The 72,089-nt window shown below is 33.0% G+C and overlaps 2 pseudogenes; both read left to right on the top strand.

Moving 5' to 3' along the window:
• The first annotated feature begins 46,763 nt into the window (after positions 1-46,763).
• LOC149577675 (uncharacterized) lies at positions 46,764-48,095 on the top strand (annotated as a pseudogene).
• Positions 48,096-49,372: 1,277 nt separating this feature from the next.
• On the top strand, positions 49,373-55,503 carry LOC149577674 (receptor kinase-like protein Xa21; annotated as a pseudogene).
• Positions 55,504-72,089: the final 16,586 nt, after the last annotated feature.

The following is a 72,089-nucleotide window of genomic DNA, read 5'->3' as shown; positions in this document are numbered from 1 at the left end:
TTTCCCTTATAATTTATTCATGATGGAGTATTATTCTGTGTACTGGTACCAATAAATTTCAGGCACATGAACTTGGAATAGAGCACACTAACCTTTACAAACTCTGGAAATCTAATAACTAGAGTAAGATTTTTATTTTCGTGGTTTAAAGTTCAACTTATACAGATCGATCATTTATGGTGTACTAGTTTTATCTAGAATAAGTCCACTTACAGTTATTTGATATCTAAATGTTTCTGTTTTGACTTTAACATCTGACTCTAGCAGATGATATAGATCATCCATTGATATGCCATTGGTTGTCATCTTCCATTATACCTTCTTTAGTAGAGCACAAGGCTATAACTTAATGGACAAGTGCATCTATTTCTATCTTTTCCTTCGTGTCATGAGGTTGCTATATATGCTTGGCCTTGTTCAAGTTGATGTAACTGATTGAAGGAATACACTATCACAAAGTTCCAGGCAGAAGATCATCAATAAGTTGTATGCGATAAAATTTTGCATTTGTTTTTAACGAATCCTCTTGTATTATTTTTTCTGACAAACTTTTCCACTGATTGGGGAAAAGTCACCTTTTAATTTCCCTTGGATTTGTCTTGGGTGTATTAAAATTTGGATGACTATTAGTGTATGGCCCCTGACGAAACAACAGGAGTTTCAACAACCCTACCCAAAACACTTATTACTATATGAATTAAAGAACATTGAGAGAAATCCCCGATTATGTCTTTCCCATAGATATGCATACACAAAAAAGGTAGTTAGTTCTTTTATAGTTCTGAGTAGTATGTTAAATGTTATTATTATTGTTCTTAGGTTACATATGCACATCTGATATCATGCAGTCCATGGAGAAGTTCCAGGAAAACATGACTGAAAATGTATTAAACAAAGCCAAACGCATCTGCATTGGGAAAAATGTAGACTATATTCTTGCCATTCTACTAACTATGTTACTACCAAATAGATCTAATTTTCAGCATAAGCTTGTATCTATTTATGTTTTTCCATTTGGGGTTTTCAGGTGCTTGTGGAAAGTAGACTTAGTGTTGGGGATGCAAAGGATGTAATATATGAGGAAGCAAAGAAAGTTGAACTAGATTTATTAGTTATGGGAAGCCATGGCTACGATGCCTTAAAGAGTTCTGGTATTGTTGTTATAATTTTAGTATTTTCTTCACTGTTTTGCCTTCCAATGCAAGATATGTTGATATTTGTGGAATTTCATGTTTGCAGGGCATCTTTGGGGAGTGTGAGCAATTACTATGCACACAATGCCAAGTGCCGAGTTATGATTGTAAAACATCTCAAGAAATGAGACAAGGTGCTTTTATAGCAACATAATTTCTTGTAGACCTCCTAATAATTTATACAACCTTAGAAACAGATCAAATTCTAATTTATTTTAAAATTAAGTTATGTTGACTTGTTGTTTTCTTCAATTGGTCTGTTGCAATTTTGTTAGTATATGGTGCACACCGAATAGTCAAAGCATTCATATTAGGAAAAAAATCTATTAAAATGATCAAGGTATCATTATTGCTCGATCAGTTTTTTCATCTATGTTAGTTTTCAAGAATTTGAGAATCTTTGTTGCTAATACTAAAAGAGTGTTTACACTTGGTATAGATAGCCATTTATCCAGGCAATGTGTTGTCTCTACAAATGTCTAAACCTCAAGGTTTTAGGTACAAAAGTGGGCAGTATATGTGCGTCAACTACCCTTCAATATCACAATTTGAATGTTAATCTTATACCTTATGCATACTCATTAAGTAGCAATATAATTGTTTCTTAACCTGTTGCTAATAAAGATAGCTTAGCAGGCATCCCTTCTCAATTACATCAGCTCAAGGAGACAATTATTTGAATGTGCATATTTGAAAATTGGGTGATTTAACTAGAAAACTTAAAAATGTTTTTCTCAGAGGTATAAAAATCAAGCAATTTCTTCTTATCTTCTGATTTGGCAAAATTCATTTTTAGTTACGAATTCCTTTCCTACATCAACTATTTAAATTTTATAAAAACTTAATCTGAATCAGATTATGCATTCTCTGTAAACAGGTTTATGAGCCTCCTATGGGTGACAAGAATGGTCTACTGAGAGCTGATTTAATGTAAGGAGAAAACAGTCCAAGGTAAAATATTTTCCCCGTGTGTTTTGAATGTATCTCTGTGACTAGTTCACAAAAGGTAATATAGAAACATTTTTTGAGTGATTATCAAAGGAGATCATGACCTTACAATATATGAATGTACACAGATTCCCGAGATTATTAATAGATTGCCCATATGGTGCTCCTACACAAGACTATGAAAAATATGACATCCTACTGCTTGTGAGATTAGGCATTGGTGCTACTCCCTTCATAAGCATTGTTAAAGACATTGTCAACAACATGAAACTCAAAGATGAAGAAGATGATCCAAAGAATGGAGGAATTGGAACTAGTCTTAATCAGTCTTTTTTGAGCCGTTTTATGCTTTAGGGTAAATTTAGATGAGGATTATTATGCTAAAACTTGTTTAACAGTGAAGGGATGTGATGAATCCATGTTGTGCCAAAGTTCAGAATGTTGTCTCCTTATTGTTCTACCATATTGTATTATATTATAAAATGAAAAAGTTCTTATTTATAATAATAATGAATAGACCATTCATGAGTGTTATCTGAGTGTTGTTATCTGACATGGTGTTTCTAAATATGCTAATAAAAGAAGCTTTTACATTCACATTTGTAAGAAAAAGTTTTTTCAATTTTCAAAATTTGTATTTGAAGTTGGATTCTTGTTAACTTTTCTAATTAACTAGTATGTATCAATTTGAGTTCAATTTCTTTTAATTTATCTGTCAAGGTGTTGTATGTTAGGACAAAACTCTTATATATTTTGAGTAATTAGAGATCCATCTCAATATTTGTCCAAGCATCTTAGCACTATTATTCAAGCACATCAAACACCATAAATATTGCAGCATCAACACAATACAACATACATCCTTAATCATATGGCTTCTAATATGACCTATCGATATACTTAAATCCTTGGTAGTTAGCAACTATATGCAAATTGGATACTCAGTTTTGAGTTAGTGACTATGATCAGATTCTAAGATTTCTGTCGCATTTCGTATCAACTATTTGGGTCTTACTGGACATGACGTTTGTTGGTCTGGACATTGACATGGAATCAGATCTCATTAAAGGTATATGCCATAGAAGTGAACAGATTACAACCTATGAATAGAGGGCTTGCATCCAAAGCCAGAGGAACTGCTGCCATGACATTCTAGCACGACCCTTGTTACAAAAGGAAATATTTTGCTTCCAATCAAAATTTGATGCCTAAATTGCCTACTTATCTAGCTTGGATATTCACATCATGTTAAAAAATGTCCTTCATATCGACATCAATAAATGAGTCACATAGAGTCCATTTTATCATTTGATAGCTTTCTTTCATAGATTCTATTGGAGGGGCATCATGGACTCACTGACTCAAGTTATTTGATCAATGCATAACATGTCTTGTAAGAAGTTTCTACGTTCTTGTGTTCATTTTTTTGATTATGAGTTTTACGTTTAACTTTTTTATATTTTATTTTTATTAATTATTAAGAATTGATTTCTAACACATTTTATGTAGATTTTTTATAATGTGGTATTTAAAGCTCGATTCTACATTTGAATTGATCATTTCTATCTCTGAGATAGCTTATTGATGAAACTTATATATTTTAAACCAAATCATATGTTAACATCTTATAAAGATGTAATAACAAAAACATCATAATAAAAAATATTGAATATTTGACAAGATAGAGAAAAAAACAAACATGCTAGAATTCACAACTAAGAATATATATAATATTATATCATCAATATCTGTATTAAGACTTACCTCAATATTGATTAGAATTCAAAGTATGACATTTTTTATATTACATGTATAAGATAATGTATTTAAAATATAGTTTTCGACTGTTTAATTTCTTACAAATTCTTTTCCTATTTAAATTTAGTATTAGTTTTAAAGATAACTTCTTTCTTTGGTTCATTAGAGCTAATATTCTTGACATTTCATATACTATCTATGTAAAGTATAGTGCACATAATGGACTCAATCTGAAACCACATATATTCTCTTATTTGCAAATTTCCAAATATATTAATTGCTCAGGTTCAATATACTATCCCCAAATTATTCATGTTTCTTTCGTCTTATGCCAATAGGCAGGGACTCCTGCTCCCATAGGGCTCTTGTTTAGTTAGCATGTATGTTAGTTAAAGTTGAATACTTAGTTAGTAATGTTAGAAAGTAGTGAGAATTTATGATAGTGGTAAAAGTTAGTGATTAGAACTAATAAGTAGATTAGAAGGTAAGCATTAGTTTATATATATATAGTTGATAGGAACACAAAATATATTAAATATTTTTATAGGTATAAAATAAAGATATATTAGTAAATGAATATCTATTTTATGATCTAACAATAATAGGAAGATTTTGTTAGAGATTAGAATTAGTTTTGGATATATCTCATTTAGTTGTTCATAATATATAAAATGATTATGAATCTATTATATGTTATCAATAGATATGTTGACATGTAGTTTATTGATCCTTCATATATTAGACCCTATGTAGTATGGTGTGTGTGTGTGTGTGTGTGTGTGTGTGTGTGTGTGTGTGTGTGTGTGTGTGTAAAATGTATACCCATGTAATAGATACTAAATCTAATTATAGTTATACATATATAATCAACTTAAGAGGTATTCACCTACACTAACACAATCTATGAAGAGTTGATTTCATAATTGTACGAGCCATAGGGACTCATGGGAAGTAGGTTCAGTTTGAAAATAAGCGAGGTAAATATTGATTGTTGGGTGGGGTTTTTAAACCACAGTTAAGCGAAAGGTATAAATAGGGATTTAAATTACCATGTTGAGTTATATAATCAAATCGATATATCCCAAGGAGTATTTGACACCCAAATATTCAATAATTCAAACTATAATATACAATTATAATAACTATTATTCATATATACAGATATGCATTATTAAATAAGGAAGTGAGCATGGCACATTAGTCAAGGGAAATGTAGCATAGTAGATTCAGCAAAACCATAATCAAATCTACCTCATGTATCCAAAGTTCTAAAATCATAGTAAGACCTTCATCCTTTTACCATAGTTAAATTGACAACGAGAATAACCTATAGTCCAAAACATGACATGATTAATATAAGCATGTACTTGCTAATAGGGATATCATACATTGTAAACCTACCTTGGATGAAGAGATCAAGGTCATATGTATCTATATATTTAGTTATGTCACTCACTCAAAACAATGCTATGATGAACCTATGTCTGGAAGAATTGTGACCTAGCCTATATCACATTACTAACAAACCTACAAAATCCTAATAAATGCTAGTATCAAGGGCTTATAGAATTAGGGTTTTCTTCCACCAACTTAGGGATGTTGTATCATCGAATTGCCCCACCTAATTGATGACACCAACTGGGATTGAACATCCAACCAACCTGTTTAGGGTTAACTTCAGTTAGTGGTTGAAGCAGGTTACAACCATATAACATAACTATTAGGTATTCCAAACTCCTAGCCAAGCAATAACCTTTTTGACAATGTGTAGTTCCTTATATGATTTCATAAGTTTATCTTTAAAAAAACAATTATAGTTGTGATTTTGCCTTGTAAATTTTGGGCATTACATGATTAGTAAGCATGCTTTCAACACTTGGGTTCTAGAATTTCAAAATCAGTCACATAATATTATGGACATTTTTAATAAGGATGCAATCATATATATGAATTATACTTTTTATAATATTAATACTAATCATACATAAAAATGTAGAGGTGGAGAGAGAGGGGGATGAGGAGAAACAAGTGCCATATAATGGCTTAGTACCTGCCTCAAATAAATCTAGTTTTCATTTAATAAATTTATTATGATATATAGAATATTTAAATTAATAAAAATATTATATATTATTTTTAAAATAATAATAGATAATAATATTTCTTAAAAGATTGTATAATATAGATATATATAATATTTTAAAAATATTTTTAATAAAATAAAAAATTTAATTCTGTAAAATATAATATTAAAAATCTTAAGAAGTGTCAAATATCATGTTTTACAATCTAAATTGGGCCAATAATAGAAAAATATTTAATAGAAATTATTAAGGTAAAAATCTTGCATCTAACTACCCACAAAGTACTAATTTTATAATTAGATTTAAAAATTATAAATTTAAACTTCTTGAAATGAATAAATTTTAATCATGAGATAACACATGAAATGCAAAAAGTATTACAATAGTACTTAGCCTACTGGCAAGTACTAATAAGAAGGGAGCGAGGCAAAGAGGGATAATTTTATTCTCTTTATCTTTGACTCTATATAGTTGATTTTATTGTTTCAAAATTAAATAAACTTTGTTAATTGAAAAAATATAAAACATAATGTTATAATTTTTAATATTCTAAAATAACAAGGTTAAAAAATAATATGAGTATCAACCAAAATATTATAAAAAGTTAGTAATAGTTGAAGTCGACTATTGTAGAAAGTTAAGAATAGTTGATGAATGTGATGTTATATCACAAGTAGACAAGTCTAAATACAACAGAATACATATAACATCAAGAGTTAAATATAATTGACATAAAGTTAAAAAATAAAATTAATGTATAAGAAAATTTAAAAAATATGAGTATAAACCATTTCTAATTGTTAAGATCAATTATTATTATCTATTGCAATTGAATGTTAATATTTGTTAAGGTTGAATAAACTTAAATCTAAGCTCACAACTTATTGTTGTATTGTAGGTTTGTGTCTAGATGTTAGCTCAAATTACTAATAATTATAAGAGACAATTATTGACAACATTATGAGAACAATATTCATTAATTTTTGGTTGAATGGTACCTTCTCTGGAAGTTGGTACCCCTGCATGTCTTTGGAATGTTTCGAAGGAAGGAAATAACAAGATCTTTAGGGAGGTGAAGATGATTATGGATGGTGTGGTGATCATAATTGTTATGATGTAGGAGCATCCTAGTTATAAGAGAAATCTTGCATCACCCAAAAATATTTCATTTTGTTTCTTAAACAAGGGTTGTCTCAGTGCCTTGGAAGTTGTTGTCTATGAAGGCTTGCTACTTAATAAGATGATCATACGAGCTTGGAATGTCCTAATTTTAGAGGTGGATGTTCATCTTAGATATATCAGCCTCTTGACTGATGCTCAAAGCCATATCATGAGTATTTGTGGAGTTATTATAGATTTTTGGTGTGCAATTTTGGTAAACAAACTTTAGGCTTAGATTTGAAGGCCTTAGAGGTCCTGGATGGGCTCCAAAATGGGGTCTATCGGGGCTTACACAAGCTGGTCCCTATAGATCAAAGGATGAGGATTTTGAAATGGGTTATAATAGTCAGTCAAAGCAATGGTTCAAAAGTTATGATCTTCCAAAGTTGGGCCAACCAAACATTCCAAAATAAATGTTAGTTGTATCAAACCAACTCTATATGTTGTTTTAGGGTTAGTCAGTCTTAAGGGTTAGGGTTTGAGGTCTATAAACTTCCTAGGTGGTGTAAAAATGCCTATATAAGGAATGCTCATACATTGTCTACAACAACTCTGAGTGATAGCTCACAACTCTATATTGCAAATTATTGTAAGGAAGGTGCCCATGTGGGTTTGCATATTGTATTTCAAAATTTTGTAATCCTGCAATTGTGGTGATAATAAGAAGCCCATATTTTGTTCTTGTAAATTATCATTATTTCTTTGTTTATGTTATGTGTTTGTGGTATTAAGGGGAGAAACCTTCATCAAGTGGTATCAAAGAAAGGGTTCCTAAGTGTGTAAATAAATTATTGACTGTGAGGTAGTTGCATTAGGACTATGGTTTGGGCTAAGCGTGTAGAAAAATCATCGATTGTGAAGTAATTTGCACTAGGGTTTTAGCAGAAGCGCAAAAATGCCTCTACACAGAGAGTGGTGGAAGATTTGTAGGTGTTACACATGAGGGTTTAAATCCCTCTAGAGACAAATGCAAGCATTAGATGAATGAATGCACAAAGCAAAAGCAAGGATGAAGGAAAAGAAGAATAAAATGTTGAAGAAGAGGTGGTTGTGAACCTTGAAGAAGAAATGATTTTTAAAGCCATCTCTAAGATTTAAAAAAGATGTAAGTTTAAGGTTCCCACATTTTTGAGAAATCTTAACCTAGAGGAGTTGATCAATTGGATCAATGAATTGGAGGAATAATTTGAGTATGAAGATATTAAGGATCCTAATAGGGTCAAGTTCGGGAAGGCCAAACTAAAGGGTCATGCAAAGATCTAGTAATAGGAGATGTTACAAACTAGAGTTTTCATTGCACCAAATGATCAACCTTTCAATGCCCAATACAACCACTATATTTATAGAACATAGGAAGTGATTAAGCCATGTCATGAATCTTGAAGGGGAACATTGGTGGTTAGTCCAACAATCCCTGCTCACCATTACCTAAGGAGATTCAAACCTGGCCAAGCTTTGATACCACTTGTTACAAACTAGAGTTGTCATTGCACCAAAATATCGACCTTTCAATGCTCGATACAACCACTAGATTTATAGTGAGCAACCACTAGATTTATAGAACACAGGAGGTGGTTAAGCCATGTCAAGAATTTTGAATGGGAACATTGGCAGTTAGTCCAATAGGAGATTTAGTTGGAGTGAAATAGAAGAGGGAAGGACAAAATCACAAGATAGGACCAAATGATAGCTAAATTGAAGCAAAAATTCGTTCGCATGGATTATGAGCTTGATGTGCTAAAGAAAATACAAGGGTTGAAGCGAGTAGGAAGAACTATTCAGGTGTATACTAGGGAGTTCTATCGAGTTCTCATTAGGACAGGCCATGCAGAAGATGACAAGGACAACGTTGCCCATTATATTAAAGGGTTGAGGCTAAAAATTTGGGAGGAATTGAGTTTGGTTCGAATGAACATTATTAAGGAGGCATATGACTAGTTTTCCCTATGAGTTGAGGAAAAGTTGAACATAAATTTTGATAAGAAAAATAGTGGTAAAGGTCACAATGGAAGATATAGGAGATTGTCTTTATGGAGGCCAAAATGATGATCAAAAGAAAAGTGATGAGGCCACCAGTAGTAGTTAGAACTAGAGGGAAACAATTCTAATCATTTGCATGATCAAGACGATAAAGATTAGAAAGGAAGAGGAACAGGTCAAGGATTAGGAAGAGGAGGTTTCTATGGAAAATATTTTCACTGCAGAGAAGAAGTCCGTAAAGCATTTGAATTCTCCCAATGCCAAGGAACAAGGTAAAATTTAAGAAATCCCCCTCCATAAAAGATATAAAATCTTGGTGAATCTTTCATTATTTTGAATTTTTTTTAATTTCTATTGGCGAATTTATCATTTTTCAAATTTGAAGTATTATTTATATTGGTGATTATTTTAGAATCATGATTTTTGTGTAGAAAATATTGGCAAATCTCAATAATAATAGGAAGTTCATTAATCACCATGGAATATTACAAATCAAAATTCAATATTTTGTACGTCATGGAATATTATGAGGATCATTGTATTATATTTTAAATCAATAATGAAAACTAAATATAAGTGATATATCCCTAAAGTAACTAATAATTGTGATAATTATTGATGAATTAATTTTCATTTCTCCAATAATTTATAATATTAGGTGAATAATTTTTTTATTATCATGGATCAAATATTGTGGCGAATCTTTGAGTTTAAATTTTTTAATAAAATAAATTATTGGGCGATTTTAAATATTTTAGAACTAAATTTTATAAAAAATGTCGTGATTTAGGTTACATTGAATTTTAGATTATTAGCCAAATTACTAGCCAAAAATTTCTAAAATTAGGCAATTGGTGAATATTAGCCACTAAAAAAAACCTTGCCAAGGAAGGACTGATATCTATGGAAAACTAGGATAGAGTTGCACATGTTGATGAAGATGCCAAATCATCACATTTTGAAGATGTTGAAAGCACATAAGTCGTTGTTAACAAAAGAGTCCTATTGAGTGGTGAAAATGAACCTGATCAAAAGTGGAGCTTGTTTCACACAAGGTGCAAATTTGAAGATAAGTATTTTGATGTGATTATCTTTGGTGGGAGTACTAACAATTTAGTGTTATAAAATATGGTCATAAAGTTAAAACTAAAGAGGCAAAAACATTCACATTCATACTGTATTGTCTAGGTGCAAGATGACCACAAGGTCATAGTCAATGACTAGTGCTTAGTGAAGTTCAAGATTGGAAGCTCCCAAGATTAGGTGTTGTGTGATATCATACATATGGACATATGCCATATATTTTTGGGTAGGACATGGCCAGTTGATAGACATGCTTTACATGATGGGTGTGCAAATACCTACACTCTGACAAAAGATGGAGTGAGACATAAGTTGAAGCCATTGAAAGATACAAATGAAAATGTATGTATTGCTAATAGAGTATGTTTTTTCAATGGAAATAAGTTCTTAGAGGGTATGAATCATGAGCATATGTGTTTTTCTATAATTCCAAAAGAAAGTAGAGAAGAAGTAGAAGAGGTACCTACGAAAGTTACATATTTGTTGGAAGTGTTAGAATATTTGGAATAACTAGGAGGGTTGAATCAATTATCCTCAGGTCCAGATGTACCAATTTAAATTTTACTATCTTCTAAAAACTTATTCAAACTCATTAAACTACTCGGTCCATATAGCATATCATTAACAACTTAACATATTCATGCATCACTTTATTCTTTGCTTAAGATATGGTGACCAACAATAAATAGAACATTAGTAAATAACATGCATCACATGAACAACATTCACACATGTATGAAACCATGATTAACATGGAAACCCAATTTGGGAAAAAACACTGAGTAACATGCTACCCTTTTCATTCTTCTAAAGTGAGCTTAGTTAAGTTCCAACCCTATTAAAGATTATACATAACACTATTAGGGGTAACCCTGCTAAAGGATTTAGTCACCATGTTAGGAGTGGCCTGGTTGGAGGACTTTAGAATATCCCATTATAATGTCACCTTGATTGAAGGACTTACAAAATGGTTGTTAGGTCAACCTTAATTAAAGGATTTTTACTGCCACAATGGTTGGAGAGTAGCAATAGGTTCAATATGTTAAGATACATCTCACTTTGTGAATTTAGATCTCCATTCATTTCATTTGCTAGTCCATTGATTGGACTTCATTAACATTTCAATCTTTGATCTTCTTGGCAGCCCTTCAAGTAATCACACTTCACCAATCTTTGCACTTTTCCTCTGCTACTCTATTCTTCATAGGTTCTCCTTAAAATTCTCAATCAACAACAAACCAACCTTAGAAAATATCTCTTATACCTCCTTAAATAGGTAGCTTTGATCCTTTTCCACTTAAACATCATTGTAAATCTTAGGGCTAGGTTAGATTCAACGAATCTATCCACCATTTTGTCCTTTTTACTACTTTATTGATACTTATGGAAAAATCTCCTTAAATTCTTGCCTTTGATGACACAAAAAACTCAATTTTTGCATTAAATATGCCAACTCATGAATCCTTATCATCTACACATTTTGATCAATCTAAAAATTTAACTATGTTGGCCTCAAACTTGATTCTTTCCCAAACTGTTATTTTTCTTATAGTCAATCATCACTGTGTTCTTTTTCTCAGTCACCATTGTGTAGCTTGGTCTCTATTGTTATATCTCTCTTGGCTTACACTGACTCACTTTCTCTTCACTACACTTGGTCAATACTACCTTTCCTTCTTCTTCATCTTGCTCAACCATAACTAATACTTGGCTATCTTTAAGTTCCATAATTTTATGTTTCATTGGCCTAGTAAAACTATCACTCAATAATACTTATACCTTTTTACTTGTTTCAACTCTCATACTTTTGTGCTTCATCCAACTACCTTCTTTGCTTTATATAATGAACAAACAACACATTATCTAGTCATAGACTAACTGATCAAATGTCCATTGTAATTGCATCATACTTACTCCTCTTTTCTCAACAACTCCACTGGTTAATATAGTTATCTATCTTTTCAAATCCTCTTCATCAATCAATAGATGTGACACTCTACACTATTAGTAAATGTCTCTCCTATAGGTTTGCCATTAATGACAACATAATAATTATTCTATTTGTAGTTTCTAACAATCTCCCTCTTTGGCATTGATGGCAACACCTTTTAGGTTTCCATACAATCCAAATGATATATAACATTAGTAATCATGCAACAGAGATCTTCATTAATATCCTTAGTTTCATTATGAGTCTCATCTTGTACTCACTTATACTTCTTCCTTTATGTTATCAATTTTATATTCTTCAATGCTTCAATGCTTACTCCAATTGTATTACCAACCGTATTGGCTCCTTCTTTCACATTTCTTCTAGTAATTCTACTTCTCCCTCTGTTATTGGATGGATAGTAACTATCATACTTTCCCTTTGCTTACATCTCCTACCTTTGATGGTAGCTATAATACTAATACTCTCATTCTTTGGCAATAATGTCAAAGAAATCATCCATTCATATACTCAACATTCTCTCTATTTCATTATCTAATAGATATTTCAAGATCACTTTCTATTACATGTTTACCTTGACTCTTTCTAGTCTCATTTGCTCACACTTCAATCCATCTTTTCACAATCTTTAGACAACTGCTAAAGTGTGACATCCTACATTAATGTGTAAGTTGTTTTGATTATAACATTTGATGTAATGTAGCATCTCTTCTCATCTTGCTTCAAATAGGGGAAGGACCCCAACTTACCTCTTAGATACACAAAAGCATCCTTAAGAAATTCCTTAGTGAATATATCAGCTATTTTCTCCTTTGTGTTCACATATTTTGGTCTCACTTCTTTGTCTTGCACCAACTTTCTCAAGTAATGATACTTAATAGAAATGTGTTTGGTCTTTGTGTGCATCACAAGATTCTTTAATAAATTTATAACACTCATGTTATCACAATATATCACAACAGGTTCAATAATTTCTTCCCTCATACCTTTCAACAATTACTTAATCCCCACAATATTTGAACAATTGACTACTACAACAACATATTCAGCCTCTAATATATATTGAGAAATACAATTTTATTTATTTCTTGTCCATGAAATCAATCTCTTTCCTAGATAGAAAGCTCCTCCACTTGTACTTTCTCTATCATAAACATTTCTAGCATAATCAAAATTTGCATAAACTTTTAGCTCAAACTTGTCACTCTTCTTGTACTATAATACATAGTCATTTGTTCCTTTCATATATCTTGGTATACTTTTCATATCCATCATGTGATTTTCTCTAGGATTGGCAAAAAATCTAGTAACAATATCAACTACTAATGCAATGCCAGGTCTTCTATGTACAACATATTACAATTTTTTAGTCATTGACCTGTATAGTGTTTGATTCACTTTAGTTGAATCATTGTTCTTTGAAAGCTTATGACCACTAATCATAGGTGTTCCAACTAGTCCCGAGTCTTCCATCCCAAAAGTCTTCAATATCTCCTTGATATACTTTGATTGTGTGATGAGGTTTCTTTTCTTCATTTGATAAAATTGCAAACCAACAAATAACTTGATCTCTCCAAACATTGACATCTCAATTTCTTTCTTCATCTCATTACAAAATGATTTACACAACCACTCATATCCTCTAAATATGATATCATTAGCCAAAATTTCAGCTAACAATATCTTACTCTCATATTCACTCTCTAAGTACAGGTTGTTATTGTTATTATCTCTTGCTAGACCAATTTTTACAAAATAAGTATGTAACTTTTCATACCATGCTCTAGGGGACTATTTCAAACCATATAATTCTTTGTGTAGTTTTCATACCACATTCCTCTTGCTAGGATCAACAATTCATTTATCTTGATCAATGTAGACTTCTTCTTCTAAAAGTCCATTAAAAAATGTAGATTTGACATCCATTTGATATAACTTGAATCCTTTGTAAGAAGAATATGAAAGAAAATTTATCGCTCCAACCTTGCAACTAGAGAAAATGTCTCACCATAGTCAATTCCTCCTTCTTGTTCATATCCCTTACTAACAAGTCTTTCTTTGTTCCTAGTACCTTCACCTTTCTCATTGAATTTATTTCTAAATACCCACTTGGTTCCAATCACATTCTTGTCCTTTGGTCTGGGTACCAATGTCCATGTCTTGTTCACCTCTATTTGATCAATTTATGCATTCATTCTCTTAATACAATCTTCATTTTCTAGAGCATCTTTAACTGATTTAGGTTCAACCTCACATAACAAACATGTATCATTCTTTAACTTACTTCTTGTCATGAATCCTGGATCTTTGTTTCTAATGATTTGGTCTAATTTATGATGTCTTCTTACATATTTTTCCAAAATAGGTTCAAATCTTCTTTCTTCTTCATGCATTTCACTTGGTTTCATTTGTACATCCTCATCAAGTATCTCTAGCTACAACTCAACATTTTCTAACTAGTGATCAACTTCTTTAGTTTGTGACTTAGCTTCTATAGCTTGATGCTTGACAACATGCTGAGACTTGACAAAGCTTGTCTAATGATGCTTGGTAGTGCCTAGGTGTTGATGGTTGGCAACCACTTTCTTTGGTTTAGGTACTATACGTAGTTCTCCTTCATAGATGTAGACAAAATTTTGTCATATTCAAGTTCTTTCTAGCATTCCTCTTCATTCTTTTCTACAAATTCATCAACTCTAACATTTGCACTTTCTGCAATTTTGTTAGTATTAGCATTCAAACACTTATATGCCTTACTCTTAGTGGAATATCCTAGAAATATACCTTCATCACTCTTTGCATAAAATTTTATTTCCTTGTGTCTTTCAATATGTAACACTTTCTTCTAAAAACTTTAAAATAATTGACTTTAGGTGCATATCCATACCAAAGTCCAGAAGGTGTTTTGTTTGTACATTTCTTGACTTGTACTCAATTCAGATAATAGACTGTAGTACTTACAACTTCTCTCCAATAATTTTGTTAAACATTCTTCTCCATCATCAATGTCCTGGCATAGTCCATGATTGATCGATTCCTTTTCTCAGATATTTCATTCTGTGGTGGGGTCCTTGTTTCAGTCATTTGTCTCTTGATTCCTTTGTCATTGTAGAATGTATTGAACTCATCAGAAATGATTTCACCTCCTCTATTGGATCTCAAACACTTCACACTCTTTCATATTTCTATTTCAATTATAGCCAAATACCACTTAAACATTTGAAATGCATCAGATATTTTTATTAAAAACATCATAGTCATCATTCTAGAGAAATCATCAAAAAATGGAATAAAGTACTTGCCACCATAAAAGCTTTGCATTTCAATAGGACCACATAAGTTTCTATTAGTTCTAATTCCAAAATATCATCAGAACAATAAGTCTTTCTTTTGAATTTAGACTTTATCATTTTTCCCACTTAACATTATTTTCACATCACCTCATCAAGTTTTCTCAATCTTGGCAAACCTCTTACTCTTTTCATCTTACTAATGCTTACCAAATTATCAAATTTCACAGGACATAGCCTCTTATACCATAACTAGACATCCTCAAATTTTGTAAAATAATATGTATCCTCAGATAGGTCTAGATTAAACAAATTAGTTATTGTTTGATTACCACTTCCAATTAGTTCACTAGTAGCATCATAAATCTTTGTCTTCTTATTTTGGAATTCAACTCGGTAGCCTGAACTATTCAGTGATGTCACATTTAACTAATTATATTTTAAACCATCAAACCAATATGAATTATCACACATGATCTTGTCATTAAGCATAATTTATCCTTTATCTTTCACACAACATGGTGCATCATTTTCAAACTTAATACTACTTCCATTATAATGATCTATCTTTTAAAATTTACTTGTATCACTAGTGATATGATGTGGACAACCGCTATCAATTATGCATCTATTATTCTTGTTCACATGTGAAATTAATGCAGTTTTCTCATCTTCATCAAATTCATCTTTCATTGCAACATAAGCCACTTCTTGATCACTTTCATTAGAATCACTATTAGAACCATCTTTTTCAACAATGCAACACGATTTTTTACTATTGAATTTGTAGTCTTTGTTACCTCTATTTTCTCTGTTATATCTTCTTCCTTTTTACTTATTATCTTTCCTGTCTTCCTTCTCATCTTTTTTAGGACATCTTGGAGAAATATGAACAACTTTGTTACATGTAAAATATATAATAGGGAGTTTACCTTTGCATTTCTCTTTTTCTCTTGGTAGCCTTCTTGCCAGTAATACTTCAAGATCATCAAGATCATCATCTGATTCACTATCATTGGTCCCATGCTTACTCTTTTTCTTTCTTTTAGATCCATCAAGGATTAGTTGAGACTTTAAAGAAAATTCAATATTAGTAGGTGCATAATTATTAATAATTTACAATTCAAATGTAGTGACTCTACCAATTAGACTATCCAAGGTTGGATAATTTCCAAGTGTAAATCTTAGTTCTTGTATTATAGGTACTCTAATTGCATAGATAGGAAGTAAGGTTCTTAATACCTTGTTGATCACAATCTCATCAACTATGTCTCCTTCAGCTCCTTTTTTAGCATTCATAACCTCTTTGGTTAGGCCACAATATTATACAATGGCTTCACCTTCCTTCGTTCTTATGTCATCAAAATTGCCTCTCAATTTTTTTTCTTTTTCTCTCAACATATTTTTGTCACCTCCATGATTTTTTTATAGCTTATCCCACATTTTCTTTGTAGTACTACATTCCTTCAAATCATCAAATACAACATAACTTAGGGAAGATGTTAGATCTATCATCATTTGATTATGCTCCTACTTCTCTTTGATTTGTTCAACAGTCATGGGTCTAGGAACTTATATGTATTCATTGTCCAAGTAGTATAGTGAAAAATATCCAATTCCATAAATATGCAATCTCATTAGTCTTTTCCATGTTAGGAATTTCTCTTTGTTCAACTTGGGTACCTCTCTCTTCTAAATCTTGATATTTATATTAGGTCCCTTCAAACTTTCCTTACAAGCACCATAAGGTCTGATACCAATTATTAGGATATTTAGAATAACTTTGGGGAGGGGGTGGGGGGTGAATCAATTATCCTCAAGTCTAGATGTACCAATTAAACTTTTACTATCTTCAAAAAACTTATTCAAAATAATTAAACTACTAAGTCCATATAGCATACCATCAACAACTTAACATATATTCATCCATCACTTAACTCTCTGTTCTATATATGCAAACCAATAGTAAATAAAACATTAGTAAATGGAATTCACCACCTAAAAAACATTCACACATTTATGACACCATAATTTAACATGGAAAGCCAATTTGGGAAAAGCCACCAAGTAACTTGCAGACATTTTTCACTCTTTTTAAGTGATCTTTGTTAAGTGCCAACCCAATTAAAGGTTATAAAACACATTGTTAGGTGTGATACTATTAAAGGATTTAATTACCATGTTAGGAGTGGCTTGATTAGAGGACTTTATAACATCCCATTAGAATGTCACCTTGATTAAAGGATTTATAAAATAAGTATTAGGTCAACCTTAATTAAAGGATTATCACTACCACAATGGTTATAAAGTAACAATAGGTTTGATATGTTAAGATCTTCATTCCACTCATTTGCTGGTTTATTGACTGGACTTCATTAAAATCTCTATCTCTTATCTGCTTGGCAACTATTCAAGAAATCACATTGATCAGAACATGGTCCATGATGATCTAGAGGAGGCCAACAAAAGAAGAAATGGGAAAATACCGAAATCTATTTTCTAGTATTTTCTATGTTTTAGTATTTCAAATTTTCAAAGGTCTTTGAAGCATTTTTGGGCCCTAAAAACTTCTAAGAGTTGCATTTCTTGAAATACAGAGATAGACAATTTGATTACCTTTCCAATGGTGTAAGCAATGTACATATTTGAGCTATGTGCTGAAAGTTATGACTTCTACAAGTAGACATAAAATTTGAAATAGTTTTGAAATGGTTTTTATAGTTTTATTATTTTATTATGTAATAAATATTATATAAAGTATTCATTTATTTTAGAAGGGATGTTGGTGGCCCTTCTGATTCATCAAACACCATATAAACTTGAGTTTTGAATGAAAGGAACCACTTTTGGCTTGCATAATCTATTGTCTTGAAATTGTGCTATTTACATCAGAATTAATAATATCGCAAATTTCACACTAAGTGTTGTAATTCGGAGTCATAATTCAGATTAGTGGTATCAGAGCTTGTTCGCTCTTATATGCTCCATCATATGCGAGAAACTCACCAAAGGTTGGGATTGTGTATGAGGGATCCTTCAAATTATCTTCCTTTGAGATGCGCACAGTCACACATGGTGGAACAATAGGCTTACAAAATGGAAGAATCCTTTAAAACACTAGTGGAAGATACATTGAATAAGAAATGAGAAGAAATGATGAAGCAATTTTCACGATGTTGGGAAAATAGGTTTCGCAGGCCAATCCAAGGAATTCAACATTTAGCAAGAAAACCCCATTTAAAGTACAGGTAAATTTTGATATCCTAATTTTTCAATGGAAGATTGATGTAGATGATGTTGATGATTCTTCGTCAAAATTGGAGAGGTACTTTTGCGTTAATGATTTCTCAGATATTGAAAAAATCACCTTTGCCCTCCTCAAAGTTGAGAATCATTTGAAGTTGGCATGGGAAGTTTATGTGGAAACTAAAGAAGCCCAAGTAGCCCAAGATGAACATGGATTTTTAAAATTATTAGATAGTACACCCACATGGGAAGATTTTTTGGAGCACATAAAACAAGAATATTACCTTGAAGATACATATGAACAAAAATATATCCAATGGCAATTACTTTGACATAAGAAGGACCAATCAATTCAGGAGTACACTAATATATTTCATTCTCTCTCTGTGAAGCTTCGTATAAAAGATTCAAAAAAAAATCAAGCTTTGAAGTATAAGAGTGGTCTTCATAGGTAAATCCTGATAGAAATGGAATTGTTGAATATAGAGACATTGTCTAGTGCTTTCAAATATGCATCAAAAATTGAGGACAAGTTCAAACAAAAATGGAGAAGGGAAAACCTAATGAACAAGAAATGGAAAGATGAAAGTAATAAACCTATAGAGAAATATATAGAAAAAGAGTCATTTCCAAATTCACCAACAAAGAAGATATGGGGTGTGAAGTCCACAAAAGTCCCTCTCGTAACACCAAAGATTGTAGAACTATAAAGAATCTAATGATGGAAATCCATGAAGAAACTAGTGAACATGAGGCGATAGATTTTGGAAAAAAAGAGGAAGATGAACAAATCATTGAGGCTGACCCATATGCGACAGTGACCACTGCAAAGTTATTTGCTAGGGATGATGATGAGAGACTATTTCATTCACAAATGTGGGGAGGAGGAAAGGATTTACATTTTATAGTTTATAGTGGTAGTCAAAAGAATTTGATATCAATTGAGACTATAAAAAGACTAAATCTAAAGACAACACCAGACCCATAACCATATTCTATGGGATGGATAAGTCAAGGGCAAGACATTCAGGTAAACAAGAAATGTCATATTTCATATTCCATAAAACCATTCAAGGATGAGGTGATCTGTGATGTAGCTCCTCTTGATGTGTGTGATATTTTATTGGGATGACCATACATGTATTAGCCCCATGGGGTGTATGAATCTAGGCCAAGAAGTGTGATACTAAAATTGAATGAACAAAAGTATCAAATAGCAGAGGTGAGTCTTTCTCACTCCGCATATTTGATTAGTGTAAAACAATGTAGAAGATTGATTTCCCAAACTAGTATGTTTGTGTTATTAATGATTTGTTCTAAGGAAGAGAAAAGAATGATATATAATTCTCATATCACCATGTCCATCATAAAAACAAATCCTCATATATGGGATGAAAGTCTTCCTTATGTACAACATAGCTACAACAAGGCAATTCATAGTTCAACTGGTCATAACCTCTTTGAAGTTTGTCTTGGATATCAGCCATTGACACCGATAAATATTTATATCCCATCCATGCAACCTGATTTGACCTCGTGCTTGTATAAAGAGAAGGAAAAATTAATGAAGTTCATTGATAGAATTCACCATTTGCAACAATAGGTTCATGAGATTTTGGAGTAGACCACTAAGAAGTATAAACAGAGCCATGATGAACATTGAACTCCTCATAATTTTCAGATTGGGGATAAATTATGGTTGCATTTTTAGAAGGAGAGATTGCAAGGACCTCATAAAATGCCTTGTCCCCTTTGTTAGGGTCCATACAAGATTATCAAACAAGTTGGTGAAAATGAATTTGAACTTAATTTGCCACCATTCTTGGGTACTCATCCAATTTCTAATGTTGAATTGTTGAAGCCTTATTTTCCTCCATTACTAGACATTGCAAGTGTTGTTGAGGAGATCAACCATACATAATTAAATCTAGAAGTGGTAAATCCACTCCAAACTGATCAAGTTGTGGAGAATTATACGAAGAACTTGAAGAACCAAACTATTTTCTTGTATCATGTGGCAAGAGTAGGTCAGCTTGTTCATTAGGGGAAGTGGCTTACACGTGAACAAATTCTAATCCACTTTCTACACCTACTACAGAGCATGGATTCAATGGGGCCCATTGCCTTTAAAGGGGGGATGAATAATCATAACATGGTCCATGATGATCCAGAGGAGGCCAACAAAAGAATAAATGGGGACATACCAAAATCTATTTTTCCAATATTTTCTATGTTTTAGTATTTCACATTTTCAAAGGCCTTTGGAGCATTTTTGGGCCTTGAAATCTTCCAAGAGTTGTACCTCTTGAAAATTGAAGATATTCAATTTGATTACTTTGCCAACAGTGTAAGCAATGTACATTTTCAAGCTATGTGCTAAAAGTTATGAATTCTACAAGTAGACATAAAATTTGAAATAGTTTTAAAATATTTTTCATAGTTTTATTATTTTATTATGTAATAAAAATTATTTAAATTATTCATTTCTTTTTGAAGGGATCTTGGTGGCCCTTCAGATTCATCAAACATTGTATAAACTTGAGTTTTGAATGAAAGGAACTACTTTTGGCTTGCATAATCCGTTGTACTAAAATTGTGTTATTCACATTAGAATTAACAATACCACAGTTTTCACACTAGGTGTTGTAATCCTTAATAAAAATTTGGATCACACACTTCACCAATATTCTCACTTCTCCTTTTCTACTCTATTCTTCATAGGTTCTCCTTAAAATTGCCAATCAACAAAAAACCAACTCTAGAAAACTTTTCTTATGCTTCCTTAAATAGTCAGCTTTGATCTTTTTCCACTTAATCATCACCATAGATCTTAGGGTTATGTTAGATTCAATGAATTTATCCACCATTTTGTCCTTCTACTCCTATCTTGATACTAGAAAATCATCTTTAAGTCCTTTCCTTTGATTGCATAACAAACTCAATTTGTGAACTAAATATAGGTCAACTCATGAATCCTTATCATCCATACATTTTGACTAATCCAAAAATTCAACTATGTATACGTCAAACTAGATTCTTTCACAAAATATAATTTTGCTGACACTCAGTCATCACTTTGTTCTTTTAATAGATCCTCACTATGTAGCTCACTGCCTACTATTCTATCTTGCCCATCTTACTCTAAATCACTTGTTCTTCACTATACTTGGCCAATATTTCATTTTCTTCTTCATACTACTGGACCATAACTATACCCAGTTAATAATGTTTACCTGACTATCTTTAAGTTCCTTACTATTATTCTTCATTAGCCTAGTAAAATTGTCACTCGGCAATGCTTGTGCCTTTTGACTTGATTCAACTCTTACACTTTTGTGCTTTATCCAATTGTCTTTGCTTCATATAATAAATAATGAACACATTATCTTGTCAAAGACTAATTAATAAAATGCCCAATGTAATTCAATCATACTTCTCTTTTCTCAACAACTCCACTAGCTCATCTAGTTATCACTCTTTTCAAATTCTCTTCATCAATTAGCAAATATGCCACTCTACCCTATTAGTAAATATTTATCCAGTAGGTTTGATATCAATGACAACATAAGAATTTTTTCAATTATAGTTTCCAAGAAGAAGAGTTTCTTGATATTGTATTTGATAATGTACCTAATGTATTACCACCAGTGTGGAAGATCAATCACCAGATGGACATGAGTCCAGAAGCCAGGTTGCCAAATAAGGCAGTGCACAAAATGACACTAGAAGAAAGTGGGGAGTTAAACAAACAAGTGCATGATTTGTATAGAAGGGATTGATTTATGAGAGTCTAAGTCCATGTGTTGTACCAGAAGTATTGGAATCTAATAAAAATGGAGAATGGAGGATGTGTACAAATTCTTGAGCTATCAAAAGATCACAATTAAGTACATATTTCCCTTACGAATGGTGGATGATATAACAAACTATTTCAGTTGAGCTATGTATTTCACAAAGATGGATTAGAAGAGTGGGTACCATTAGATGTGCATAAAAGAAGGAGATGAGTGGAAGACCACCTTCAAGACAAGGGAAGGGTTGTACAAGTGGTTAGTCATGCCTTTTGGGCTAACCAATAGACTAAGCACTTTCATGTAGCTCATGAATGAGGTATTGCAAGAATTTTTGGGTAAGTTTTTCATCATTTAGTTAGATGATATTTTGATCTTTAGTAAGATGTTAGAGGAGAATTTGATGTTATCCTTAAGCTGTTTGATACATTGAGGGAAGAAAAGGTGCTGATAAATCTAAAGAAGTGTAGCTTTGCGAAGAAGGATTTGGTGTACCTAGGATTTTATTATTTTAGCAGAAGGTCTAAAAATGGACCTTGAGAAAGTGAAGGCTATCCATGAGTGACCTAATCAAAGGAGTACGACTGAGGTAAGATCTTTTCATGGTCTAGCTACTTTTTAGAGAAAGTTTATTAGAGGTTTTAGCTGTATTTGTGGACCCTTTATTGAAACAATGAGGGGAGATAGGGAAAATTTAAATGACCATAAGATTAGATAAGAGTTTTAATTTTAAAAAACAAAAAATTATTGAGAAGCTTGTTTTAGCACTTCCATATTTTAATAAGGTGTTTCGAGTAGATTGTGATGCTAGTAGTACTACAATAGGAGTTATTTTGAGCCAAGAGAGTAGACCTGTTGCTTATTTCAATGAGAAGATGAATGATACCAAAAGGAAGTATTATGTTTATAATTAGGAATTTTATGCTATAGTTCAAGTATTGAAGAAGTGGAGACACTATCTTCTTCCTAAGGAATTTGTTTTGTATATTGATCATCAAGCTTTACAATATTTGAATAGTCAAGAAAAATTAAACCAAAGACATTTTAAATGGGTAGAGTTTTTTCAGAGTTCTATATTTATTTTAAAATAGAGGAGTGGGAAGTCTTGTAAGAATTTTCCTTGGGGAAAAATTCACCTAGGAATTAAGAACTCAAACACAAGCACAACTGTGGACCAAGAGAGACAGTATGATTAGAATGATGATATATTCAATATGTCATGATATGTTATTATCAGAGTACACTAGGAGTGCGTATATATAAAATCCTCTGAGATACATCAAGAATTTCTCGTAATCAACACCATGATGTGTCATACAACCAAGCACATGTCCACAAAATATGGGTTATCCTCTATTAAGCATGAAAGTATGTGCGATGATGAGAGGATAAGCCTAAAAAGGTGTGACATGTAAAACCGTGTTGTAGACACCATATGCTAAAATAGAGTTGCGTACTCCTGTGTTGTCAACATGACAACTCAAAAAGGTGTGCAAACTCCTAAGTGTCTCACAAATAATTAAATAATAAAATAACCTAAGTAAACTTAAGTAAGTGTAAATAGTAAAGTATGTATTTACACCAACACCCCCCCTTAAGTGAAAGTTATGGGAATGCCCTTAAGCTTATGAAACTAGGATGAAGATGCAAGATGGGTCCTGGCTACTATGCCATGTTAGGTACCCATGTACATAATGAAGATGCAATCTCTCATAAAGTGGAGAAAGAGTGGAAAACCTCATGGGAAAAACCCTCCCCCAAAAAGAGAGATAAATAGGGATGCATGGATGGATGGAGTAATCAAGACCCCCCACTCAAGTATCCTTGTGCTAATGATGATGCTCACCCCTTCCAATTGTGTTGAAAAGAACAAATGCAGATCTGGCAAGGATGTCTGTTGAACCTGTTCCACTGAACCATCTGTCTCCTGAACTAACAAAGAGACCTCCACTAATTGTTGTTCATAAGGATCCAAAATCATAGCAACCTGTGAAGATTGATCATGTAAAGAATGGATATGAGGGTTAGAGTGAGCCCTCATAACAACTATAGAAGGATCACCTTCATCAATGAGAAGATATAAATCCTCAAGACTATCTCCCAAGTCAACTGAAGCTAGAGCTGGAAGACGAGATGTACCATGTTGTGATGGACCTTTCATGTGGCAATGTAAGCATGTGGACTAGACTGATGTGACCTCTCACTGCAATTGTCGATAGAACCCCACGTGTCTAAACCTATTGAGGCACTATCATTGGTGTCACTATCAGTTTCCACTATGTATGATGTGTGGAGAGGAGTAGAGGATAAGCTGGGAGAACTTTCCTCAAATTGAACATCCTTCTCCACAAATAACTCATGTGTCTCTCGATCCATCAATCTGCAAGCCTTCACATTGTCTTCATAATCGTTGAAAGTACAAGGCCTAGGTGTCGATGCCTTGCAACTCTTGGAAGATAGGTTTGCCCATGCTAGACAACTGAAGACTTAGAAATGACTCACAACTAGTTTTCTACCACACCATGCCTCAAAAGGAGTCTTACCATCTAAGGCATTATGAGGAGACCTATTAAGTATGTGAGTAGCACTTATGATGGCTTTAACTTCTAATGTAGGATTGAGAGACTTAGCTTTTATCATGCAACTTGCCATGGTCTTGAGAGTCCTAATCCTCATAGCTGCAACATCTATCTTTTGTAGACTGAATGATGGTGAGTTTTGAAGATCAATCGCCTCAATTCTGCAAAAGTTCTTAAGTCTTCTGTCAATATATCTATTCTCATTGTCCACTCTTAATACCTTGACGGCTTTCCTTGACTTGTGTTCAACATGAGTCTTGAAGTCTTGAAGCTTATGAACCACTTCATTCTTATGATGAAGGAAGAAGACCCAAGTGAATCTTGAAAAGTCATCAAAAAAATGTGAGGATGTAGCAGCCTTTGTTGATTGAAGTCACTACAAAGGGTCCTGCTAAAACCATGTGAACTAGCTAAAGAACAACTGGAGCTCGAGAAGACTTCCTTTTATCATACTTCTCCTTAAGATTCATATCCACTGAACAAGATGAACACTCTCCCTTAGAAAAGTTGATATTAGGTAAACCTTTGACCATATGTTTTGAGCAAAGTTGCTGAAGAGAGCAGAAGTCAAGGTGACCAAACCACTCATGCCATAGGTTGATGTGTGAAGTAGAGTGAGTCAACAAGGCTTGAGAAGGAGACCTAGGCATAAAGTGGGAGAAGGAATAAAGCCTCTTGTCATCATTGAATTTCCCCACTGCAAGTAATGAATCATCTCAAAGACTTCACACCATTACTGAATCTGGAAGGAACTCAACTTTATGACCATCTCCAAGGTGAGTGATTTGATAAATTGATAGGAGATTGGAGCTAAGGTTTGGAATGTAGAGAACATCCTTGAATTCCCCATTTTCCATTTCCACATGTCCTTTCCCTTCAACTTCCATTTTAGTATCATCTCCCACAAAGATGTGTGGTACCTTTGACTGCTTCAATGAAGAAAAGTCTTCTTTTGAAGAACCCATATGATAAGAGGCACCTGAGTCAAGTATCCTTTCCGAAGAAGAACTTGTGTTTGCCATAAGTGCTTGCTCTTTACCCTTTGAAGAGGTTGGAGTAGAATCCTTAGAAGTACCTGACACTTGAATCTTGTTCTTCTTGAGTAGATTTTCTAACTCATCGATTCTTTTTGTCTTGTAATGATGCTCATCATGATTTAGTTTTTTGTAGTATGCACAAAAGAGTTTGTCCTTCTTTTCATTACTTCCCTTCTTGTTGGAAGAAGAATTGCCTTGTTGTGAGGACGATTGTTGTGTTTTCTGCTTCCACTACTTCTTGTTGTTGTTGCTTTTCCCTCCTTGACTTGATTGGTGTTCATCACTGGCCACCAAGGCTTTGGTCTTTGATGACTTGAGAAGTCCAAAATCCACCAAGTGAGATTGTTCAACAATCAACATCTTTGCAAATGCATCAAAGGAAGGCTTGTGGTAAGCAGATCCCATGGTCAACCTATGAGTATTAAAACTCGAAACAAAGTTGGTGTACTCAAAAGGTAGCCTCTTTAGTATGTGATGAATCAACCTAACATCCTTCATGGGATCTCCATAATTCTTAGGATCCAAGAGAAGTAGATCATCTTCAATCTGAAATCCCTTTTCTTCATCCACTTTACCATACAATTGTTTAAGTTTTTCCCAAGCTTCTTTGGATTCTAAACAATTTTTAATGTGAAAGAGAAGATCCCCATGTACACAACTCCTAATAACTCCTAAAGCTTGTTGGTCTTGTCTTTTCCATTCAATGATTTCTTTACCATCAGTAAGTTTGGTAATTGTACCATCAACATAAAGACTATATCCTTTTTCCATTAATCTACTCCATGCAATATCTTTCCATGTGGAATAGTTGCGTGAAGTTAGAGGAGGACATTTAAAACCCATGATGCAAAAAAGAGCACAATAGGGAGACACAAAAACATAGCACACACCCCCCCTTTTCACTCAATCAAAAGACCGCCAAAAAAAGACGTTGTTGGCACTTTATAAGTAGTGTGTTTACAATGGGCCACTTGTCAAAATTAACAAAGTGGACTTTCTAATTTTTCTTTTACAACTACCTTATGAGGTTTAAATTTTTCACTTAAGCACTGTAGCTTAGTTTTACAACAATTCTGAAAAAGAATCAAAGCTTTACAATGCCAAAGAAGGCCTAATTATGAAAGTGATAAATTGGTCCAGACAACCCTAGAATTTGACTTTAGATTTGGGAAGTAGATAAAAAAATATGCACTTTCAAAAAAAATAAAACTTGGAAAAGTGACCAAATGTGCTCGTACGGATCTTTTGAAGTTGCAAAATGCAGGATTATGCAGGTACATTCACCAAAAATTGCAATTTCTGCAAAATATGTGCACCAAAACTAGAAAACAACACCACCAATAAAAAATTTAGGAAATTTTACCCGATTTCAAAAAAAATTGCACCTGAATTGGAGTCCGGATGTCTGAGATATGAGCTCGCAAAGTCAGGCTACCAAACTGAAAAGCAATCTGAAGAGGGGTCTGGAAGAGAAACTGTGAGTCTAAATTTGATGGTTAAAGGGCCATCATTGCAGTTGTAAATCACTTGGGTTTGATGGTCAAATGATCGTCAAATTTAACTTAATGAAATAAAGATGTTAGCAAAAAAACTGGGCCCTATATTGACGTCGCTGACGACTGGACGTATGGCTAGGTTCCACAGGTGATGTGGCAGTCCCAAATATAATGTGTCACTATGTGAGAAAAAATATGAATTCCATAGGTGATGCAGTGGTTTCGGTTGTCGCGGCTGATGTGTCCTTGACATGTCAATCACTGAACATGTGTCATTAGCAGAGGAGTCCACCGTGGGTGTGGGCAGAAGATTGGGTAGTGTCCGCGTGGTAGTCTAAACTTGCACGGAGGGTGGCAAAAATAAAAAATAGGCACTAAAAGTTTGAATGCAATGAGCACCGGAGAAGTTTAAAAAACTGCAGAGCTGAAAACGTGCCGTCGATTGGCAAAATCTTCCAAGTAGGGGTCAGAATATTCCCTGTCGCTGGTTACAAATGCCAATGCCAGTAAGAGATCACATGCCAAAAAATAATGTGCAGGTCCAAAAAATATTAAATCACGCACCAAAGGTATTGCTTCCTGGGATTGCAATCGCTTGTGTAGAACGTACGAGTTGCTACAGACTTAAATGCGCCGAAAACTTCTTCTTAGCCAGTCTTTGGTGGCAACGGCTACCCAGCCAGTTATTTCGACTGGCTGGGTATGACGCCGTTATCTCCGGCCGTCTTCCTGCAGACTGTCCCGTACCGCTTTAAAAATGGCGTAGAGACCAAAAACCAGTCCATGTCATACAACACGTCCATCAATACAAACAAGTACAAGAAAGTCAAGAGTTGAGAAAAGTTACACGTGCCACCTTAAGCAATGGATTAAAGATGGTAGAAAATGTCATCTTGCATTCAACATTTGCTATATCACAATGGGATCTTTAGGATTGGGGTATTGATTACTTTTCCATTCACAATACAATGCATAATTTAATACTGATTATAAATCATGATCTCTAAATAAAGCTTCGAATGGCATGTAAACAATATTGGAACATAAAATCTTTGGAGGTATTGCAATTCAAAAGGTTTGTTATATATATATGAAATATTGTTGAATTGATAAGCATTAAAACAAGGATTCTAATTTTTTATTTAACGGTTTAACGGCAGTTGAACCTAGTAGTTTTCCACTATCCATTAAAATTGTTTGTTGTTTTCTAGGTAGATTGTGTGTCTATTTTTGCATCAATCACACAATCTACACATAAAACATCAAGCAAGTTGGAGGGCATACGAGCACATTATAGTAGTAATAGAAAAATATTATCGTAGGGTTGTCAAAAGACCAACAACACACATGTGTTGGTTGTTACATGTCAAGGCCACAAGGGTCATATTATGTGTGCAAATTTCTTTCTTTGAAAAACCTTTAAAAAGATAAAGAACCACAATTGGCCACTTACGGTGCAAATGCCAAAAGAGATCATTAACAATAGATAAACAATGGCCAGACAAGTGGGACAAAATAATGTCGAGATTTATAAAGGCTCTCCCAACCTTCACAATGAGTAACAAAATGGTATCAGAAAAGGTAGAGGACAACACCCCTCTAACCAACAAATCACCCCAAATCTACAAACTCATTTCTACGAGGTAATGACGGTAGTTTAGTAGTCTACCCCAATAGGACAAGAGCATGAAGATATTAAGGGATTGGGAAGTTAATCACAAACCCATCCTATGTTTAGGCATTCATAAAATGGAGAAGACCTTTCATGATTACCAACCTCCTCCTCACGAAACAAAATTGGCTCTATAGTTCTTCCACCTTCATAGGAAATGTGAAATCTAGGAAGAAGAAACTCGAGTCACCATGACCAACAGAAAACATCCCACCTCAACTAGAAACAACAAATCTCCATAATCAACTATAGATTTCAATTAAAAATAATCAGCTAGTACGATCCCTATGAAACCATTGTTCATACAAACTATAATGGATAATCCAAACAAAGAAAAATGATGTAACAAAAACCTTTATTACAATCTAGCTACAAGGGTCATATAAACTCCTCCCTAAAAACCAAGGTAGGTACCGTCTTCAAAATCATAGTAGCATATTTTGTCCCCACACCTAGCCTTCAATATATTGAGATTCCCACATGAGGAATGTCCATCCAGAAACACAAACTCGAGGGCAAGTGAGATGTAGGAAACTTCATCCCAAGCATTTTCTACATAATAGATCGAACAATCTGCAAAAGAAATGGCTCATCAAAACAAGCAAAATCATCCTCTATAAGCGCTCACTAACCCATGTCCAATAGGGCAAAAGGAAAGTCAAAGCTCCCACTCAGTGTCCATAGACACCATGTCGAAAACAAGCATAAAAAAAAATTCCATTAACCAAAATGTATCCAAACACATCTCGAGTCACTACAAAAGAATCATTTCCACCAACACCAATAGTGGCTTTGTAATGCCTCACTAGGGAACCCAAGTCAAACTTTTCATACATTTCAGAAATAAAATAAACCCACATATCAAACTCTCAATTTGCACACAAAATTTGACAACCACGAGGTACACAATCTCTTTCGAAAGGAAAGATTCACATAAGTTTCTAAATCCAATCTTAATTCAACTAGTTGATCTTTAAAGTATCTCTTTATCTTAAAAATCAAACAAAAACTTGCAAATTGGTGTGTGCCAATGACAAAAATAACTTTGATATAGAAAACATATTCAATAGGGTTTCCAAAAAGAGTAAAACTTAACAACAAACAAAAATCAACTTAAAATTTGAATAAAATAATTATTTTTAATTAAATAATTCCCGCATGCAAAGAAATTTATCTTATTATTTAATTGCATGAGTCAATTTAAGTTGAATGTGTAAATTAAATTGCATTAATATGTGAACTACTAATTTCATAATTATAACACATTAATAATATGCACCTACATATAATTAAATATTAATATATTAATTGTGCATTTAATTTATAATTTGAAGTTAATATCTAATTTAATATATGATTCTCATAATTAGACTTTTGAATTGTCTTTAATAAATATAGATATTTGATTAATTCTCATTAATTAAATATTCTTATATTTAATATTTCAATATTTGGTAAGATTTAATTATTTAATCACTCAATTAATCTCTTAATCCAATTTAATACAAAATCACATCAAAGCTCATGACATGCAAACTAATGGAAAACTAACTAAATTCAAAAAATTACAATAATCATGCTCAAAGGGAAAGGTTAACAAATTTACGTCACCTTGACGAATTCAGGTAAGTAGTCAATAAGATACTTGTCCACTATTTCAGGACAATGATGGTTCAGGTTGGGATTTGAATCTATATGTTATCTCCACGTAGATGTTGATCTTGTTAAACACAATTGCTGAAAAATCATTATGTTGACTCAAATAATCCTTTTCTGGATCATTGGGTTAGTATCAATTGATATATCCAATTATCGTTCTCAACTTAGTAATAGTTGATTATGATTATAGAAATGATTTAATTAGGTTTAAATATATACCAATAATCGAACCTTCAATCTACTGAATAATTTTTCCTTTTCATAACACCCAAATCATATCATATTCTTGATGAAATTCATGTGTCTGAGAACATTGATGGTAATGAACTTTTACCATCACATGATCCTATAAAGTAGTTTATTATTTGCCAAGAAATATGATATACCACTTGAAGTTTGTGGTCAACTATTAAAGAAACAAATTAGGCTTCATCACACCTTCCTAATATAACTCCACTTACAAAATCACTTCCATACAATGTAGGTTTGCTTGCGCAACCATAAGTCTATACTAAGATCACCTTTGAGATCTTGATCATATTTATTCAATTTTAAAAATTGTTAGTGTTGCTCAGGAATAAAAATATGCAACTTCAATAATGAAATCTCCTAATTGAGTTTCTAGTAAACAATAGTAGAAGTATGAAAGCCAAGTTTTATTAAAACTTTGTCAATCCCTGTTGAGAATATGGTTGTTTTACAAATTGCATAATATTGTTTATATTATATTATTGTATTTTATTATGTAATGTTGCACCTAGGAGCATCTAGATGGATGTGCAATATGGAGAGATTCTATTAGAATATTCTTAATGAGTTGTATTGACACATTGTGATAATATCAAGTTATCTTCCACCTTAGGCTCATTCACCAAGTCCCCATTCTCATTTACCATAGTAGCTCTTTAATCATCAATCTTCTTATTAGCATTAGGATGTTCAAAACATCTATGACCTTCTTCACCACATATGAAGAAAGTACCTTTAAATGCACCTCTATATATTCTTCTCCTCTGTTCATTAGGTATTGGTTCATCTTCAACAATTTGTTTATCCTATATCAAGTGATCATGCTTATCCTTCCCCTAAGAATTACCTTGATGTCTTTTCTTCAAATTATCTTCTTCCTTCAGAGCATATAGATAAGCATCCTTAACTTAATCAATCTTCAACATACCAATCTCATTTTGAATATGGAATAGTAGACCATTAACATGCCTAGCCACCTTTTTCTTAGAAAATTCTCTATGCCTAGACCAAATAGTTAACTTGTAGAACTTTTCGGTATAATCCTTTGACTTCTTTGGATTCAAGAACCTCTTAAACAACTCAAATTCATAATCAACGAGAATAAACTTAGCCTTCAATTTTTTCACCATCCATCTCCAACATGTATTTTATTTCACCTTTCTCTTCTCTATTGTGTTGTAATTCTTTCCACCATAAAGAAGCACGACCTTTCAACTCAGTATGTGTCAACCTCACTCTAAGTGGATCTCTAATATCCTCTAACTCAAAGTAGTCTTATAACTCACCAATCTAATCAATCAAGTCTCCATGATTCAAAGTACCTTAGAAATTGAAAACATTCATCTTATACTTCGTCTTCAACTAAGCTTCAGATCTATCCAACTGACCAGTTATGTCTTCCATAGATCTCTCCATCTAATCGATCTTATCTTCTCCATTAGATCCAACAACCTCAAAGACTTCAACAACTTCCTCATAACCATATTACATACCCACATTCCTCGATAAACAAACAATATCTCTCATTATCTAAATGACCATATCATTCTTCATCAACTCCATTAAATTTGATGTTTGATCTAACCTTTCTGAAATTTTAGTCTCCAACACATCACCGAGATCTATAATTGCCCTAAGGTCCAATCTTCTTAGAGGTATCTTCCAAGATATTTTAAAAACCTCTACAAGAAATCCTACCTGATATCCTTGTGATAAACTCGACTTGCTTTCACCTTGTACAAACAACAAAGAATGGTTTCACAAGTCGAGGAACATAGATCTATGAACCAAATCACACGAAATATCTACAACCAGACTCCAACAATCACCAACCAGATCAAATCTTTACTTTGATAATACCTTCATACCTTATCATACTTATCTCACACTTATCATACCTTCATAAGTTTCAACTCATTGAAATGCTAGTTCAATTGATTGTGTATCTATTAGTATGTTGTCTCATTATATAGTCATATACAATGGACATACCTAGATACTTGCTCTATTTATTGGATAGAATGGAAACATTATGCATAGAATTCAGTTGATTTGGACTTTCTATCTAGCTATAGCTCAAACAAAATGGTTGTTTTTTAGGTATAATTCTTCAATCTAGCATTCTTATATGTATAATACATTTCATCTCTATCAAAATTTATTAAATAAGTGGACAATATTTATGATAAATTAAATACTTTTTTTGTATCATGTTTCAGATACACATTTTGTTTTTTAATAAAAATTAAATAATAAATATAGGAAATATGAGAGTTATCAAGACTTTAAATTAAAAATTGATAAAATATTATACATTTTAAAAATCAAAATCTTGATATCTCTCAACTTCCCTATATATATTATAAAATATATAAGCTAGTTCAATTTCATTCTCATATAATGATAATGTATTTTACATGAAAGAAATTAGCTTTATCATGTAGGTCAAGTTGGTCAAATGCCTATTGAAATGCATTGGATGAGAACTTAATAAGCAACATTTTCTAAGAATGTTAGATGCACACATGCATGCACATGGTCTACATACACTAAAATATTTTTTTTGAAAATATATACAATGAAAGTTTTTTAATAATTTTGAAGTTCTCATCCATTTAATGAACAAAAAAAATATACCTTTTTAAATCAATACCCATCCTATATATTTGAAAATTCCTTATTTGATCTAATATTTTTATGCAAACCAAAAAAATGACTTGATTTCCTTCTAAAAATTAACTAAAACACATCTATATTAGATATCACCAACGAAGATCTAACTTGTTTATGATATCGATTCATTGAAATTTGTTTATCAAATACTAAGACTTATCAGAATGTTGGTTGTGTTTATGAAATATTATCTATGTAAGAACGTGTGTGTGTGTGTGTGTGTGTGTATTTTGATTGTAATTAACAACAAAGGTTAATTAAAAAATGCACAACAATTCAAACTGTAACAACATTATAATCTCATAATTACAGTCCATTATCTGTTGAATTAGCTTTTAAATTTATCTATGATCTATTTCATTCATTTTTATTAAATATAATTTTAAATTTAACAAAGACTTTGATATAGAAAATATTAGAAGTCATAAAAACGTTTTAAAATTAACTTCTAAAATGATAATCCATATACATACATATATATATACATACATATAACTAGCTCATTTTATATTTTACAACAATCTAAAATATTTTGATTGTAATTCACAAAAAAGATTAATTAAAAAACGTACAACAATTCAAACTGTAGCAACATTATAATCTCATAATTACAATCCATTGACTCATTAGATTAGCTTTTAAATTTATCTATGATCCATTATATTTATTTTTATTAAATATAATTTTAAACTTAACAAAGATTTTGATATAGAAAACCTTAAAAGTCATAATAACGTTTTAAAATTAACTTCCAAAATGACAATCCCTATTTATCCTGCAAGGTATTGTTAGCAACGGATCTTGGACTGTTGAACAGACAAGCAATATAAGTAGTAAAACACGTTAAATATAGAGAATAGTGGTAATAATCTGTCCTACACAGAGAGGATTGGAGCGGTCGATGTACAAGGGAGGAAGTTCAAACTTCGAACATTTTCAAATTTATTTGCAAAAGGAGGACTATAATAATCTGACACTGACGTAGACTGTATATATCTTTATATATTTATACACGTGATGCTCTACACGTAGGGTTAGGGGTACCTTCATATTCTTAAACACTTGTGATAGTGGAAGCCTCAAATCTAATCACCAGCCAAGCCGACTATAGAGCTTATCATCTCCTTGTACGTGGTACTTTTGAAACAGGCACTGAATTCACTATAAATCTATCAAACTTGGCTGACGGTATGGGACAGTCTGCAGGAAGACGGACGGAAATAACAATGTCATACCCAACCAGTGCTGGGTAGCTGTTGCCCATATAAAGAAGTACATTTTCGTGGCTGTATAGCCACGGGCAATATTGTTTACATGCCATTCGAAGCTTTATTTAGAGATCATGATTTATAATCAGTATTAAATTATGCATTGTATTGTGAACGTGAAAGTAATCAAGACCCCAATCCTAAAGATCCCATTGTGATATAGCAAATGTTGAATGCAAGATGACATTTTCTACCATCTTTAATCCATTGCTTAAGGTGGCACGTGTAACTTTTCTCAACTCTTGACTTTCTTGTACTTGTTTGTATTGATGGACGTGTTGTATGACATGGACTGGTTTTTGGTCTCTACGCCATTTTTAAAGCGGTACGGGACAGTCTGCAGGAAGACGGCCGGAGATAACGGCGTCATACCCAGCCAGTCGAAATAACTGGCTGGGTAGCCGTTGCCGTCTTTCGTTACCGCAGGGCCAAATTCAGACTTCATGTCTCAGAATCTAGTGTCAGTCGTCAGTCTTTCCAGGAAGAAAGGACAATGACGTCGAAAAAGAGGGACGTCACCGAGTTTTGAAAAAATGGGCCAAAAATCACAAAGCGCGGGTCATAGAGTTTAACTGTGATTCCAAATCACGTGCTAGAGATGACTAGAAAAGGCTGACGCCGGAGAATATACATAGATGTTGAAAACCTCCTTCAGTGTGCATGGGTTTTGCATGCAGACTTGTCGGGGGCTTGAACAAAGGCCAAAAAAGTTTAAAATGGCTAGAATCTACCACACACAGGTTGGGAACTTTACAAATGCTGTCAAGTATTGTGGGGATTTATCCCACATGTAGTGTGTGGGTAGCCCGTGGGTTGTTAAAAACAAAGAGCCCAGGGAGGTAAATCAAATGTCAATCTGCTGGTGGGGTAGCTATTGGATTTGGTGACTGTTCGTTTATGAATTAGCAGATCTGCAACACGTCTACTGCGAATTGTTGAATGTTTGCTAAATAACTTGCAATTAAATAATAGCTCCACACTGCTCAATCGGGATTTGACAGTTTGGTTCTGCAAAAAAAAAAATAGTGTAGAAAAATAAAATAAAATTGTAGATTCGAAATTAATTAAATTTGCAAAAAAGACCATACCCAAACTATAGATCGGGGTTTCCAAGTTTCGATTTGCAAATTTTTTTTACCTTATGGTCGACTTTGGGCCAAGGTAGCTGAGTTTATAGTCAAATTTTTTTTATTTAGCACTTCAGACACAATGGCGAGGTTAAATCTGGCTCTAGACGCTCCCAATTTCTGCAGTACTCTAAATTTGGGCTGAGGTGCTGAAGCAAGCATGGTCTCAAATGGCTTTGTGATGAGGAAGTCTCCAAGTTGCTTTGATACCATGTAAGAATTTGCCTTGGGGAAAAATTCACCCAAGAACTAAGAACTCAAACACAAGCACAACTGTAGACCAAGAGAGAGAGTATGATCAGAATGACGATATATTCAATATGCCATGATATGTTATGATCAGAGTACACTAGGAGTGCCTGTATATAAAGGCCTTTGAGATACATCTAGAATGTCTCATAATCAACACCATGATGTGTCATACAACTAGGCACATGTCCACCAAATATGGGTTATCCTCCATTAAGCATGAAAGTATGTGCAATGATGAGAGGATAAGCCTACAAAGGTGTGACATGCAAAACAGTGTTGTAGACACCATGTGCTAAAATAGAGTTGCGTACTCTTGTGTTGTCAACATGAAAACTCAAAAAAGTGCGCAAACTCCTAAGTGTCTCACAAATAATTAAATAATGCAATAACCTAAGTAAACTAAAGTAAGTGTAAATAATAAAGTACGTATTTACACCAACAAGTCTAATAGAGTTGGAAATTCTCTTAGTACAATACAAATTTTACTCCTAGAGATGTCTCCAGGTTCTGATTTGCAAAAAAAATTTTGCCTCACAATCGACTTTAGGCCAAGGTAGTCGATTTTATAGCCAAATTTCATCGATTTAGCATTTTGGTCATAATGGCGAGGTCAGATATGGCTCTGGATGCTCTCAATTTCTACAGTACTTCGAATTTAGGCTGAGGTGTTGAAGCAAGCATGGTCTTAAACGACTATGTGATGAGAAGGTCTCCAAGTTTCTCTGATACCATGTAAGAATTTGACTTGGGGCATAATTCACCTAGGAATTAAGAACTCAAACACAAGCACAATTGTAGACCAAGAGAGAGAGAGTATGATCAGAATGACGATATATTCAATATGCCATGATATGTTATGATCAGAGTACACTAGGAGTGCTTGTATATAAAGGCCTTTGAGATACATCTAGAATGTCTCATAATCAACACCATGATGTGTCATACAACTAGACACATGTCCACCAAATATGGGTTATCCTTCATTAAACATGAAAGTATGTGCGATGATGAGAGGATAAGCCTACAAAGGTGTGACACACAAAACAATGTTGTAGACACCATGTGCTAAAATGGAGTTGTGTACTCCTGTGTTTTCAAAATGACAACTCAAAAAGGTGCGCAAACTCCTAAGTGTCTCATAAATAATTAAATAATGTAATAACCTAAGTAAACTTAAGTAAGTGTAAATAATAAAGTACGTATTTACACCAACAAGTCTAATAGAGTTGGAAATTTTCTTAGTACAATACAAATTTTACTCACAGAGATGCAGATTGAGGTGCTTGGGTTCAAGAAACTTGATAATTTGTATACAAAGGATCTTGATTTTGGGGAAGCTTGGAAAGCTTGTACATAACCTATCACACTTGATAGGATGAAGTGGTTGGATTTCATAATCCAATATGGTATGTTGTTCAAAGGAAGTTAGTTGTGTATTCCCATAAGTTATATGACAGATAATCTCATCAATGGAAAGCATACTAGAGGATTGGATAGATACTTGGTAGAGATAAAACCATTTCTTTGGTTGCTAAGAATTATTACTAGCCATAGTTGCAGCAATATGTGAAGAAGTTTGAGTAGAGTTGTAGAGTATGTTAGATAGAGAAAGGAGTGAAGATAAATACAGAGTTATATCAGCCATTACTGAGACTAGAGAAGCCATGGGATGATGTCAACATGGATTTCATTCTTGGTTTACCAAGGACATAGTGAGGGTATCATTCAATATTTGTAGTGGTTGATATATTTTTTAAAATGAAATATTTTATTCCTTGCAAGAGGAGTAGTGATGTTGTTCATGTGGTGGAGTTTTTTTTTAGAGAAGTGGTGACTACATGGTCTTCTAAAGAGTATAATTTATGATTGGGATACAAAGTTTGTTTGGTATTTCTAGTGTATATTGTGGAAGAAGTTGAAGGCAGTTTTGAAGTTCAAGTCATCACATCATCCACAAACTGATGGAGAAACAGAGGTGGTGAATAGGAATTTGGGGAATTCGTTGAGACGTTTGGTTGGAGATAAACCAAAAGGTAGGGATCTAATTTCACCACAAGTAGAATTTACATACAATAATTTTGTTAATAAGAGAACTAGTAAATCAACATTCCAAACTATATATGGGAGTGGTCCTAGAATTGTTTTTGAATTGAGGAAGTTGGATAAAGGAGAAATAGGTAGTGCTGAAGTGGAAGATTTCACTGAGCATATGAAGAACATCCATGATGAGGTGAGGAAGCACATTATAAAGATGAATGCATAGTACAAGGATAAGGTGGATGTGAAAAGTATGCATAAGGAATTTTAGACTGGAGATGAAGTCATGGTTTATTTGATAAAAGAGTGTTTTCGAGTGGGTACATGTAATTAGCTGAAAATGAAGAAGTATGGACCATGCAAGATAGTGAAAAAACATGAATCTTAAAATGCTTACGAAGTAGAGTTGCCTTTTGAACTAAAAATTTCATCGGTATTTAACATTTTAGATCTGACAGAGTATCATGAAGGAGGTGATGGAGACAATATTACAGAAGCATAATGGAGTATTCCAACAACTAGTTTGACTACAAAGGAGATTGAAGAGATATTAGATAGTCATGTTGGAAAAAGTACAAGGACTAGAACTTATGAAGAGTACCTAGTTAAATGGAAGGCGAGACTAGTAGGAAATTCATCATGGCTAGAAAGGGAGGATGTTAACCATCTTGTTTTTCCTCTGAACACATGAGACATGATAGGGTCACTTCTCAAATTACCTCGGGTAACATCAACCCTTCCAAAGGTTCCCAACCATGCTAGAGATTTGTTTTTATGTTATTCTATCCTAAACATCTTAGATAATGGAAATTTTACAATGATTTGTGAAAGCATGGACAACATATCTATAGCAGTGTAAGGAGGAATATCAATGAACATACCTTTATTTTCCTTTGATTGAATATGGGAATTCTTAGATTGCTTGTTGATCTTTACCTTAGCTACTTTTTCTTTAGGAGCCTCTTTCTTCATCTTAGTATTTTGGGTGTGTGTGACCTTCTTAGGCCCCCACTTCTTTGCCTTCACATCTATTACCTTCATCAACAATGTATTTTTGGCTTTGTTTACATCACAGATTTTATGAGTTATATCTTTAATAAATATTCTAGAAGGTTTACTAGAATCACCATTGACTACTCTATTTCTCAAATTATATGTGCTATGAACTTGAGCTACCATGTGTGTTGTAATTATGTCACTTTCTTCTTTTGATGGATTCCTCAGGTTTATATAGATCACATCAGATACTACATTACAAGATTTACTGTCCATTTCTTCATCATTGTTAGAGAAAATTTGTTGATGAATCCTCTCAGAGTTATATCTATGTAAGTCTAGATCCACATCAAGCTCTCCTTGTTCAGAACAATCATCATACTCCCAATATGAACCTACTAGATTACACACTACATTATCTGGGTTTTCCACTTTTGTAACTCCTTGTGGCTTGCATCGTTGAGATGCGATAATTGAATGGGAAATTGCATAATAATCAGGGGAACAAGGAGTTTGACAATCCATACATGAAGGGTCCTTTTCTGTAACATTTATTGAGTTCCTTTGTAATGGGTCAAGTGTAACTTTCTGACTATTAGCCTTAGCAGTATTAGTAATAAGCTTATCATCCTTCCACTGAGTATTATAGGGGAAATTTTGTAACCTATTTTTTCTATTGAAGTTATTATTAGAAAATTGTGGTTTATCACTAGCAAACCCTTTATTAGTGTTACCAAGAGGAGGTTTTAAATCTTTTACCATATTCAGGTCCTTATGCATCTTATCTTCCTCTATTTATTTTTTCTAGCAGGCTTGCCATTTTCTCTTTTGTTCCCTCAAGTACCAAAAAACTTAGGGGCATCCATTCTCCCCAACTTTTTTGAGCTTCTCTTGTTGTTTTTAATATTTACTACAATCCTAAAGGAATCCTTCAATATCTTGAGGTCTTTATCTCTTAGTATGTATGCCATTTTACTATCAAATGCATTGAAATAGGCTATCAGACACACATTTTTGTCACATCACTTGGAAAAATTTGTACATCCCCTTTTGAAACCTAACATTAAAATCAAAGGTATACTCCATCTAGTTTTTCTTGATGTTGTTAAACTCATATAATAAAAACCCTACATTAGTATTATCCCCGTATTGTTCTTTGAAACATTTCCCAAGATCATCCTAGGAACTAATACTATCATCAAGGAGTCTCCTAAACCAATCTCTAGCCTCTTATGTGAGGGAATGAATAAATAATTTCATGACTACATCTTCATATTCTAATTCATAGTCATTAAACATGTCGATAGAATTCGTGTTCTTCTCCATTAAAGGTGTTGTTACCTGCAAATGCTTTGAACTTATCCCTTAATTGATTAGGTACAAGGTTGGGATATCCAAGAATCCCTACAAATCTTATTCATCTATATCTTTCTAAATATTTAGGTCTTCTTTGAAAGCCTAATCTACCACTAGCACTTGGCCTAGAAGAATCAAACATTGTTCATAAATGAGTGTTTAGTTGTTGTCTAGACACATTTTGACCTATCTTAGTCAAGGAAACCACAAGAATAGCATGGGAAGAACCCACATTACCTGTTAAAAGACTGCACAAAACTGCAAAAGACATACCTTGAGAAGATGTCGCTTGTCTAACAACAACACTAGAAGATAACTTAAGGAACTAAATTTTCCTCCTCATCTCTACAGCCTCAACCTCATTCTCATCTTTCTCTAGTTCTTTGGCTAAATCATCATGCTCTTTTCTAGCTTTCTCCAATTCCAGATCAATCTTGGACATGGCTAGTACACTCTTCAAAGATTTTGTAGGTTAATTGATCTCTACACCCACTACCTTTTTCTTTTCTTTGTATGCAACTTTAGCACTAGGTTCTACTATGCTTGCTTTAACCTTGGTATCATTTGCAGGTTTGTAAGGATGAATCTGACTTAAGATAGGTCCCTTATTCTCTTGTAAAGCATGTTCCTCTTCTTGACACTTAGATATTAATGCTCCAAGATCCCCGAATAGATCTATATGTAGATATGAAGATTTATCTTCCAACTTCTTGTTCTTCTCTTTTAACAAAGCCATTATTGTTAGCAAACTCTCCCTTTCTATGATTTAATAAAGATATTTTAATTAAATTGCAAAAGGTTGCACATGAAAATTAAAATATAATAAACTAATAAAGAAAAATGGGTTTTCCATGATTGCATAATCGAAGCCCTAAACTAGGGGAAAACTCTTTATTAGGAAATTAGAGTTCATTTCTCCATACTGGGGATTTGGATGAGCAATTTTTGAAAAGAAGGTTTTCAAAAGAAGGGGAAATTGCTTGCATGCTCCATGCATTTTTTGTTTTAGCATTAGATCCTAGTAGGATCTTGTGGATTTTAAAGAGTAGTTTTTGTTCTTTGAATTCTCTGTATTCTTCATATCTGGATGAATTTGTTTTCAGAATTTGAATCAATTTGTAACCTTTGTATGCCAATTAATCGTTCTTTGATTGAGAATATCTCTATATGAATTGATAATTAGAAACCCTCGTTTGTAAAATTTTAGAGAACCATATTTTGATACTAATAGGGTTTGGAAAGGATATCAGGATTGGTTATACATATTCGATTAAATTATTTGTATTTCACCTATTAGTTTATTTGGGGAAATCTTTTAATATATATATATTAATAAAATTACTATAATAAATAGTTTTACTATGATAATTTTATCACATATATTTTAAAAAATAAAATTAGAAATTAATTGGGGGGGGGGTGTATTTGTTTTGGTTTTATTAAATAAATAAAAATAAATACATTTTTGAGTGGGAGGCGAGTCACCACACTTCACCTCCCCTCCTCTCTCTCCCTTGACCAATGGCGATTATTGATGTCACGCAGTAGTACTATTGCATTAGAAGCAGGACTCTATTGCGACCGCAATGGACTGCTACATCAATATCGTGTAGGTCGACGAGCCTTTAAACATGTTAAATTATTCCGTTTAAAGCTTTTTTTTTTATGTAATCTTTTAAATGTATTAAGTTTTATAATTTAATTTTATTAATTTATGTTTTAATAAATATTTAAATTTAGTTTTAGATTAATTTTTTATAATTTAATTAATATTATTTTCAAATTACTGTTAATTGTTAAATTAATATTAAATATTATTAATAAACTTAAATAAATTTTTATTATATTATTTAGTAATAATTATGGTTATTAATAATTTGTATTATTTTATTAATAAATTGATAATTAGTATTTAATAATTTAATAATTATTACTTAAATTGTTTTATGACATTTTATGAAGGCATTAGTTCTATAGTGGTAAATTGTATCTAGATTTAAAAAGAAAATGGGTTCAGTTGTATGGGAAAATTGTAAACTTTATCAAGTCAAAAACTTACAATGAAATGTAAACTTGAACCTTACTGTTAAATTAAAACTATATGTTTTCAAAACCAAACAAAAACTATGAAACTACACTGTTAGTTCTATGTTTTCTTATGTGTTGGGTTTGGGGTTGACTTAGAGTATTGACCAGTTTCAAGATGTCTACTAGAGGTTGGGAGTTATTGTTTTGGTGATGTCATGGTTTGGTTTATGTGTACTTGACCTTAGATCAGTCTTGTTAGGATGATTGTATTGGTGAAATCTGTGGATTTTGATTAGTGATATTTCAATGCTTTCTAGTTGCTTGTTTAAGAACTGATGTGCATTTTATGATGATGTGAGATGTTTTTCTTTCACTGATCTTAGGGTAGGTTATCTTTATGTCATGTTGGGAAGTGGCTTGCAATGGAAGCCAGAGCCCTAAAGTGGCTACCTTGGTAACCCATTGTAGGTTATTTTACTAAGTGATAACATTTCATTAAATGAGAGTAAAATAAATTAATAAGAGTCATTTTTTTCCCTCACCCATGCATCAAGTGCTAGTACATGCTAGGATGGGAGTAGAGAGGATGCTTGGTTGCAACCTTGCTTCATTAGTATGCCTTGTCAGTATGAAACAATACTAGTGCCACATAAAGTCACCAGGGGGCAGAGTCCAGTGAGGCTACTAGGGTAACTTTAGAGTTGACTCATGTGATGACACTTGCCCACCTACATAGTAGATTTCCTACATGTCATTGTTGCCTCTCGATTTAGATGTCATTTGTGTCTTGGTACCTTGAATTAGATTGCTTTCAGGTTCTCCTTGACCTAGATGTTGGATTTGACTTTTTGGATTGATATTTGTATGGGAATTGAGGTTATCTCCTCAGCATGGTGGGAGTGGCCATTTAGGTTACCACAAGGTCAGGTGGTAGTGATTTTTAGTTCTACCATTGAGATCTGACAGTTCGATGTCATTGTTGGAGTTCCCTATTTTGTATTAACTTTCATTATGTTCCTGTGTACTATGATGGATGGTTATACTGTATTTTATTGTATTTGATTTCATAGATCTTACAAGATGATGTAATCTATTTTATGATGTATATTCTTTTAGCCTTTCATACCCTATGACTTTTATAGTGGATGATTGTACATTATGATTATTGCCAAGTGACATCCTATATTTAAATGGATTCATTCTCATAGTTATTCTTGATGTAGAGTTATTATATATTGGATTAGTATTAAATAAAATTAAATGGGATTCAATGTCATTGGACCCTTAAGAGATGCAATCTGTTTATGTGTTGGTTATGTATGTGTGTATGTTATTGCTTCCGCTATGTTATATCTATTTTTGTTAAGTTATTGTCTTTTCAAAAAAAAAATTGTTTGGAAAACTTAGTGAAACTTTAGGTTAATTTCTTTTGGGTTCCCTAGTGGGGTGTTACAATTGTTCGATTATCTTTGAAAAAAATGTAAGGTTACCAAACAATGAGATGGAAATTTCCACAAATATAATAGTGTCTAATTGAAAATTACAATATATATAGTTGATGTTTATATCTTCAATCCAAAATGTACTTCTAACTAAAATTCCTCAAAATTTGAGTTGAGATAATTCTGTTATAAGAACTTGCATTGCAAGTGTATTGCAATCTCCACTGATTTGATAATGCACTATGTAGGTCTTATAGCGTGGGGATTTTCTCCCATAAGGGGTTCCCCACAATAATCATTGTGTTTTTTATTTACTATTATTTCATGTATGCTCTTATTTTCCACTTGAAATTGATGTAATAGTTAAGTTAATATTTACATAATTGTCCATTCAAGATTAGCGTAGGAAAAAATTATGCATAAATTTTCTTCCTTACAAGCACCTTCAATTGGATAATAAAAAATGCAACATTAAATAAAATCTAGAGCTTTATGCACAATTAACATCCAACTTGGCAAGATGATCATTGGAGGTCAAAAAGATCCATGAAAACCTGTGATTCAAGTTGTCACAGAAATGAAAGATACATAGGAAATGTCCAAGGTTGAACCAACAAGAACCTTTAATTGACTACTAAATAAAATTGTAGCACATGACTTACCTCAATTTTTTTTTCTAATTTCGACATCTTGAGATAAGGAAGTTAAAGGCTTTAGAAATCACATATATCTAAAAAAAATCCAATAGATATACCTAATCAAGATTCTTGACTGAGGGTTTAGAAATATTTAAACTTGAAATATACACAAAATTAGAAGGAAAAAGAATTTGTTAAGACTTGGCGGAAGCATCTATGAATGTAGGTTTGATGCACCATCATGAAATTGAAAATTGAAAGGTAATGTTATTTCCTTTAGTAGCATTGAGAATATTTACTTTGTTGGATTGATAGGAATTCTTTTTGTTTAAAGCCAAATGAGGTATGACATATTATTCAATGGTTTACTTGATTGATGAACTACTTTTTCTAAGAAACATTTGATCCAAATTTTTCATATATATGACCCCTTTCGATATAATATTTCTTGGCAAATGATCTTGTATGTATTCAATAGAGCCCTATTTACTTCATTTCAAAGGATTTACAATAAATAATTATAGGTTATATATATGTATATGTATATGTATGCATGTGTATATGTATATGTCTATATATATGTGTGTGTACACAAATATATATGTACATATCTATATATATGTGTGTGTGTGTGTGTACATGTATATATGTACACACACACACACATATATGTATGTATATAAATGCATACAAATATATACATACATAAATACAAATATATGTGTGTGTGTCTGCATACACACATATATTTGTATTATAGTTATGAGCCCTAATTCATAATTCAAATTGAAATATATTGGATAGAATATTATACTTATTAATATATTACATTAATATAATTAATATTGGAAAAACAAATTATTTTGATGGAAATAGTTAAAAAGTTCAATTTGGTAGAACAAAAAATCTTATTGGCTTTAGTCATGTTCTTCAAGAATGGAACAAGGTGGTAGATTATTTAGCAAACTAGGTCTTTGATTAGATGAGGATATGAAATATTAAGGATTGGGTTATCTTATTTGTGCACTATCTTAAGTAAATTTGAGATGGAGCAATATTGGAATGGGTGATCGATTCTTATTATCACTTAGTGACCATCATGTAGATGCCATGAGTGCAAAGTGATGCATTCATTTTCATGATGGATGGGTTCTTTTGAACCACTATTCGTTAAACATGGATAAGTAAATTAAATTGTAAAACAAATTCTACTATCAATATCACGTAGATTTTTTTTTTTTTTTTTTTTTAACAAGATGACCATAAGCATACTGACAAACTTGTAATTTAAATTTAAAATATTTTTTTCCCTTTTAGTTACATGACAAGATTCGATTAATTGTGAAACTATTTTGGATAAGTGCTATATAAGAACTCATCATATATATATAATGCAGTTGGGTGTGTGGTCATGGGGTGTGTGGTAATTTGATGAAGAGTGGAGTAAAAACCCCTGCGAAGTTGAAATTATAAGGACAAAAAGACCAAGTACTCTAATTATAGTGAGCACCAATCGTTTAGAAAAATTGTGCACTTTGTTTGATAATGTCTTCAATCAGATACCAATTAGCCAATAATCCCTTGCCTTTGCATTTTCTTCTCTTTTATCTTCAGTTGTGCTCCTCTGCCTCTGACTCTACCTCCTTCAATGATGAACAGGCTTTCCTTGCCTTCAAGAATTCTCTCACTTCTTATCAAAAAATGTGTTATCAGATTGGGATTCCAACACTAACATCTTCCATTGGACAGGCATTTCACGCAACAAATTGATGAGAGTGTCATCAATAAATCTTGAGAGTTCGTGTTTACTTAATGGGTCATATTTCTCCTATTTTGGGGAATCTTTCCTCTTTAGAGGCATTAGATATCTCTAATATAACTATTTCCATGGTGTTATTCCAAATCTCGGTGAGAAGCTCAGCAATCTGAAGGAACTACATCTTTAGGGGAATCAGTTAAGTGGGAAATTACCAAAATCTCTAGGAAATTGTTCCAAACTGAAATTTCTTGACCTCAACCTCAACAATCTCAATAGGAAAGGAAAGTATGTTTTATAGTCCATGAAACAACCATAGGTGTATGGGTTAACATATGGTGACAGTGTATGGGACTACCTCGTACTCCTTGTGGGAGGTACCTAACTATAGTACAAACAAGGCATACATAACCTACCCCCCAATGGGATTTGAACTTGTGACCTCCCTTTTGAGAGTACAATGGAAGCATGCCTCTGCAGTTGGGTAACTTGACCTCTCTCCAATGTCTTTTGTCATATGATAACTTCCTCACCAGGTCAAGGACTTGTCCCTTTCTTCCAGCCCTTGTAAATTGCCCTTCCCTCCAAACTTTATACATGGTCTTTAACCTTCTCCCTAAGGAATTAACCCCTTACATTGGCCAACACTCTATTAATCTCTCTATATTGTCCATACAACAAAACCTTATAGGAGGGAGAATACCACAAGAAATTGGCTATCTTACCAACTTGATATTAATTAAGTGATTTAGGAATTTGATAAGCACAATCCGGCCTCATTCCTTATGATATTGGAGCCTTGTACTCAGCAAGATTTTATCCCTAATGGGCTCTTTGTGAGCCATTGAACTTCACCAGTAGACCAAGGGCTCATTGACTTTTTCATTTAACTGACTCATTGGACAAATTTATGACACTATTGAGAATCTTGCTCAACTGAGGCACCTTCAACTTGATAATAACAAATTAATAGGGACGATACCCCTTAATAATTGTTAGTTACTCAAATTATTTGACCTATCCCAAAATATTCTCTTTGGAAACATACTACCATAAGTTACACTTCTTACTACTACAATCTATCTTGGAATTCACTATATGGAAACCTGCTTGCTCAAGTCATTTTGGGAATGGTTCAAGGAATCAATCTATCTGGAAACCAATTATCTGGTCACATTCCAGGTCTCTTGGAAGTTGTACTAATCTAGAATATCTTAACCTCTCACATAACATGTTTGAAGGCACAGTTATCGATTCATTTTCTAGGATATATCGGAATAGTGTAGATATCCTACAACAACAAAACAAATTATTTGGTACTATGCAACTGAATTTTTTTTATTAAACATCTTTTTAAAATGAAATAGTACAAATTTCCACAATCTATTTGACAATTATTCGGATAGATTGTGTAAGAGATATTTTTCATCAATATTTTGGATCACACTCATGATTCATGATCAAGATGATAAGTAGAACATAAGAAAATCAAGAAAAATAATAAAGAGAGCCTAAGTGGATTATTTTTTTGTATCTCTTTGTCCTCTACCAGAAAATTATAAAATACTAAATATATTTCTTTTCTTTTTGTTTTATACATATTAAAGAGAAAACCTTGATAGAATTTGTTTGATACGAGAAATTTCTAACATTTGGTTGCTTGAATATGATTTAGAAACTGGAATTTAGAATCCTTGTTTTGAGATTCTTGAACTTGAAATCTAGATTACTATTTTTAGAATTTATGTAATGATTACTTCATTCAAACTCAAAAATATTTGATATTTAGGATTTGTTATTCCAAGCATGTTTGGTTCAAAATACAAATATATAGTTCAAAAGATGAATATAAAAGTTACATTGACAAAGGTGATTCATATCTCCAATTTGTTCAAGGATCTGTTCATAGTGCTTCGAACTCCACACATGCAAAAAATGCCGATGTTCATTGTAAAATAAAATTTAAGAAAAAGTTAAAAGGAAGAAAAAAGAAAGTAGATATGTGAGGTACTAGTTGTTTTATCCAAACATATGAGGAAGTGCAACAATAGAAAAATGTTTTTCGACAGTTTAAAAAAATTGTATTCATACAAATTCTGTAGTAATCTTTTTAATTTCTTCAAGCGATACCTACTAATTTTTACAAAATGGCGTTCAAAGGTGCTCGAAGTAGATGCAAAGGGTGTCATTTCTAAAAAATCCTCACTCTCAGTTACAACTCAATTAAATTTAAAAAATATGTGCAAAAATCGGTGCCCAAATGAGCATCCATATGTCACCCAATTAAATTTCACTTTACTTGGAATCCTCATTTTCAAAAAATGGGATCTAAAACGGGAATCCCAAATACAAGTATTTTGAGGGGAGATGAAATTCTTGTTTTGGGGGTCAAATGGTGATATTAAATCCACATTTCCATGAATTTCAACTCCCATTTTGCAGACCCAAACAGTGGAGTAGGAAATTTTTGAGAATTCTGAATTCCAATTCTTGCTTAAATCTGTGATCCAAATGAAATGGGAACCATTTAGAAATCTCACAAAGTCACCTCTTAGAGGAGTCCCTCAATTATGCGAACGAGGGATTTTTACATTTCCAAGGCACTTCCATAAATAATTTAAATACATGATTTATGTTATTCCCTCTCTAGTTCTGTTTGGTACATATGTTTTACTTTTGTACAAGTATTTATATATGTGTTAGATAATGACAATAATTGAAGAAAAGCAGAAAAAACAAGATTGTGAAAACAATCTTTTTTCTATTTTAAAAAAAAGAATAGTTTTTATCTTCAAAAGGAAACTTTAAGTTTTTGAGGAATAAATCGAGTTTTATTTTATGATGAGAAGTTTTTCTCCTATCTTCAAGAGGTTATATACCTTTATTCTTTGTGAGGGCATAATCAATGTCTGAATAGAAATATTGCAACAACAACTATGAAGTTGCAGATGTCATGAGTTTCTTCTGAGCAATAAGAATACCAATACTTGCCCCTTGGATGTTTCCTTGACATATTGTCAAGGTTTTACCATGTATATCTGTGTATTATCATTTCTATTGTTATTATTTTATATTTCTCTTACTATTTCTTTGAATCTAATTTGTGTTGTAAGTATATTGTTTCTGGTTAATGCTTCTGCTTCTATAACAAGTGGTATCAGAGCAATTTATTTTTTATAGTAGCTGTGTTAGTATATGGTGTTGAGTTTTTTGCAGCATCAAATGGAAAAGGTTTTGAATGCAAGATTTGAGGTGGAGAAATTTAAAGGCAAAAACAACTTTGAGCTATGGAAGCTCAAGACATGTGACTTGTTAGTGCTATAGGGATTGTGTAAGGCATTAGCTGGAAAGTCAAGGAAACTAATAAATATGATAGAGGATGATTGGAAAAATTTGGATATGAGAGCCCTAAGCACGATCTAGTTGTGTTTGACAGATGAGGTTCTTTTTAATATTGTTGAAGAAGATACAGGTGTAGGTTTATGGGGTAGAATAGAGAGTCTTTATATGACAAAATCCTTGACAAATCGAATCTACCTGAAGAGACAATTGTATAGCTTGTGAATGAAGGAAGGTATAAAAATTTCTAATCATTAAATTTTTTTCAATACTCTAATTTGTCAATTGGGTAGTATGGATATAAAAATAGATGATGAAGACAAAGTAGTTACACTATTATGTTCTTTGCCCGAATCCTGGAATCACTTAGTTACTTCTATTAGTTTTAGTACAACTGATTCCCTTGAATTTGATTCTATTGTGGGAGCTTTTTTGTTTGAAGAGGTGTGAAGGTAGTCTAATATAGAAACCTACACATTGGAAGCAATGGTGGCTAGAGGTTGTTCCACAGAAAAAGGGAAAGCTTTGAGAGATAAAGCTAGATCCAAGTCAAGAGGTAAAAAGAGCAAGGGAAAATGTTCGTATTGCAATAAAGTAGGGCATCTCAAGAAAGATTGCTGGAAAAGAAAAGAAGAGAATGATGAATCCAAAAAGGAAGCAAGTCTAGCTGAGGCAAATTCAAGTACGGTTGGTGAAGTGTTATCTATTTGTAATATCTTACAAAATCAAGATGAATGGATTTTAGATTCTAGTGCTTTTGATCACATGTGGCCACATATGAGTTGGTTTTCTTCTTACCAACCTATTGACGGAGGTGCTATTTTTATGGGAAATAATGCTTCTTGTAAGACTGTTGGGATTGGGAGTATTAGAATCAAGATGTTTGATGGTATTGTAAAGACACTAACAGGGGTAAGACATGTACTAGAACTAAAAAAAAGAATTTAATTTTCCTGGGTGTTTTGGATTCTGGTGGTTATAAATTCTCTTGTCAAGGTGCAATTTTAAAAGTGTTTAAGGGAATTTTAGTGGTGAAGGCTAAAAAATTTGGAAACGTTTATAGGCTGGAAGGAAGTACAGATGTAAATCATGTGACAATGGTATCTAAGGAAAGTGATGAATCTACTAGTTTATGACATCAATGATTGGGTCATATGAGTGAGAAACGGCTAAAGGTATTGGTAAATCGTAAGTTGCTTCCAAACTTAAAATCTTTGAATTTGAATTTTTGCAAGCATTGTGTCTTTGGAAAGCAATGTAGATATAAGTTTAAATCTGGTAGTCATACAAGAAAAGGTATTCTAGACTATATTCACTCAGATGTTTGGGGTCCATCCCATGTAGTTTCTTTTGGAGGAGCGTCATATTTTCTGACATTTATAGATGACTAGTCAAGAAAAGTATGGATTTTTTTTATTAAAGGTAAAGATGATGTGTTCGGTGTATTCAAATAATTTAGAGATTTTGTTGAAAAGAGTACAGTCAGATCAATCAAGTATTTGAGAACAAATAATGGAGGTGAGTTCACATCTTTAGAGTTTGAGAATTATTACAAAGAAGCTGGGATCATAAGGCATAAAACCATAGTTTACACTCCTCAAAAAAATGGTGTTGCTGAATGCATGAATAGGACTCTTCTAGAAAGAGCAAGATCAGTAATGTCAAATTGCAGCAAGAGTTGTGGGTAGAAGCAGTTAGTACAACATGCTATATGGTAAATTGGTCACCATCAATTGCAATAGATTGCAAGATTCCTGAAGAGGTATGGATAGGTCATTCATGTGATTTTTCAAATCTAAAAATATTTGGTTGTGTTGCTTATGCTCTTGTTTCTAAAAGTCAATGTTCTAAGTTAGACTCCAAATCCAAGAAATACTTCTTCATTGGATATGGTGATAGAGTTAAGGGATATAGATTGTGGGATCCTACTACCAATGAAATCATCATTGGTAGAGATGTAGTATTTGATGAATCCTCTCTAACAAAATTAGATTTTGTAGAAAACAATTTGGAATAGAAAGAAGTGCCACAATAGCAACAAGTTCAATTGGAAACTCATCCTTCTACCTTCTACAGAAGAAACAGAGCAAGAAGATCTCTTTGAAGAAGAAGGTACAAATTTAGAAAATATACAGGAAATTGTGGAAATACCACAACCATCTCTTAGAAGATCTACACAAGTTAAGAATCCTCCTAAAAGGTATGATGATTTCATTTCATCAGTTGCTTTGATTTCTAATGATGGGGAACCAAGTTGTTATCAGGAAGCAATGAGTAATGCTAAATGGAAAATAGTAATGAAAGAAGAAATAGATGCCTTAGAGAAGAATAAGACATGGGACTTGGTAGAACTTCCAAAGGGTAGAAAGGTTGTTGGCTGCAAGTGGATCTAACAACTGAAGAAGGGTGTTGATGATAAGCTTGAAAGGTACAAGGCAAGGTTGGTAGCAAAAGGATATTCTCAAATGAAGGTATTGATTTTCATGAGGTTTTTTCACCAGTTGTTAAGCTTGTCTTTATTCGGATTGTATTTAGTATTAGTTGCATTACTTAATCTTGAGTTAGAGCAACTAGATGTTAAAACAACATTTCTACATAGAGATTCAGATGAGGATATATATATGGAACAACTTGAAGGATTTTTTCAAGATCGCAACAAAAAATTTGTTTGCAAACTCAAGAAATCATTGTATGGCTTGAACCAGTCACCCATGCAATGATACAAGAAGTTTGATTCCTTCATGGTGAGCCAAAACTTTGTAAGAAGTGAGTATGACCATTGTGTTTACTTTAAAAGATTAGACAATGGCTTATTCATTATCTTGATATTATATGTTGATGATATGCTTGTAGCAAGTAAAAGCATGGCTGAAATTAATAAGTTGAAGGCTCATTTGGCTAGGACATTTAATATGAAGGATCTAGGAGTAGCAAAACAAATTTTTGGTATAGAGATACATAGAGATAGGGAACATTATAAGCTTTGGTTATCACAAAAAAAATATGTGGAGAAGATTCTCATCAGATTTGGTATGCAAAATGTGAAACCTGTTAATATCCTGTTGGCTTCCCATTTTAAGCTTTCTTCAAGTTTATGTCCTAGTACTAAGGAAGAAAAGGATTATATGTCTCGTGTACCTTATGCAAATGTAGTAGGAAGTTTAATGTGTGCGATGGTATGTACAAGACTAGGTATTTCACATGCAATGGGTGTTGTTAGTAGATATATGGTAAATCTAGGGAAAGAGTATTGGGCAGCAGTGGAGTGGGTGCTTCGATATCTTACAGGCACAAGTAGTTACTGTATCATTGATAACAGTTGTAGCAATTCGGTGTGTGGTTATGTTGATTCTGATTTTGCAGGTGATTTGGACAAAAGGAGATCTACATTAGGTTATGTCTTTACTCTTGCAGGTGGAGCGATTTGTTAAATGTCAAAACTGCAAGTGACGATTGCTCAATCTATAACTGAGGCAGAATATATGGCTGTCTCACATGCATGTAAAGAGGCAATTTTGTTAAAGGGTTTTTTGGGTGAGTTTGGAAAAGAGCAGGATAATGTGATTATATTTTGTGATAGTCAAAGTGCTATCCATTTGGCTAAAAATCTAACTTATCACAGTAAAACTAAGCATATTGAGATTAAGTACCATTTTGTAAGACATGTTATTGAAGAAGGTGGAGTATGTCTTGAAAAGATCCATACACCTAAAAATTGTGCAGATATGTTCACTAAACCAATGTTGGTAGAGAAGCTAAAATGGAGTGTGGCTTCCCTTGGTTTGCAAAAGGGGTGATGCATGGGCTTGGGAAAGTATTAGGTAAATTGTTGTCAAGGTGGAGATTATTAGATAATGACAACAAATGAAGAAAAACAGAAAAAATAAGATTGTGAAAACAATCTTTTTTTCTATTTTAGAAAAAGAACAATTTTAATCTTCAAAAGGAAACTTTAAGTTTCTGAGAAATAAATTGAGTTTTATTCTATGATGAGAAGTTTTTCTCTTATCTTCAAGAGGTTATATATCTTTCTTCTTTGTCAAGGCATAATCAATGTTTGAATAGAAATATTGCAGCAGCAACTGTGAAGTTGAAGATGTAATGAGTTTCTTCTGAGCAATAAGAATACCAATACTTGCCCTATGGATGTTTCTTGGACATATTGTCAGGGTTTTACCATGTATATCTGTGTATTGTCGTTTTTATTGTTATTATTTTATATTTCTCTTACTATTTCTTTGCACTAATTTGTGCTGTAAGTATATTGTTTCTAGTTAATGCTTCTGCTTCTATAACAATATGAAGGGGTATGTGGAACCTTCAATAGAGTTTCCAAATCCTAGGATCTCATATAAGGAGCTCAGGATTGTAACTGATGGATTTGGCAAGGGCAACTTGCTAGGATTTGGAGGTGTTGGCTCTGTATACAAGGACTTTTGGATTATGGAACATTGGTAGTTGTTAACGCTCTCAATTTAAAGAATGAAGAAGTTCTTAAAAGCTTCAGCGTTGAATGTTAAGTGTTGAGTAAAGCCAAGCACCAAAATATAATAAAAGTCCAAACCTCGTGCTCTAATCTTGACTTTAAAGGTTTGGTTTTTTGAGTTCATGCCTAATGGAAGCTTGGACAAGCAGCTGCATTTTGATATTGGCAAATGTAATATTGGAGGTGTAGGAAAAATGAATTCAAATTGTTCACTGTGATTTAAAGCCAAACAATGTCTTCTGGACTTCTATTTGACAGCCCATATAACCGATTTTGGAAACGCCCATATAATATCTCACAACTCTGGGTTGATTTTCAGCTTCAACAACACTAAAAGACGCTCTAGGCTACGTTGCACCTGGTAAACACTTTTTTTCTTTTTAAGACTCGCCCTATTTTTTCAATTTCCTTACACTGTTTTGATTGAAGATAAATGACATAGGTTTGATGCAGAGTATGGAGCTGGTTCAAGGATCTTAACTAATGGAGATGTTTACAAATATGGAAATTTGTTTTTGGAAATGTTAACAGGCAAGAGGCCGACCCACCGGATGTTTGTTGATGGACTCAGCTTACGCATGTGGGTTAATATGGCTTTTCCTGATAGGATTTAAGAGGTGGTTGATGATATCTTCTTCTTGTGTAATGAAGCTTTTACGTATGATACATGCAAATCTATTATTCAACTGATCCGAGTAGCCTTGTTCTGCTCGAAAGATTCATCTAAAAATGTTGCGCTCGAGAGGTTCATCTAAAAACTGACCAAATATGGCACAAGTTGTGGAGTTGTTGGAATCTATTGAGGAGATATGTGGAGGGAGAAAAGTGGATTGTAAATATCAACACTATCTCTACCAAAACGAAAAGATGGGCAAGAGATTTTGAAGTGAAAGATTTGAATACTTCCACATTTCAGTCAACTTCCTAATTTTATTCCCACTTTTAGATCTAAACAAAATGCTAACTGCCTTATATCTAGATTATTTGCTACAGTTGATATTCTATAAGAAGCGCCTTTTAGCTTCATTTAGTTGTTGATTGAACAGCAGTAAAAACTTTTCTGTCTGTTATTTACGGCGTATGAATTTAATAGACTGTTCCTCATTAACTCGTGAGTTACATTGTTTTTATACTTTTCATAGCCTTAGTAATGTTTACCAAGATAGGGTTATCTTTGGGAATTAGACTCGCAGGTTCAAAGATTTGTTTGCATCAATTTAGTATCAGGGCTTCCAAATACTGAGAAAAGAGAATTTATTGTTGGAAAATTTAATGCAGTGTTGACGTTTGCCCCTAGAGCCAAATGCCCACCTACCACCTGACAACTCAGAACAGATAGAAAACATGAATGCGGTAGGTGAGATTTTTGAATTTGAACGTTGAGAGGGAAAATGGAATATGATAAAAGGAATGTTATTCATTCATTCAAGAGAGAGAGAGAGCAGATCAAGCAGATCAGATTAGAAGTTGTAGAGAAGAGCAGTGGAAGAAGATCAGCAGATCCAGTTGTCAGAGTGCAAAGAAAGGAGTTTGTTTATTTCGTGCCTGCAGTTGCACGTCTTCTCTCTATTCACTCTGTAAGTTTATTGTTCATTGGATTTGACCTATGAAGCAGTGATTGCTCAAGGCGCTTTTGTATGCAGCCATTAGAGCTGCAAGTTTAAAGTTTGAAGTATTGAAGCCGTTTGAAGTTTTAGGGTAAATTTAAGGTTTTCTGGTTGAAGCCGAATACTCCCAGATCTTGTATTGTTTTAAATCAAAGTTAAATACTAAGCAAGCAGGCATACTCGAATTTATTGTTCTTACTCTTCTATTCATTGCATTTGACAAGTTTGGTTGAAAGCTTAAAGTTTTGGCTTTTTGGTTTTAATGGTGAAAGCATTCACGTTGAAATATTTCCTAAGTTATATTTCTTAAGTTTGAAACAAAAACTCGACATCTTCTTTCTCAGTTGGAGCCGAGCTCACTTGGCATCCATTGGTGCCGAGCAATTATTGTGTGTCGAGCTCCACTTGTGCCAAGCTCACTCAGCACCTCTTGCCTGTCACTCAGCACCGAGCAAGTGCCGAGCTATCTGACACTCGGCACCTTCATGTGCCGAGTCAAACCGGCACTCAACACCTTCATGTGCCGAGCAGTTTTTCCAAGTGCCGAGTATAAATTGTTTTTAGGTTTAGGGTTGTGAGTTTAAATTTTTGATTTGTATTTCTCACATTTATGAGGACAGATCTGAATAATTCAAAATATAGTTGAGGCTATGGCTATGGATACTCAGAGATCTGTTAGCATCAAATTATTTTTACGAGTTTCAATATTATCTTTTGGAATTTTCACGGCCTACAGCTTCAACGCTTTGTTTGCAATCAGATGCTGAAAGTGGAGAAGTTATGAGAATTTATAGTAAAGAGATTAGTTGTTTCTTGAAGGTTCAGGGATCTGTTTGCATTATATTGTTTTTTATTACTTACGAGGATGAGGCGGTAGACTAGAATACTTTTGAGAGGGTGGGATAGAGAGAGGGGGTGCTTACAATTTAAGCTGAGATCTGGAAAGAGATATAAGTGTGATAAGTAGTATTTTAGTTATAGTAGGCACAATGAAATATTTGATATAGACAACTTTGGATTAGGCTTATTTGTTTTTGTATTTTTTTAATAAAATTAAATCAATTTTAAAGTTTAGAATAATAAATAAAATTAATAAATTAATATGAAGTATTTGTCAAGGATAATCTAAACATAAACATTGTGTAAGTTAGTTTGTACTTCTGTATTATTGTATGATATTATGACACAAATTATGTGTTGGAGTTTTTATTTTATTATTGATTTGGACTAATGTAGTTTAATTTTCTATTGTACATCTTATAATTATATAATAAGAATGCTATTTTTTTTGCAATGAACTTATTTAGTGAACTTGATAGTAATAATTAACATTTGTCAATTTGAAAGTAGTTTAATTTTTAGGTGCAAATATTTATTATTTTTACCATTCTTAATTAGAAGTGTTTATGTTTTGTATACATGTTGAATTAGTAAATATTAATTTGATATCAATGCATTTATTGTAGTCATCTAAATGGAACTTTGAAAATATACTATTTATACATGACATTATGTTTGTCCTACCTAAAAAATAATAATTTATTGCTAGGTATAAGATACTGTAATAAGCTTTGATGTTAAGAGTGATATTTTGTATTGGTTTGAAATGAAAACACATCATATGATTCATTTGATGTCAAATATTTGTGGGGTGTGTGCACAGGTGTACAAAAATATGGATACCCACAAAAAAAAACAAATATTCAATAACTCCATAAGATTTTTAATACTTCGATTGGGTTATTAAAAACTTAAAAAGTGACCAAGCTTGGTAGCCAACCCTAGCCTTATAACATTAAATAATAACCCAATTAGGTTTTGTAACCCGGTCGGGTTATTAAAAATTTACATGGACAGAGCTTGAGCAGAAGAGAATTCAGAAGATGTGATCGAGCTATTAAAAATTTTAAGCCATTTTGAACATTTTTACCATGCCGCCCTATAAACAAGGTAATTTAGCATTTTTTTTGTTTATTGTTCTATTTGCTTCTATTCATTAAAAATTTAAGATTTATAATATATTTTTATTTTTATTTTATTTTATTATTAGATGCATCAAAGAAACCAGGAAATAGAGTTAGACATGAAATGCCACCTCATACACTAACAAGGCAATCAATTCCTCAAGCACACAACATTCCATTAATTGTAGAATAGTAGCAAAACCTCAAAATCCTCCATCTACAGCAACACAGGCACAAAACTCTCCACCTGCTTTGACACAGGCATAAACCCTTCACACTTTGTGACACGGGCACAAATCCATCCACTCAATGTTCCCCATCAACAACCATGACCACCTATAAACCCTCCAAGCATATCATTAGAATATTTAAATTCTATGCAAGAGGACCTCATAAATTGCCTTACAACGAATACCTGTCAGATTAGTGAGATAGTTAATAGGTTGAGGTCATCTAGTCTTTCTCACCACTCAACCTTAGCATATACACTTTAACAGATGAGCCAAAATGCAAATGAGGTGTTTAGGGACATTACGAAATGGGTTTCATGGATTGATAGGTATTGTGCATTTTATGTTGATAGATTATACCATTAAAATTTCAGACATTTTGTTGCCGTAATTTATAGGACAATTTCCTTTATTGAAATCTTGGCATCTTTCCATTATGATGGTTTCCACTTTACTTTCATCATCTGCACTATCAAAATGGCAGAGCTTGGTCATTTTTTTCAAACATGTATGCAACAAAATCAAAAGAGTAATTGCTTACTGTAGACTGTTCACATAATATCTTCAATGTTGGCACTTCTGTCCATAATATTTTTCTAGCTGCTTATCCTCCATCTCCGATTTCCTAAAACCACCCTACTTGGCAAGAATTGTGTTGCCATATAGTTATTGTTTAGCTTAAAAACATTCCATAAATATCTCCATCTCATTTTAAAGAATATTGAAAGCCAGTAGTCCTAATCCTATTATAATCAACATGATCTAAGCTACACAATCTCTAAGATTTTAAGTGTTGTAGATTTGATAAATGATTGTTCCAAAGTGTGTAGGAAATAAGTAATGCTCAGTTGAAGGGAAGGTTACAGACGTTATTACTATGTTCCGTAAAGGGATATATCTACTATAGTATGATTGTAGAATCTGAAACAAGAAAAGAATAGAGAAATAGAAAAAATGGAGAACACAAATAAATTTGACGGAAATACACTATCTTTTATTGATCTCCAAATCTGATTACATGTTCTTGTAGGATGAATACACCCTTTCTATTTTGTAGCTTGATAAACAATATAAATTACATCTCTCTTATATTGTCTACAACATTTGTAGACTCCTCTATGCTAATAAATTTATTTATTAATTATTGATTGATTACTAATAAACTCCCTAAAATTATAGCAGCATGCATGATCAATATATTTAATATGCACTCTCTAAATATTAAACTGTAGATATGCAACACATGGACTTCATGATTTATTAGGAATAACAAATATATTTGTTGATCAAACTAATCTTATGCATAATAGAGCCATATGCATTTTCTTCCATGCAATCTGACTGACTCTTAAGCATCAATTCTTTTGCAATGATGTCTTAATTAAAATATTTCTATTGGATCATATATCTAAAACTTTCCATATGATTATGTATTTAAAACTTTTATGAGCATAGGCATATTATAACCATTCCTTGTAGCCGGGATATTATACGTCTAAGAAAAAATAACTTGTGCATGTTTGTGGTGTAATATATTACTCCATCTATTTTGAAATTTCAATTAATCAACCTTCTTTATTTCTTGTAAGTTTGAAATTAACATTTACATATAAAAAATAATGATTTAGTTTTACAAGGAACTTTTAAAAAGTATCTGTATTTCTTTATAGATATATTTTAGCCACTTTTAAATGTTAAGGATAAAAGATAGAGACATAATTGAATAATACAATAATAAAAAGTAGGTAGACTAACATTCTTTTCACAGTTTTAAAATAGATTATAAATGAATTTCCCCACTTCAACAAATATACATTCTTGAACATTACAAATAATGTCTTTATACATAATTTATGTACAAAAATAAATTGAGTTCATCAATTTCGATTTAGAATTGATGATTTTAATCTTTTATATTTATCTATATTTGATTCTCGTAAAGGCCATGGAAGGATATCAGTTTCACAATGAAGGCAAAATTGTTGAAATAATTGAATGTCTCTCATTGAAACATCTTGTCTATCCATTGCCTCTAATAAGTCCAACCAACCAATATGTTGGATTTCACTTTCTTCAACATCAACATTTGAATTTGTTTGAAATTTCTATATTTTAACAATATAATTGATAACTATTTGTTTAAGTGAAGGTCCATACTGATGTTCCTTTCCTTCATCTTCATCTTTTATGGGATTTTCCTTTTCTTTCACTTCCACTCTTGCATATTTGTGCCAACCCTATACTTGAACAACAAATAAACATTTAGAAATATGTTAAATTATATTATCAAAGAAAAAATAAATGAATACAAAATTGTTAAGGCAACCTTGATGAGAGTGTTCATCTCATGCTTCTAGTTCCAACAAATGAATACCCAAGCCACCAATTCTAGCTTTCAATTTAGTAGCTTATATATTTTGCCTCTCATGGAAAGAACATTGTACACAAATTTGCGGTACTCCAAAAAGCGTTTCCATTCACGAGGAAGTTTTTGGGTGTCAATAGCAAATCTTTTGAACTTATACAAGGTTGTAGCTTCTTCTAGGCTATAATTTGATAGTAACATTTCCCTTGTTAACCTTGCTCCTTTTGAGAACATTGAAGACTTGAATTTATTTGTGTTTAACTCCTCATCAATTTGTCTAAGTTCGTTTGAAAGGTTACAAGTGAGCACAAATTGAAATGATTTCAATGTAGCACTTGAGGATGTCAAATACTTACCTTCACTAGCACTTGAGGATGTCAAATACTTACCTTCACAAACTATGGATAATCTAGTAGGACAATCAATATTTACCACTGCACTATCTTCTGTTGTGCTTGGGTCAAGGATTCCATCATCATCTGTAAATATGTAAGTCAAATAAAATACAATTATCATAAAAACTAATTGATGTAGCCATATATCTTCAATCAATACAATTATATAAAATTTTATGATGTAATCTTTTTTGAACTTAATGATTATGTTATGTAGAAAGAGCACTTCTTATACTTTACCATTATCTATATCTAAATCACTATAATCACCATAATCTGTGTCTTCGTTATCTTCCAATCCAAGTGTTGTTTCTATAGGTGGTTGGTGTCCCAAATAGTATTGTAGAAATTTATCTGATTCTTTATTTGTGGGATCAGATAAACTTAGAGGAATCTGAATAATTTTACAAATAAACTTGTCTGGTAGATCATTATCATTATTATCTTTAAAATGTTTTTCGACTGCTCTTTGAATCATTTTTTTATCTATTCCCAAAATCACATTAATCTTGCACTCAGCCAATACAAGATGACAGCAGATAAAACCTGCATTAATTAGAAATTAAAAGAAAATTTATATCCCTAATAGTATCTTAAATGCAAACATAAGAAACCTTTAAAAAAAGACTTTCACGTACCTGTAAAACAACTTTTTCATCACACCTATCAAGGTCATCAACAAAGGTTATGATTCGGAGTTGGTCCTCGGAGGCTGGCCTGAATTTTGGGATGCGTGTCTTTTCAACATTGTCAGGATACAAGCCAAACCAATTTCTGCAGCATTCACCAGAAATGAAAGGAAAAAACCAGTGAGGTTTTCTTCCAAGTTCCCCTTTCAAGAAATTTATGTCAGATATAACTTGCTCTTGATAGCCAAGATGAACTGTGTGATCTGGTGAGTTGATGTATCCCATCATCTGTGTGCTCACTGGTTTCACAACAGAAATAACAGATCTTAAAACCGCCCATACGATTGCTATGATAGTGCAAGGTATGGATCCATATTGCAAATCTTTGAATTTAGCATCCTTTAATAAGGTCCAAGCTGCCCAAGCAACCCAACCTGCTAAAAATGTGACCAATAGACAAGGCAAAAATATATGTATGCAAATGTCTGAACTATTTTTAGCCCAACTGTATCTCCAGCAGGTACTGAACCTTTGTGCTCTGGTCATTGCCCTCTCAATTTCTTTTGTGATTGTGATTGCTAGTGCGAAGCATTGTGACTGCTAGTGTCAAGATTTGAGGCGCTCCTCTCATTTGTTGGAATTGACTCTCCTCATTAATATCAGATCTTACCTGAACATACGTATAAATAAAAGAATAATTATTTGAACACTTTATAATTCTGCATGCATTTAAAATTATTAATTTATTAACTCACCATTTGGTTATAAACATCCATGAATGCAAAGGACTTATAAATTGCTTGGTGTTGGGGATGATACTGCTCCAACAATTTCACGAGTCCTCTCTGTTCAAAATGATTTTTGAGTTATGATATTATAATTACTTCTGTTAAACTGTAGAAATTTATAAGAAGACTATATTTAAGGTATACCTCTGATTCGCCGGATGTTAACAATTCGTATATCTTGATTACTCCAACATTAACTGGATATGGGAGCCGGCGGTCGAAAAATGGCACATCATTCCACGGTTCATATTCGCTGTATGGAAACAATTTGTTCATGGCGACTTTCAATCTTCTATACATCTTTCGTCCTCTGGCACTCAATGATATTTTGTCTGCTCCGCAAACTTTTTCAGAGTAGAGGAGGTTTGGAAATGTCAACTGAGAAGCCGCCATCAACAAAATATTCTCGGTCTACATGTACGAGTTGGGTGAATGTAAATTTTCATTGTTTTTTTCAAACGAGCATTGATAAAAACTGATCGTTTTTTTAAACAAGCATCTGAATCATAAGGCTGGACTTTCCCATGGTCCATTCACCAGATATTCCCACTGTGATTGGAGACTCAATAAATTTATTTAGAAACAGAGCAGCTAGACCGTCAGCTAAAACATTTCTCTCTACACAAATCGAATAAGTGCTTGTTGGATACGAGGCTGATCTGTTAGAAGCCACGTTATGTAAAAAAAAAGTGAAATTTTAAAATTTTATATTACCGAGATTATCCTCCAGGCTTGGTTTATCTCGTCCGTGTTCCTTTGCTATTTCTATTTCTCTTATTACTGTCACCATATATTAATAATCGAAGAGCATCAATAAAAACTGTAAAAATAAATTACAGAGCGAAGAACATACCATACCTAAGAATAACTTACCCGATTTTGCATTCACTGTACCTTCATCTCCATAGTCTCGATTTCTATACTGGTCAAGGTCTTTCATATGGGAACCTCTATTTAGAAGCTCCCATACCATTTCCACGTTCTTAGTCTCTGCTGCTGCCTCTAACAAATTAGTCTTATCTTTTTCCTTCTCCCGTAAAAATAAATCCTTAACCAAAGGCTCTACCTCTGCAGTGCCAATGCCCGCTGCTGAAGCCCACAACAAATATAGTTTTTCTTTACTTTGATCAGCATATTTATTTAGGATACTCTGCGATATGGCCAATGCGACCTCTGGATCGTTTGCTTTAGTGGCATAGTGCAATACCGTGCTTCCATTCACATCGCGTTGTGATAAAGAATTACACCCTTTGTCCAAAATTATCCGCAAAATACGCGTATGACCTCCACCTGCTGCCATCTGCAATGCAGTCTTTCCAGAGCCATCAGCTTGTTCAGTGTAATGTTTCACTAGAGAGGGGTTATCTGCTTCAACAATAGATAATAGTCTCTCAACCATTTTTATGTTGCCTTTTGCAGATGCCAAATGCAAGGGTGTCCTTCCTTCATCATCCCTAATCAAGAAATTAAGCTTGGAAAAGTAAGTCAAACTTTGACTATTTAACACTTTTACTCTAGAAATGAAGCATTAGTGTGTGATGTTTAAGCCGTTCGCCTTTCTTTCCCTGAGCAGCAAAATGTAAAGAATTGCGGCCAAAACTATCCTTGGCATCTACTTTTAATGCCACTTATCTACCCGATCCTTACAAAAGTGGGCTTGCCCATTGAGTACTGCCCAATGAAGAAGGCTTCTTCCCCATTTGTCCCCTTTGTTCTCTCTGTACACATCGCCATATGTCTCAACGAGCAATTGGAAGACTCTTTCATTTTCTGAATCGGCTGCATAATGGAAGAGTGTCTTTCTGTGTTTGTCGTGTTGGAGCTCATTACCAGCTTTTTGCTTTAAAACATTTTTAAAAACAGATAAGCATTGATCTTGAAGATAGCCTTTACGGACCGCCCCTGTCACAATTTCCAAGCAGACATTTGTGGGGAGCTGTTCAACGTAATCTTTCAATTTAATAAATCTTGTACAAGTTGAGCATACCCTCTTTCAGTTGCCTCAATCAAAATGTCTCCAAATTTATTTCTAATCTTAGAAACCAGATTTTCCAAGGAATGTTGATCAGATACGTAAGACATGAGCTTTGTCAATGCGGGAATCAATTCTTCATCTTTCATAGCTTCTCGTGTAACTGCATCCAAAAAGGACATTCCGTCTCTAACTTCCTGGTGAACAATATCAGTAGAGTACATCTCTACTAACAATTCAACATAAACAATGCTAAGAGCACCAGCCACGAAACCGAATGCTCCGAGAATGTAATACCAGACTATATTTTCTTTCAAATAATTTAAGAAATGATGACGTTCAAGTGGCAACTGTAGAGGAAATTGAGAAGCCGACAAAGTGTCAAACACGTGTTTAGAGAACTTTATAGCTGTTGACCTAAGCCACCCGTATTTCCTCATTTTCGACGACTCGAGCAAATCTCTGAAACGTTGGGTCTCTGTTTGATTCGTAGTTTTGAGCAGCCAACATATGACTTCTGCATCTCGATTGATGGAAGCAAAAGCCATCGCAGCATCTCTCCCTTGTTCGGTGAGAGTAATTCCATCGTAGGCTTGCTTTCTCAACAGATTACCATTTGATGGATAACAAGCTGTAATATCGCATTAAAGATCTAGACGATAATTATTATAAAGCATTATGAATCTAAAATAAAAATATACCATTATGAATTATTATAAAGCATTATGAATTAACTCAAATAATGAATAACACCTATATTATTATAATATTAGAAATAGCAAGTAGAACCAAGGCGTGGTTATACCCGAACATTTTTTCTTCCAAACGCCTGCATCCTCATCTCTCTCTTTTTCCTTCACCACCACATGGCAATACAAATCATCAAAAACAAGTTCAAGTCAATAGTCAGACCAGATGAAACCATCCAAGAGACGTGCCCGAGCATATGGATTGCCTCCCAAAAGACGTTCCCGAAAGAGGTGCCCAAACAAATGGATAACCTTTCATTAGTGCTCGGCGTCTGAGTGTGTCCAAATTATTCCCAACTTCTTCAACCGTTTCATCATTCCAAAATATTATCTTGAACTTCAACTTGGCCTGCATGGTTTCGTCTTTTCCCTGCACGATATCCAAAACAGTCAATTAACGTGCTTCTATTCAGCCGTGTATGCTTCATACTGCAGTCTAATTACTCTTCTTCATTACCGTCACACAAGTTGTAGGATTCAAACAACAGCAGCAACACAATAAAAAAAATATGATAATATTCAAAACAAGGAAGGCTCTGTTTTACTGCAGAGAAAAAAACTAATATATTATTCCAACTACAAATTGCTGTTCAGCCAATACATTTATTCAAATAAAAATTGTTAAAACTAATCCCTAACACATAGATCAAAATATAGATCAGGAGTTCTGACAGTAGTTTTAGCATTATTCCATGCCTATGATTAAGGATGGGAGAAGAAGTAACTAAGACTAGACAAAAATGCATCCAAAAATATCATCTAATGCATGCCATATGTACAGCATGCTTCTTGTTTAAACTACTCCTAAACTGAAGTATTCTAAAAATTATTTATAGAATGGTGGAAATGGAGCAGTGGAGCTGGAGTTTGAAGTGAAGATCTCAGCATCAATCTTCATACTCCCCCTTGATGCTGAGAGGATTCACAATCTGATCTCTGAGTACCAAAAACTGATCTTTTGTAACTGCCTTTGTGAAGATGTCTGCAATTTGCTCCTTTCTGCTGATGTACTTCAACTCAACCGCTTTATTTTGTACCAAATCTCTAATAAAATGTTGTTTAAGATCAAAGTGTTTGGTCCTGCTGTGATGAACCAGATTCTTAGCCAATTTAATGGCACTTATGTTGTCACAAAAAATCACAGTAGGCTGAACCTGTATCTCTCCAATTTCTTCAAGAAGCTTTCTAAGCCATAAAGCTTGTGTGTCAGCTGAAGTGACCGCAACATATTCCGCTTCTGTAGAAGAGAGAGCAACCATACTTTGCTTCTTTGAACTCCATGTAATTAAACCGGAACCCAAAGAAAAACAATTACCAGATGTAGATTTTCGGTCATCCAAACAACCTCCCCAATCTGAATCACTAAAGCCAACAAGCTCAAACTTATTAGAAGAATAGTGAATGCCAAAATCTACCGTGCTTTCACATACCTCAAAATTCTCTTGGCTACCTTCATATGTTCTTCTGATGGATTTTTCATATACCTTGAAACCAATGAAACTAAATAAGCAATATCAGGCCTTGTGTGAGTTAAAAATATCAAACTCCCCACAATGCTTCTGTATAATGTCTCATCAACAATTTTAGCACCATCATCTCTACATAATGTAACTCCATGAGCAATTGGAGTGGAAAGAGGTTTACAATCAGCCATATCAAATTTTTTCAACATATCTTTTGCATACTTTTCTTAACAAATAAAAATTTCATCTTTACCTTGATAAACCTCCATGCCAAGAAAGTACTTCATGAGACATAAATCTTTCATCTCAAACTCATTCATCATAGCAACTTTAAATTCATCTTTCATCTTTGAACTACTACCCATATATAACAAATCATCAACATACAAACTCACAATGAGAATATCATTACCTTCTTGTTTGTAGTAAAGGGTAGGTTCACTCTTACTTCTTTGAAAGCCATTTTGCTGAAAATATCCATCAATTCTTGCATACCATGCACGTGGTGCTTGCTTGAGGCCATACAAAGCCTTCTTCAACTTGTAGACATAATCTTCTTTGCCTTGAATCTCAAAACCTTGTGGCTGTCCCACATATACCTCTTCTTCTAAGTACCCATTCAAGAAAGCACTTTTCACATCCATGTGATGAATACTCCATTTCTTTTGAGCTACAAGAGAGATTAGCATCCTAATAGTTTCTTGTCTTTCTACTGGTGCAAAAGTTTCTTCATAATCAATGCCATACCTTTGAGTGAAACTTTTAGCAACCAATCTTGCCTTGTGTCTTTCAACACTCCCATCACTATTATACTTGGTCTTATAGACCCATTTTGTGCCAATCTTCTTCTTCTTATGTGGAAGATCTACAAGCTCTCATGTTTCATTCCTATCAATGGAATCCATCTCTTCATTCATTGCTTGCATCCAAACCTCATTAGCACATGCATCTTCAAAACATGATGGCTCAAAATCAGCTTGAGCAAGTAATGCAAAATTTACTGTCTCACCTATTGGATCTTCTTCATGTGCTTGATTTTGACACCTCTCATAAATATCACTCAATCTTCTTACCTTCCTTGGAGGACTAGAGGATGGACTTGCTCTTGGTATTGGTGAGGGGTTTTTTGGTGGGCTTGGTGATCTTGAAATAGAACCATTAGCTGGCTGCTCATTATCATTATCAACAATATCATCATCATCCAAAATTGATTTTGGCTTTCCAACATGTTGTTTTTGATGACCATAAACTCTCCCTTCATCAAAAATCACATCTCTTGAAACAACAATCTTATTAGTAATAGGATTGAATAATCTATAAGCTTTGCTTTCCTCACTATAGCCCACAAAAATACATGATTCACTTTTAGCATCTAGCTTTTGCCTATTCTGATTAGGGATGTGAACATAAGCCAAACAACCAAAAACTTTAAAATGATTTACATTAGGCTTTTTCTCATACCATGCTTCATATGGAGTCATCTTGTGGAGGGCACTTGTAGAACTCATGTTGAGAATATATACGACTGTAGCAACTGAATCAGCCCAATAAGAATTGTTCAAACCTTTGGTTTGTAACATGCTCCTTGCCATTTCTACCACTATACGATTCTTCCTTTCAGCCACTCCATTCTGTTGGGGTGTGTATGCAGTTGTGAGTTGTCTTTTGATGCCATTCATCTCACAAAAATTCTGAAAATTGTTTGAGCAAAATTCTCCTCCTCGATCTATTCTCAAACATCTTATTGTGTTCCCTTTCTCATTCTCTACACGAGCTTTAAACTTCTTGAATGTATCAAAGGCTTCATCTTTAGTCTTCAAAAAATATACCCAACACATGCGTGAGTAATCATCAATAAAAATAATGAAATATGACGACTTACCCAAACTTTGTGTTTGCATTGGACCACAAATATCTGAATGAATAAGTTGAAGTGGGTATTGGGCCCGCCATACATTGCCTTGGAAATGATTCCCTTGAATGTTTCCCTTTTGCACACCCTTCACAAATCTGTTTATGCTCTTCAACCTTAGGCAATCCAAGAACTAATGCATTTGATGTTAGATTCTTCAAACTATTGAAATTTAAATGGCCATACCTGAGATGCCACAACCAACTTTTATCCTCATAAGCCATATTGACAAGCTGATTATCATTTTGACCAAACTTCAAAGGAAACATCCTATTCTTTGTCATAGGAACAACTGTAATCACTTTATTTTTTTGATTCTCATCATAGATAGTACAGTGCATGTTCTCAAATACCACTCTATAATTCTTCTCGCATAGCTGCCCAACACTAAATAAATTATGCTTTAACTTGGGAGTATAATAAATATCTTGAACACTTTTCATACCTTCCTTTGTCTGAACATCCATGGCTCCTTTGGCCGCAACATCCACAGTATTGTTATTACCAAGGGTAATATTGGATCTGTAACTATCATCAAGGTTTGAAAATATTTCTCTGTTGCCAGACATATGGTTAGAGCATCCAGAATCCAAATACCAAACATCATTCACAGTACTTTCACCTTTCCCATAACACAAAAATAAATTACCCGAGGAAGGATCCTCATCTTGGTGGGCATAATTTGCACTATTGTTACCTGATTTTAGTCTACACTCTCTCTCAAAATGTCCATACTTATTGCAATGATAGCATTGGATGTTCCTTTTATCAAATCTGCCTCTACCTCTGCCTCCTTGAGCACCTCCTCTTCCTCTAGATCCTCTTGAAAATTTCTGATTTTGGCCCCTTTCCGAGCCTTTGTTGTTGTTACTTCTGCTGCTAGCACCATCGTTCTTTGAAATTTGCAATTGGGAAGCAAAAGCCTTCTCATTAACACTGATAGATGTGTCCCTTATTCTATCCTCATGTGATATAAGAGATCCAACCAATTCATCATACTCCATGGTAGCTAAATTTTTGCTTTCTTCTATGGCAATTACTACAATATTCCATCTTGGGGTTAGAGATCTCAATACCTTTTGTATTATTTTCTCTTGAGCAATAGATTCACCCAAAGTGGCCATTTTATGAGTCACATCTTTCACTCTCACACAAAAATCTCCCACACTCTCTGTCTCCTTCATCTTCAAGTTCTCATATTCTCTTTTCAAGGTTTGTAGCTTCACAACCTTGATCTGATCATTTCCATGGTAAGCATCTTTTAGAGTCTTCTAGGCCTCTTTTGCTGTCTGTGCATCAGCAATTCGAGGAAACAAGCTCTTATCAAGAGCCATCTGAATGTGAAACAATGCCATTGCATTCTTCTTCTCAGCTTCTTTCTTCAATGTCCTGTCATTAGGTTGGAGAGTATTCCAATCTGTAGGCTCTTCATATCCAGATTCAACGATCTCCCAAAAATCTTTCCCAATCAAAAAAGTCTTCATCTTGATTGACCAATATTGGTAATCAACTCCATCAAACTCTGGGATTTGCAAATTGTGAGCCATGCTGTTGTCTTCCAAACACCTTCAGCTCTGATACCAAAGGTAGGATTCAAACAACAGCAGCAACACAATTAAAAAAAATGATAATATTCAAAACAAGGAAGGCTCTGTTTTACTGCAGAGAAAAAAATTGATATATTATTCCAACTATAAATTGTTGTTCAGCCAATACATTTATTCAAATAAAAATTGTTAAAACTAGTCCCTAACACATAGATCAAAATATAGATCAGGAGTTCTGACAGTAGTTTTAGCATTATTCCATGCCTATGATTAAGGATGGGAGAAGAAGTAACTAAGACTAGACAAAAATGCATCCAAAAATATCATCTAATGCATGCCATATGTACAGCATGCTTCTTGTTTAAACTACTCCTAAACTAAAGTATTCTAAAAATTATTTATAGAATGGTGGAAATGGAGCAGTGGAGCTAGAGTTTGAAGTGAAGATCTCAGCATCAATCTTCACAAGTAAACTGCAATCATCAGTATTTTCTGATTGTTCCCTGCAATTACACTGTTCCCTGCAATTACTTACTGTTTTTGGACAATCTTTCAGCCTCCTGCCCTTAAGAATAATGTTCCAAAAAGAAAATTGCCACTTCAAATGGGTCTTTAATTATTAAATATTTTTAATTTTAATAATTTAATCTGATTATTATTATGAGTAGGTTTTTATAATTTTAAATTTATTACAGGAGTTTAAAGTTTTCATTTCACACAGGAGAATTTTTTCTTTAGTTCAAAATCATGTCTTTGAAATATTATATCCTATACTATAGCCACAGTAACTCCTCTTCCTTCTTTCTTTTGTTTTCATTTCATTGTTATTGATCTAGTATTGAATATTCTAATCATTTAATTGTTATGCTAGTTAAAATCTTTAACAACAATTGAATTTCTATAAACTTTTGTTGATGTTTAGACAAATTTGATCAATGTTACATTAGATTTAAGATTTGCATGTTTAGAACTTAGATTTTCTTTTTCTTAGTTTCTAAACTTTTATTATAAATTAACAATATATAAAATAAATTTTGCATCCAAATTATATTAGTAACTAGGTATAAGAATTATAAGTTATATTGTTAGTTGAGAGGTAAATTAAATTACATCATACCTATTTTTTTTTAAATAGATTTTAAATACAATAACTATATAGTTTTTTTTCATTAAAGTTTACAATTAGCAAATATATAAGATATTTCATCATAAAATTTACAAATGTTTACAAACAAAAAGTAAGTGAAATAATTGTATATGGTCATGCTATTGCAATTTAATATATATTTGCTTCTTTTGATGGGACAATTCTACACTATTTACGTAGTAGTAGTCATCTTCATATTTTTCTCATTCATTAATTTTATAAATTTGGTTACATGGTAATACAAGGAGGATGTTTGAATCACTTATATCATTCTTGAAATAAACATCTAATTCAAAGTGAAGTTAAGTTATTATTTGATTAACTTTCAATTTCCTTTCTAACATGTCCAATTAAGATAAAAAAAAGATTAAATTATAAGAAATACTTTTGTGCTATGAAGAGTTAAGATCTTTCATAAAATTATATAAGTTACTACCAGAGAAGAGAATAAAGTTGATAAAAATAATAATATTATATATGAAGATAGAACCTCTATAAATTAAGTACATATAACTTTCTTAATTACAATTGATATCAAAATTCATATTAATACAATTATTTAAATACTTAAACTTATACAATATAACTTTGTACAATTTTTAAAATTTCTTTACAAAAACTACTTACAAACAAAGTTTTCAAAAAAATATCTAAATAATCCACGAGAAAAACATTTTTTGGAGTAAAATCTTAAACTAGATTTGTTTTTCATGTTTATGCTTCAACATTGTGAATATCTTGCAAGC

Source organism: Cupressus sempervirens, chromosome 1 (genome assembly GCF_028749045.1).
Source record: "Cupressus sempervirens isolate cs-2001-9-10 chromosome 1, ASM2874904v1, whole genome shotgun sequence".
In the NCBI taxonomy this organism is placed as follows: domain Eukaryota; kingdom Viridiplantae; phylum Streptophyta; class Pinopsida; order Cupressales; family Cupressaceae; genus Cupressus; species Cupressus sempervirens.
Note: the sequence above shows the minus strand (reverse complement) of the source record. Positions and strands in the feature narration are given on the sequence as shown.